Source organism: Peromyscus californicus, unplaced genomic scaffold (assembly GCF_007827085.1).
Source record: "Peromyscus californicus insignis strain IS unplaced genomic scaffold, ASM782708v3 Scaffold_20__1_contigs__length_68692818, whole genome shotgun sequence".
In the NCBI taxonomy this organism is placed as follows: Eukaryota; Metazoa; Chordata; class Mammalia; order Rodentia; family Cricetidae; genus Peromyscus; species Peromyscus californicus.
This window is the reverse complement of record NW_026294503.1, coordinates 47299725-47366749: the sequence shown is the minus strand read 5'-3', so window position 1 is coordinate 47366749 and position 67025 is coordinate 47299725. Positions and strand designations below refer to the sequence as shown.

The window sequence follows — 67025 nt, the reverse complement described above, 5'->3', positions numbered from 1 at the left end:
TCAGACCTCCCCTATGATCAACTTTAATGTTGTGAGAAAAGAGTTTACTGAGCCAAGAGCAGTGGCACAGGCCTGCAGTATAGCAAGAAGGAGGCCAAGGCAAGAAGATTGCAAGTTCAAGGTCAGCCGGGGCTATATGGCCTGGACTTCTTAATGAGATCCTGTATGTAAAGGAGGTTTGTAGTCATGAGGTTTTGATGCAGGGAAGGAGGAGGGAATGAAAGGTGGGAGACAGGGAACCTCTGTCACACAATAGGAAGAGAGGTCGCTGTGCTGGTGTTCAGTGATTGACCCTAGATCTCACGGAAAGACCCATCAGTGGCCACTGGGTGGGTGACCAGTAGACGTCAAGATTGAATGGTTTTCAGAGGAAATGCAAATGGCTTGTGCTGGAAATCAGGACGATTCTTGTTTTGGTGACAGATGTCGGTAAAGGTCCCCAAGACCCTGAAGCGCCACAAATGGTTAAGGGGTCTCTCAAGCTAGAAAAGCTGCTGTCCTCACAGCTCAGGCTTGCTGCAGGGAAAAGATGCAGGAGAAAATCTGGGGTAGCAAAAGGTGACTTGTCAGAATCCTGGAGGATGGGCAAGATCCTACTGTCCTGTCTGAAGCCATCTCTCCAGACCTAGGAGAGTGCTTCCGGCAAGCACATGGCACAAATATAATGGGTTTTACTCACTAGGAAAGTTCAAGAATCTTGGGGCTGGAAAATTTGAGGGCTTTGTTAGACCAGGGAGAACATGGAGGCATGGAGCACCCCTCAAGGCTTATCTTAGTTTTCATATAATCTGAGGCCAGACTGCAGCATCCCAAGACACTGACCTCTCTAGCATGTCTTGAGACACAGCTGTGTGGGGACTCTGTTTTTGGTTTTGCTTTGGGAAAAAGAAAATGTCCTCTCCCTGACTGTCTTTCTAGGAAGGTCAGGGAAGCCCCCCACACCCCATCAGTAGTCAGACATTGGCTTTTGGAATGTACAGAACCAAACACTAACCAAGCTCAGGTAACTTTACTTCACAGTCCTACCTCATTGCTGCCCACAGGAATATGCACATTGTTTTCCCAGCATCTCCTCTTCTTCCCCTCCACCCCCTTTATTTTTATTGTATATGCATGAGTATTTGGCTCCATGTGCCCATGGGATCTCCAGGGACTTGAGTTGAAGTTAGTTGTCCACGTTCTGTGGGTTCTGGGAATCAAGTCTGGATCCTCAGGAAGAGAAGCCAGTGCTCTTCACTGTATAGCCATCTCTACAGCCCTCCTCTTTCCCCTGTTTGATGGTGCTGGAAGTTCTTACTCTAGCCTGATGCAATGCCCTCAGCCTCTATGCTCTGCATGTGTGACATGTCAGATGAGTGACTTTCCTGTGTCCTTGGGAACGGGTTCATTGACATTGGTGCCCCATATTCACAGTCCTTAGCCTAACATAACCAGTATGCACAGCTCCTGTGGAGTCAGCTCCCACATCCTGATGCCCTCCAGTGAGTAAGCACCTGGGGAGGGAAGAAGAGTTGGGAAACTGAGGTAAACCTCCCTAGACTGCTCCACCCCCTCCTGACATGCAGACTGTAGAGGAAATAAAGGAGGTCAACTCAAGACATTAGATAAAGGACAGCCTTCTTCCTTTATTGGGGACCAGATGCCAGGATGCAGTAAGAGGTCTCCTTCCTGATCTTATGGGGCTGCAGTGGTTGATGTAAGATGTAGCCAGAAAGACCTAGAAACAGTGATGTACTCATGAGGTAGCAGACTGGAGATGAACTGTGGCTTGTGGTCATATCTATGGCCATCTTCCTTTACTGGTGGAGCTGATGCATTGTTGCAAGTTCTGGACTTGCAGCTACCCGCCAGGCTCTGTGCCAGTACTGGGCCTGAACTTGCTGAACATGTGGTATAACTTGTTCACAGAGAGAGAGAGGTGGTAATTAAGGGGAACAGAGATCACAGCACCTCTAGCAGCACACAATGGTGCTGAAGCCACAGGACAGACAGGGAGCTGAGCCCCTAAGTAGCAGGCTTAGCTGCTTCCTGGTGACAGGCTCTGTGTGGTCTGAGGATACTTTGTACATCTTAGTGCAAAGTGTGATGGAAAGACCAGGAAGTAGGGAAGGACATGGCAGCTGATTTGGCATCTGGTAGCACAGGGCAGAGCTAAGGAGACTTAGATCTCCTCTGATCCCCCTAATGAATGAGATCGTGAGTGTGTGGAAGAGGGATCAGGGTCTAATGGAGCATTTTAGTCAAGAAAGCAAGTGGAGAGAGGTGCTGTGTGGTCTTGACCTCACTGCCTGTCTCAAGAACCTGACTTCATTTGTCCATGGTAGGATGCTAAGTAGCCCAGTGACAATTCCCAGGCTCTTCAATGTCACATCCTGGTACTCATGTCAGATAGGAGTCCTTTGTTGTGCTCACAACATGTGACATCCCCAGATACAAGGTACCAGATCTCAGACTGTGTATGTAGATCAGGGATACATGAAAGGGCCTGAGTCCAATAAACACCAAACTCCCAAGACTCAAAGGCTTGTGTCCCAGGCCTGGTTCTGGCAGTTGATGGACCTCTACCTTGGAGGTGCTCTGACCTTCACCTTCAGTTTCCAAACTACTACAGACATGTGTCCTACTTAGAGATGGCCTGAAGATGGAGGTCATGATCCATGATGGAAAGTCATGCAGGAGATACTGTTGTAAACCATCTGCCAGTGTCCATCTTGAACTACCCAGGCTTCATGACCAATTCTAAAGTCCAAAGACTGTGTGGGCACAGTTGGTCAGAGATGGGCATGGGGTTTATTAAGCAATGATTGTGGTATGTGATCAGGCAATGAAAGAGAAAGTCACTGAATTTCATGGTGGAACACAAGGGACATGTGATGGTGTGTGTGGTGCCAACATTTTGGAGGACCCATGGGTGGATCTGGACCCAGATGAGAAGATGAATGTGGGTAACAGAGGACAGCAGAGCCAAGTATCCCTGTCTACACTCAGACAGTGTGTGTTAAGGTGTGGTCTTCTCACCTTATGGGTCTGCATGGTGACAGCATGGTGGTTTTGTCAACTCCTGCCTGGCTATGAACTCAATGGAGTAGGGGGTGACTGAGGAGATCACTGTCTCCCTGTACCTGTTCTGCCTTCACCAGCCCGGATGGCAGGTGGTATGTAAGGAGTCAGATATATTTGTAATTTTCTTTGGGTCCCCACCTAGCTCCCCAATAAAGACAAGGTGACTTATTATTAATTAGAAATGTGCAGCTTTAGCTTAAGCTTGTCCCATTAGCTCTTTTAACTTATTTTAACCTGTTTGTATTCATCTACATTTTGCCTTGGGGCTTTTTACCTTTCTTTCATTCTGTATGTCCTATTTCCCTGCTTTCTCTGTGTCTCCTACTGGCCCCTGGAGTGTCCCTGTTGTCTCCCTTTCTTTCTTCCTGGAGCCTAAATTCCTCCTCCTACATACTCTCCCTGCCCGGAAGTTCCACCTATACCTCTTCCCTTGCTCCTCACCTTTCAGCTCTTTATTAGACCATTCAGGTTCCTTAGGCAGGCAAGGCATAACAGATGCAAGACATCTTTACATCACTAAACACACATCTTTCCACGGTTAAGCAATTGCAGCATAAACAAAAGTAACAACACCTCTTTGCCTGGTTAAAATAGTATTCCACAACAAGGCCCCGAGTCCGTGTGGAAGAGGCTGGAAACTGAGACTGATCCATGTGAACTCCAAATAGAAGCAGCAGCACGGCAAGCCAGATAGTGGATAAAGAAATTTGCCAAGCCAGCCTGGAGACTTGAGTCTGTGGTGCTATTTTGTTTGTCCTCTAACACATACAGCTTGTCTGGAGATCAGAGTGTGGAGCTAGCCACTAGTTAACCATAGAGGCCAGGCAGTGGTGGCACACACCTTTAATCCCAGCACTTGAGAGGAAGAAGCAGGAAGATCAGGAGTTCAGGGCCACCCTGGGCTACCTGAGGTTGATCCAGTCTAAAGGAGAAACAGAGCCAAAAGGTGGAGGCACACACCTTTGATCCCAGCACTAGGGAGGTGGAGATAGGAAGTGATATGGCTGGGCAGAGAGAGGAATAGAAGGTGGGAGGAGCCAGGAGCTCACTCTTTTTCAGGCTGAGGAGTTGGGAGGTAAGAGGTGGCTGTGGCTTGCTCCTTTGTCTCTCTGATCTTTCAGCATTTACCCTGATATCTGGCTCAGAGTTTTTATTATTAAGACTAATTAGGATTTGCGGGACATGAATCAATCTCTGGAACTCATTTCAGATGGAAAGAACTGACTCCATAAGTGTTCTCTGTCTTCTATGTTCTCACAATGGCAAGTATGCCTACACATACACACATATATGCACACACACACACACACATACACACACACTATGCAACACCTACACCTTACACACTTACTCACACAGTAATAATAAGGACATTAATTTAAAATTTTCTAATGGAAAGAAGCATTTGGGTGCACTCTGTGGCTGTCATAGGTGTTGAATGCGGTCCTAATGCTCCAGCACATCCCAGAGCACCTTACCAAAGACTTCCCAGAGCACAAGGCACTTATGGGTTCACAGGATAGACCTGGGATCCTACTCTGAGACCTGACTGATGCCTTCCTGGCTGAGGTGGACAAGGTGACAGTTGTGATTGTAGTGCTGGGTAAGGACAGAGCCTGTGTGTCACACAGTAACCCAGTATCTGGACTTCCTGGAGACAGTGGAAGGTTATTGTGGGCTTCTACCCATGATCCTCTCAGCTCACCCTCTCTACCTGGCCCAGGCCAAGGGGAATCCTGAAGCAGCTTCGATGATCAAAACCTGCTCGTGGTCGTTGCTGCCCTGTTCACTGAAGGGAAGGTGACCCCCTCTACCATACTGGCCTGGGCCCTGCTGCTCATGGTCCTGCATCTGGATGTGCAATATGAGCCTGGCTGGGGCTGGGAGTGAGGAAAGATAAAGGCACATTCTCTGGGATGACTTGAGACACTTGTGGCTCAAAAAAAAAACAAAAACAAAAACAAAAAGCTAACCAAACCAACCTGAAACAAACAAACACACAAACAAACAACAACAAAACCATCACATGATCCCCCCCGCCCCCATTTCAAAACACTAACTTCTCTCCCTAGACAGAGAAACCTGTCTCTGCCTGAGAGGACAGTGGAGCCAACCAACGTAAAGCCAAGTGTCCGGATACTGCACCCTCTTTGAACCTCAGCCACTTCTCCACATCCACAACTCTGCCTCAGGGTCCTGCTCTTGTACCGTGGTGGACCTCATTCACCATGGCTGCCTCACTGGGTTTGTCTCAGTTTCCAGGGGCAAAGGCATGGCCATGAATAGATGGAAGCAAAACACATCCAAAACAGTGGGGAAAGTCACGAGTCATTTTCTGACAAACAACTACTTCAAAGATTGTTTTAACTGGCAGAATACTAACAGCCTTTAGCAAACCAGTCCTTTGAGTCAATGATTTATAACCTTGGAATGAAGTAGTGGCAGAGAGCATTACATTTGAAGATGCCAGAATTACACTCCAGGGTCAGTGTCTTTCTGTATGCTGTGAATATGTGTTGCTCTCATTGGTTGATAAATAAAACTGTTTTGGTCAATAGCCAGGCAGAATAAGGTTAGGTAGTACAATCAAACTGGAGATGAAGAGGGGCGGAGTCGGAGCAGATGCCAGCCTGCCGCATAGGGAGCAAAACATATAGAAAATAGGCAACAAGCCACAAACCACGTGGCAAAGCATCGATAAGAAATAGGGGTTAATTTAAAATGTAAGAGCTAGCTAGTAACAAGCCTGAGCCATTGGTCAAACATTTATAATCAATATAAGCCTGTGAGTGGTTATTCAGGAACTGGCAGGTGAGAGAGAACCATCCAGTTACAAGTATCCTGGAATATGAACTTTGTTTCCCAGCCATGACCTTGGAGTCAACAGACCTGTGTAACCTAGATGATTCTGATTCTACCAGATGATGTCAAAGGACGTTCAGGTGAAGTTATACTTTACATCTTTGGTTCTGCTGTTCAGTACCCTACTTTTGGAGAGGATAAAACAGCAGGGAGGGTTTGGGGCATTCTAAATCAGGTATTTCTGGTAGGAATATTTAACTCCTACTATAACCCTCACGACTTACATATCTCAAGAAAGTGATGACTAGTGGTTAGTTCTGAGCTTAGGCAGCAAAACTAAAATTGGAATGCACAGAACTAATCTAATGTCAGAAGTACACCGTCCACCAGCAGGCCACCAGGAAGCAATCTTTATTTCAAAAGCATGGGAAAACTTTCAGGACGCCAAGAGGATATCCTCTCTCACCTTTTTCCAACGTTCTAAAACAGGCACTTCGAGGGACAAGTAAAGAGGAAAGGAACATTTCCTGAAGCTCTGTTGAGTTCCAGTCACATGTTTCTATCTTAGTTCGTATGATTCTCCTTACTGGGTAAGCACTTGTAACCAGATTACCTGAATTAGTACTGCCTACCGCCACAAGCCCTGACGAGCAGGCAAGAAATGCATCTCTGTTGTGCTTTACACACAATCCTAACTGCAGGGAAAGGGGGCCAGGGGAAAAACACCATACCCTGACTTGACCCCCAGAGGACCAAGGACTTGAAATCCCACCAATCCCAGAGCTTGTCCCAGAATCAGGCCACAAAACCCCACCAATCCCAAGCCACCCTGGAAAGCACCCTCCCCACCAAATAACTCCTATATAAACCCTGTATTCTGTTCAGTTTGCTGCTGCTTCTCACTCTAGCCACCCTTCTGGATTTTTCCCTCCCAGTAAATGTCTTCTGTGATGTTTGCTGTGTGGTGCGACACTGTTGGGGAACTTTCCCCTGGCAGAGCAGAGATGTCACATTTTCCCTGGGGAAACCCTCCCCCACCCTAACAGAGTTGTTACAATTGCATTGGGGGAACTTTCCCCTGGCAGAGCAGAGATGTCACACTTTCCCTGGGGAAACCCTCCCCCACCCTAACAGAGTTGTTACAATTGCATTGGGGGAACTTTCCCCTGGCAGAGATGTCACACTTTCCCTGGGGAAACCCTGCCCCACCCTAACAGAGTTGTTAAAATTGCAGTGAGGGAACTTTCCCCTGGCAGAGCTGTAACACTTCCACAGGGCGGAGCTGCAAGGCTTCCCACAGGGACTCTGTGGTGTTGCTTGGCTCCCGACTTCCAAGATAACTTTCCATCCGAGGTGCAAGGCTTACACTAACCCGTCCTTCGGTCCCATCATACTGCTAGTATTTCCCGTTCTTGCGCACTCGGTCTGAGATACCTAGGGTTTGTTCAAGGTGACAGGCTGCAGCAAGTAAGAGTCAGAATCCGAATCCAAATCGCAGGTCCGCCCCAGGGAAACTAATGACCCATGGCTCTCCTTCAGGGCAGTGCCCCAACTGGGAAGGCAAATTCTCGGGACTCCTGAATCTTTCCGTTTTCACCCAAGTGGGGGACTGCAGGAGCGAGGCGACTGCCTGAGGGACCTCCACCCACTCCAGGCGAGGAACAGCTCGAGTCTGGCCAAGAGCAAATCCCAGAACATGCGCTCTTTCCCAGTGTACCCCGCTGCCCAGCTCTAGCAGCCTGCAAGGCACTACGTCGGGGGCGTGGCTTCTGGCGTGCGTGGGCCTGCGCAGATTACGTGGGGCGCAGCAGCTTGCTGGCTGGAGTGCTGTCTGCTGGCTAGCACTGTGCATTTTCTTCTCAAGGTTGCTGAGGCTCCCGGGGTCTTTCCACAGTGCGTGGGGAGCCCCTTCGTGCCCTTCCGGTGCGGCCGTCCCGGCCTGCGAGTCCGTGGTTCCAGCCTGCCTCCATTCTCCTGGTCTCCCCTTGGCCCTGAGTTTCCTTTGGTGAGTGGCAGCACCACGCTCTTGCAAAGGTTCTTTCTTGGATGAGCAGGCCTGGGCGAGGAAGGTTAGAAGGTGGGTGTGGACCTCGAGCTGGGGGATCCCGCTGCCCTGCTGCTTGCCTCCTACTTCAGCACACCCCCCACACACACACACACACCCTCCGCGGGCCTTTTGGATCACCCTCGCCTTACATTTCTTTAAATACCAAGTGCCCATCATCTTGAGCATTGGTTCTGTAGTTTGTGCTTCCATAGGTAACATCCTGTCATAATTGCCCACACTCCCGCTGTGGCCTCAAACTATGAGGAGTGAAGTAACCAGCCGGGTATGAAAGCTTTACCAACCCCAACCAACCCGGGGCCTTCCTTTGCCCAAACCAAGCTTTCCCAAAGCAACACTCTCAGAGTCACAGTCACCCCAGGGAGTCACATCACTCTTCCCAGGCCGACTTGGGTTTCCACTTAGCACCAAGCCTAGGGAAAGAAAGCAGGGACCCAAAATGGCCTTAGACTCACTGTTAGTCTTCACTTCAGTGAACCCAGACAGTTGAAGCCAGCGAAGGGAAATGGCAGGGAGGACAGAAACCAGGAGAGACATGCCCAGGACCCATGTGTCCTCTTCCGGTGGAGTCCAGAGGACAGTGATTAAGTATCTGTTGACATGTGTACAGAGAATTGGGAATCTGAGGGCACCGCTGGCCCCCGATGGCCAGGGACTCAAGTTCCAGCTTGCTCTTGTAGACATGACATATCACTACCACTGACCCCAACCTGGAAGTCACGCAGATCCAGACAGGACACATTTGTTCACATGGCTGAGGAGGCACGGATGGAGGATGAAACAGGGGGCACACAGGGCTAACAGGCAGGTGTTCAGCAGAGCATCCAGGTCATCTCAAGCAAGCTGGTGACAGACCAGGGAACCCTCTACAACATACAGGGTGTGACATCTCTCAGCTGCTCAGTCCCCGTGTCTCTCTGGACTCACTTAACCTGAAGCAGGAAAATCAGGCCTGAGTCGGTCCATGCCACCCTGGGGCTGGCGCCAGTCAGCAACATTGCTTCTCTTTCATGTCATACATGACACAGAGAAGAGGCAGGGACTGCTCAAGGGAGGGAATGTCCTGGTGCTAACCCCAGGGTTAACTGTCAGGTGTTCAGGTCTTACCCTGGGAGTATGCTGGGTCAGCCCAGGGGAAACTGTCTGTTTAAGGCCCTCAGGGACCAAGTCTCAGTTGTCTCCTACCCTCCACCCTGATGGGCTTGTGTTGGCTCCTGTACTGTGCAGCATTTCCTTTCAGGCCAGGGTGGAGCTAGAGGACGCTGTTGACTGTTGACCAATCCAGGGTGCCACCTGTTGGGCAGGACCAAGAGGAATAGACAGGAGCAAGAAGTGAGCCATGAGGACAGGGGCTTCAGGCCAGCAGCAAGCATGGAGTCCCCCACAGGCCCCGGTGACATAGACATGGCCAGAGAAAGGGGCGGCAGGGGCAGAAGAGGAGGAGGAGACCCAGGGGTCTGGTCCTTGCTGAGGTGCTGCATGGTGTGGACTCCATCTCCTCTCACTCAGCTCCTGCCCCCCTTCTGCCACACTGGAGGGGGCAGCAGAGAGCGCCCGCCTGGATTCCACTGGGACTTCTGAGCCTTTGATCTTCAGAGGTCTGGATCCCCACCAAGGACAGTGACTGCAATTTCACTGACCCTAGTGAGTGATGAGTTGACATGTGCAGTGTGCACAGCTGTGCCCAGAACACGGTGCCATGTGTTGAAAGGCTCAGGAGTCATGTTTCCATTTTCCTCATGGCTGCCCCTCCTAAACACAGGCCTCTGGGCATGAGGAGGACACTGCCTCCATATCTCCATGTGGAAGACGTTCGGGGAGAGATTGACCCGACAAGAAACAAAGGGTGAATAAAGGAAAGAGACCACCATGGGACAAGAACCTAACCCATCTATGGGCTCCAGGGACTGTCTGCCAGTTGTTGACAATGTCACAGGTTTCTTACACCCCACGTAAGAAGTGCCTGGTTCTGAATCTGGCCTTCCTGATCAATTCAGCAACCACCAACTTGTCACAAGACTCCACAAGCTGCAGCCACCTTCCTCCCAATACCCCTCATTCACCACAAAACCACTCAGTGGTACTTCCTGTCACAGACAGCTGAGGTGTCCTGCCGGGCCTGTAACTTCCTTGTGTCCTGACAACTAGGTGATCCTTGAGCCTCCAGGGCGGACTTACCCCAGGCTGTGGCATTGTCAACAAATCCCTCAAAACTCTGCCTGTGTGGCATGAGGAACGACACCCTTTCCGTCCCTATTATGATAACTGTAGACACAGGGCTCCACCCACCGAGAAACAAAAGGTGTGTAAAATTAGACACACTGGCCTCCATGAGAAAAGTACCTGGATGGACATCCTGCTGGCCTCCCCAGGATTCTCTGACAGTTTAGACCATTATTCGGCTTTCTCAGATCGCAGCTAAGAGGTCCCCAGGCTGTGAGTTTGGCCTTTCTCATAGTTGAATGACCTCACCCCTGTACTCATGGCTCCCGGGATGGAGCTGCCTTCCCACACTGCCTGTCACTCATCCTCATTGACTAGCTACACAAGCCACTTCAGTGGCCCTTGCCACACAGTGATAGTGCCTGCAGTGTCCGTCACACCTCATGTCCTAAAGCCAGGGGTTCCATGAACTCAATCCATTCTGAGACAATGTCCTCGGGCCCCCAGAGCTCTGCCTGTGTGGCATATCACTGACTGACTTCCCTATACGTTGTGATCCTGCACCTTGAGGCAGAGTCGACTGGTCATCTTCCCAGTGTGCTCACAGTGCCCAGGCATACACAACCACAGTGCATAGCTCCTTGTGGAGCAAGCGATGTTTCTCCCCTGGAGAAGCACCAGAGAAGAGGTGAAAGGGCAGGAACCTCTGAGGCAGACCTTCCCTCACCTGTTCTCACCCCTCCCTAAACACCCTGGCTGAACAGTCAATACAGCTACGTGCCTCAAGGCAGAGAACAAACTACAGCCTTATCCCCTTCATAAGGGATTAGGTGCCCAGTGTGTCCTTACAGTGTCTGTCCTGATCTCAGGTGTCTGGAGCAGGTGTTCCCCAAACAGTCTGGGAAGCAGTGGGGCAGCCATGGCACTGTTAATTGGAGATGGTCTGTGGTCTGTGGTCATATTCACGGTCGTCTTCCTACTTCTGGTGGACCTGATGTACCGACGAAAGTTCTGGACTGCCCGCTACCCTCCAGGCCCTGTGCCACTACCTGGGCTGGGCAACCTGCTGCAGGTGGACTTCCAGAACATGCCTTACAGTTTGTACAAGGTGAGACAGATGGTGGGGGAGGGGGGTAGAGGTCATGGTGCCCCTGAAGCCACAGGATTGACAGGAAGATGGTCTCCAAGAGGAGGAGGGCTGAGTAGTTTCCTTGTGGCACTTACTTCTGTGTCTGAGAACACTGTGGACATTCTAAGAGTACAGGCTCAATATGAAAAGGCCATGGAGGCAGGCTGGGAGTCTGGTTGAACAGGACAGAAGTCAGAAAGGCTCTAGGTCTCTTGTAATCCCCTCACTGGATGAGGTCTCAGGAACAGAGGGGAGGAGTCGGGTTCCAGTGTAGCCTGTCAGTCAGGAAAGAGAAGTGGGGAAATTGCTGTGTATGCTATAATCTCTTGCTGCTGTGTGGACTCAGGCCTCGCTGCCCATTTCAGGAACACGAATTTCTCTTGTATGATGGGATATGAAGTGGGGAAAGACTTTGCTCCTGCAAGGTCACCTCTGAATGACCATATCTACTATGAGAACTTTGCTGGATTTAGAAGAATGGATACCCCATTCACAAGGTCCCATACCTCAGACTAGAGATGTAGATCAGTGATAGAGCATTTGCTCAGCATAGGGCAGGACCAAGGTTCAATAATGTGTACCATCCAAATATGCTCATGTATGTGTGCTTGTGCTTGTGCACACACACACACACACACACACACACACACACACACACACACACACACACACAGACCTGTGTTGAACTTTGATCTTACAGTGTTTGGGAACCTCCACTTCCTAAGTGCTCTGTCCCTCTCCTTCAGCTTCGACAACGCTATGGTGACGTGTTCAGCCTGCAGATGGCCTGGAAGCCCGTGGTTGTGGTCAATGGACTGAAGGCGGTTCGGGAAGTGCTGGTGAACTGTGGAGAGGACACCTCTGACCGCCCTCCAATGCCCATCTATAATCACCTGGGCTATGGGCACAAATCTAAAGGCAAAGAGCTATCCTGGGGAGAAGGCAGAGAGGATAGGGCTTGAGGAGCCGTGGACAGAAGATGGACAGGACCTAATGGAGGGGATGTGTTGAGGCAATACAAGGGGAAGTCACTGGAATATAGGGTGGAGACACTACAGTGGCATGTGCTGCTATGTGACAGCAAATTGCTAGGACACTGGTGGCTGAGACTGACCTCAGGGAAATGTTGGGAGCAGAGGAGATGGCACAGACACATGTATCCTTGTTTACACATGGCACATGTATCCATGTTTATCCACGGATGTCCCTGCAGGTGTGGTGTTTGCCCCTTACGGACCCGAGTGGCGAGAGCAGCGGCGATTCTCTGTGTCCACCATGCGAGACTTCGGCCTGGGCAAGAAATCCCTGGAACAGTGGGTGACAGAGGAGGCTGGCCACCTCTGTGACGCCTTGGCCAAGGAGGCTGGTGGGTGAAAGGTGATATATAGAGGTGTGGGCAGACACTTATGAGCAATACCATGACTTCCTTGCATCTCTGTTTCTAGGACATCCCGTTAATCCCATCACCCTCCTGAATAAAGGTGTATGCAATGTGATTTCATCCCTCATCTATGCCCATCGCTTCGAGTATGAAGACCCTTTCTTAAACTGGCTGCTCAAAACATTACAGGAAAGTTTTGGAGAGGACTCTGGCTTCATTGCTGAGGTATGAGTCTCGGCAATGTGCATGGCCACCTCTGTGCTGTAAAATCAGAATAATTATGCATTCAGGGTGAACGAGGTATGGTCTTGTGTGATAGTCAAATGCAGGAGGAAAAGCCTAGACCTTGTTAAATCTCGGATAACAGGAGGGAAGGAGTGGACAGAGGTCAGGGGCTCTAGAATGGGACTAACTTCTGCCTCCTGTATACATGGAACCTGTACATCCTGTTAGATTTGCAGGGTAGAATAGTCATTTGGTTCACCTTGGGCTACAAGACAGCCTAGAGGCTGGATTTGAGGAAGAAGCAGGTTACGGGTGGGAACAAACAGACACTGAGTCCTTTGTGAAAGAGGCCAGGACCTGAGACTGGTCCAAATTTATCACTGAGCAGAAACAGCTTCCAGGGGCAGGAGATAGATGGTCACTGGGTAAAGGAACTTACCAAGTAAGCCTGGAGATCTGAGCTGGATCCCTGGGACCCATGTGGGAGATGGATTTTACTCTATAATAGTTCTATGACCACCAAACAGGAGCCATTGTGCACATGTCTGGGTGCAGATGCGCGCGTGCACGCGCACGCGCATACACACACAATTCTTCATTAGCAGTAAAAGCATCTAGACTGTTGTGTTTCTTTCCCAGGTGCTGAATGCTCTCCCGGTGCTTCTTCGCATCCCTGGACTGCCCGGCAAAGCCTTCCCCAAGCTGACGGCTTTCATAGACTCACTGGATAAGATGGTAATTGAGCACAAGACATCCTGGGACCCTGCCCAGCCTCCCCGAGACCTGACAGATGCCTTCCTGGCTGAGATGGAGAAGGTGAGGACAGCCATGGACATGGGGCCAGGGCCTTTGAGCAGAAGTGTTCTGTGAGTTGTGATACCAGATGGGTGGGGTTTATATGTCACCCATGGACCGAACAATTGGGGTGCATGAACACAATGGTAGATGGCTTTGGGGATTACTGCCTGTGTTTTTGAGCCTACCTTCTCTATCTGTCCCAGGCCAAGGGGAATCCTGAGAGCAGCTTCAATGATGGGAACCTGCGTGTGGTGGTGGCTGACATGTTCATGGCGGGGACAATTACCACCTCTACCACACTGTCCTGGGCCCTGCTGCTCATGATTCTGCACCCGGCTGTGCAGAGTGAGCCTGGCTGGGACTGGGAGGGAGCGTGAGGGAAGAAAGGTAAAAGTACTGGAGAAGCTGGGGGCTCCAGCATCATCTTGACCCAGACTCCCAGAAGTCTGATGGGAGTCTTAACTCGCCTATTCATCGAGTGGGAGAAGGTCAGGGAAGAGCCACCAAGGGACTGCTTCACTGAGGGGATGCTGTCCATCCAGGCCGCGTCCACCAGGAGATCGATGAAGTCATAGGGCAGGGGCGGCGTCCAGAGATGGCAGACCAGGCCCGCATGCCCTACACCAATGCTGTCATTCATGAGGTCCAGCGATTTGCAGACATTGTCCCAGTGAATATACCACACATGACATCCCGTGACATTGAAGTACAGGGCTTCCTCATCCCCAAGGTATGAATGGGGTTCCTTGTCCCAGGGTCACCACTAGGTAAACAAGGGCTACTAACACCAAGACACCACATCCTGGATTTGCACATGGTGATGGGACAAACCTGAGTGTGAGTATACAGCAGCCATTGCCCAGGATTCCCCAGGGAAGAGGGATGTCCAAGAAAATAAGCCACAAGGATTTGAGGGAGCATTACACAGACAGGCAGGTTTGATTTGGTTACCCATGAGAACTTTGTCATAGGGCCTTGACTGGTACCAGAAAAGGTACTGAGAGGCTCTGAAGTTGAGATGAATGAAAGAATCCAGTGTGTGGACTAAGAGGTTGTGCATGTGAATTGGAGACCAGGGTCATGTTAGCCATGTCCCAGTCCATGTTCACACCATGTGCTTCCCCCCAGGGAACGACCCTCATCCCCAACCTGTCCTCAGTGCTGAAGGATGAGACTGTCTGGGAGAAGCCCCTCCAGTTCCACCCTGAACACTTCCTGGATGCCCAGGGCCGCTTTGTGAAGCATGAGGCCTTCATGCCATTCTCAGCAGGTCCTGTGGGGTGCCTGGCTCCATGTCTCTTCCCAGGGGGCCTTGGAGGGTGGAGCATCCATCAGGCCCCAGACTGACTGAGCCGCTCTCCCACCCACAGGCCGCAGAGCATGCCTGGGGGAGCCTCTGGCCCGCATGGAGCTCTTCCTCTTCTTCACCTGCCTTCTGCAGCGCTTTAGCTTCTCGGTGCCTGATGGAGAGCCCCGGCCCAGCGACCGTGGCATCTATGCATTACCAGTTACCCCAATCCCCTATGACCTCTGTGCAGTCGTGCGCTAGAAAGAACAGCAGCTCCAACCTTCCCCCAAGCTTGTGATAATTGATGTCCAATAAACCCGTTCTGTGGCTGCCACTCTTTCCCAGTCCAACCCCCATCCTGTGTCAACTGTGTCCCAAGACAACAGTCTACAATCAGTCTTCCCCCTCTGCCTCAGACCTCCCCTATGATCAACTTTAATATTGTGAGAAAAGAGTTTACTGAGCCAAGAGCAGTGGCACAGGCCTGAAGAATATCATGAAGGAGGCCAAGGCAAGAAGATTGCAAGTTCAAGGTCAGCCGGGGCTATATGGCCTGGACTTCTTAATGAGACCCTTTATGTAAAGGGGTTGTGTAGTTACGAAGCTGTGATGCAGGAAGGAGGAGGGAATGAAAGGAGGGAGGTAGGAAATTTGACACACTATAGGAAGAGAGGTCGCTGTGCTGGTGTTCAGTGATTGACCCTAGATCACACGGAAAGACCCATCAACAGCCACTGAGTGGGTGACCAACCACAGACAGACATCAAGACTCAATGGTTCTCAGAGGAAATGCGAATGGCTTGTGATGGAATTCAGCACGATTCTTTTTTTTGGTGACAGATGTTGGCATAGGTCCCCAAGACCCTGAAGTGCCACAAATGGTTAAGAGGTCTCTCAGGCTAGACAAGCTGCTGTCCTCACAGCTCAGGCTTGCTGCAGGGAAAGGATGCAGGAGAAAATCTGGGTTGGCAAAAGGTGACTGGTCAGAATCCTGCAGGATGGGAAGGATCCAGCTGTTCTGTCTGGGCTATCTCTCCAGACTGAGGAGAGTGTTCCCGGCAAGCACATGGGACAGATATATTGGGTGTTACTCACTAGGAAAGTTCAAGAATCTTGGGGCTTGAATATTTTGGGGTGTAGTGGCACCAGGTAGAACATGGAGGCCTGAATACCATTTAAGGCTTCTCTTATTCTCCATATAATCTTAGGAAAGACTGCAGCGTCCAAAGTCCCTGACCTCTGTGGCATGCTTTGAGACACAGCTGTGTGGGCACTCTGTTTTTGTTTTCCTTTTGGAAAAAAGAAAATGTCCTCCCTCTGACTCTCTTTCTAGGAATGTCAGGGAAGATCCCCATATAACATCAGTAGTCAGACATTGGCTTTTGGAACATACAGAACCAAACACTCACCAAGCTCGGGTAACTTTACTTCACAGTCCTACCTCATCGCTGGCATCTCCTCTTCTTCCCTCCACCCCCCTGATTTTGATTGTGTATGCATGGGTATTTGCTTGCATGTGTGCAGTTCCCCAAGAGGACAGAAGAGTACTTGGGATCTCCTGGGACCTGAGTTGCAGTTAGTTGTACACATCCTGTGGTTGCTAGGAATGAAGCCTGGATCCTCAGGAAGAGAAGCCAGTGCTTTTCACTGTAGAACAATCTCTACAGCCTTCCTCTTGCCCCTGTTTGATGATGTAGGAAGGTCTTACTCTAGCCTGAGGCAATGTTCTACAGCCCCTATTCTCTGACATGTGTGACATGTCAGATGAGTGACTTTCCAGTGTCCCTGGGAGCAGGGGTTCATTGACATTGGTGCCCCATATTCACAGTCCTTAGCCTAACATAACCAGTTAGCTCCCACATCTTGATGCCCTCCAGTGAGTAAGCTCCTGGGTAGGGAAGAAGAGACAGGAAACTGAGGTAAACCTTCCTAGACTGCTCCACCCCCTCCTGACATGCAGACTACAGAGAAAACACAGGAGGTCAACTCAAGACATAAGACAAAGGACAGCCTTCTTTCTTTTTGGGGACCAGATACCAGGTTGCAGTAAGAGGTCTCCTTCCTGATCCTAGGTGGCTGCTTTGGTTGATGTGAGATGTGACCAGAAAGACCTAGAAGCAGTGACGTACCCGTGAGGTAGCAGACTGGAGATGAACTGTGGCTTGTGGTCATATCCATGGCCATCTTCCTTTACTGGTGGAGCTGATGCATTGTTGCAAGTTCTGGACTTGCAGCTACAAGCCAGACCCTGTGCCAGTACTGGGCCTGAACTTGTAGAACATGTGGTATAGCTTGTTCACACACAGAGAGAGGTGGTAATTAAGGGGAACAGAGATCACAGCACCTCTAGCAGCACACAATGGTGCTGAAGCCACAGGATGGACAGGGAGCTGAGCCCCTAAGTAGCAGACTTAGCTGCTTCCTGGTGACAGGCTCTGTGGGGTCTGAGGATACTTTGTACATCTTAGTGCAAAGTGTGATGGAAAGATCAGGAAATGGGGCAGGACATGGCAGCTGATTTGGCATCTGGTAACACAGGGCAGAGTTATTGAGACTCAGGTCTCCTCTGATCCCACTAATGGATGAGGTTGTGAGGATGTGGAAGATGGATCAGGGTCTATTGGAGCATTTTAGTCAAGAAAGCAAGTGGAGAGAGGTGCTGTGTGGTCTTGACCTCACTGCCTGTCTCAAGAACCTGACTTCATTTGTCCATGGTAGGATGCTAAGTAGCCCAATGACAATTCTGGTTGTTTTTTTTTTTTTCAGCTTTCTCAGGACTCTGACGAAATTAAGGCATCACACTGGATGTCATTAAGGTTGGAATATTCTTTGGGCTTCTAACCAGCTCCCAAATAAAGACAGAGAGTGTAACGAGTATTATGAATCTGGAGGGAAAGGTATCCTGACTGTCTGGGGAGTCGGGCTATACCCTGAGCTGCTAGGACAGCTCTGGTGCCTGGAGCTGTAACGGGACAGCTCTGCTCTGCAGGGAAACGTATTCTGACTGTTTGGGGAGTCAGGCTATACCTGTAGCTGGGGTGCAATGGCAGATGGTCTCCCCAGACCATATAGCAATCCTGCTCCTATCCTGGAGTGCTGCTACAGATGAGCTTTACTCAACCCCTTAAATGGGGCTTTGCAGCAGAGCTTTGCTTCGTCTCCAGCCCAAGGTGTTGTTTCTTTTGCTTCACTCTGCAGAAGGGGAAACCCCTGCATGAATGTAGCAATCTCCTCTGGCTCTGTGGAAAAGGTGTCACTTCTTCTACTCCACCTTGCTCAGTCCCCTAAGGACCGTCTCAGAAAGGGTCTTCTGTTCTGCTCTGCCTTACTAGCTCCCCTAAGCGAATGTCTCTGCAAGGTCTTTTTCTGCTCAGTCCACTAAGGGACATCTTAGCAAAATTCTTCACTGCACAGATGAATAAAGTTCTTTACTCAAGACTCTTTTGAGAAAGAGATTTATTTGGGAAGGAGGAGTCCAGCAGATTGGCTGCCTCTACCAGGATGGGAAAGGACAGCTGACAACTGAACAGGCAGTGTGGTTTATATAGGGTTTTCTAGTGGCGGAGTTTCTCTGTTCAGAGTTTCTCTGTTCAGAGTTTTTCTGTTCAGGGATTGGTTAGTTTTCCTGCTTAAGAATTGATTAATTTCATATGTCAGGGGCAACGATTGTTCCAATTTCCGAGCCAAACTGTGTTTCTTTGTCCAGGAATAAATATTCAGCTTTTAGGAATTGACAGTTTATCACAAGTAAAACAAAGTGCAGATGGGTGGAATATAGAGCCAAAAGGACAGAGAGAAAAAATAAAGCCATGTGTGGCTAATATAGCAAGGAGTTTATGGGGACATGATTAACTACAGCAATGGAATACTCAGATTAACATCATCCAATCTCAGAAACAAACCATAAAATAAGAAATGCTTCTGAGAGAAATGTCAAAAATACTATCAGCCGGGCGGTGGTGGCTCACGCCTTTAATCCCAGCCCTCGGGAGGCAGAGACAGGCGGATCTCTCTGAGTTCGAGGCCAGCCTGGGCTACCAAGTGAGTTCCAGGAAAGGCGCAAAGCTACACAGAGAAACCCTGTCTCGAAAAACCAAAAAAAAAAAAAAAAAAAAAAAAAAGATACTATCAAAGATAGTCACAGACCATTGAAGCTGTACATCAGCAGGGCACCACAGCTGTTGGTAAAGGTACTATCAGCTCTGCCTTTAAAATGACTGACTGATAAAGCTGTTTGGGTGGTACAATGGCCTTTGACAACAGAAAAGTTACAGGCCTTAGAATAGCTGGTACAGGAGAAGTTAAATGCTCAAAATATTGAAGAATCAACCAGTCCTTGGAATTCTATATTTGTTACTTAAAAGAAATCTGTCAAATGGAGAATAGTAACAGATCTAAGAGCTATTAATAAGGTGATTCAGCCAATGAGCTCTTTACAGTTTGGAATTCCCCTGACTTCTCCATTACTCAGTATGGCCTATTGTAGTTATTGATTGAAACGGCTATTTTTTCAATATACCTTTACAAGAAAAGGATAGAGAAAAAAATTGGCTTCACAATGCCTACTTATAATAATCCTCAGCCTGTTAAGAGATATCAATGGAAGGTTCTATCACAATGGGTGTTAAACAGCCCCACCCTGTGGCCATATTTTGTTAGGCAGCCATTGAAAATAATTCATGTACAATTTCCACAGTCTACAATTTACCATTATATGGATGATATTTTACTAGCTGATTCAAATGTTAGAGAAAATTTTCGAAGAGTAAAGAAAAATTTGCCTTGTTTGGGGATACAAATTGCTTCTGAAAAAATACAAAGAGGAGATTCTATTAATTACTTAGGACATAAAATAGGTTTACAAGCCAGACAGTGGTGGTGCATGCCTTTAATTCTAGCACTCAGGAGGCAGAGGCAGGTAGATCTCTGTGAGTTTGAGGCCAGCCTGATCTACAGAGTGAGATCCAGGACAGGCACCAAAACTACACAGAGAAACCCTGTCTTGAAAAAAAATAGGTTTACAAAAAATTCAACCCCAAAAGGGACAAATCTGGAAAGATCAATTGCAGACTGCTAATGACTTTCAAAAATTGTTGAGAGACATTGCCTATCTATGGCCCACTATTGGAGTAACATATCAAGAACTGAGTAATGTGTTTCAAATTTTAAAATGTGACAAGGACTTAAATTGTCTAAGAGAATTATCAGCTGAAGCTGAGAGAGAATCGGCTTTGGTGGGAAAGAAATTACAGGATGCTCATGTACATCATTTGGATCCAGAGTTTGAGTGCATTCTGGTTATTTTACCCTCTATTCATTCCCCCACAGGAATTTTAAAGCAGAGGGAAAATACTATCTTAGAGTGGACATTTTTACCACACAAACAGAGCAAAAAATTAAAGACATATGTGGAAAGGATTCTCAGTTAATTATAAAAGGAAAATTAAGACTTTGTCAATTGACAGGAATGAACCCAGCAGAAATTATAGTACCTTTTACTAATGATGAAATTGCTTCATTATGGACAGAAAATGAAAACTGACAAAGAGCTTGCAGTAATCTTTTGGGAGAGATAAGTAACAATTATCCAAAAAGCAAGAGATTTCAGTTTATTTTAGAAAAAAAACTAATTGGATTTTACCTCATATATTAAAAGGTACCCCAATTTCTGGAGCCTCTACATCTTATACTGATGCAAGTAATTCAGGAAAGGCAGGTTATAAGTCAGATTCAAAGCCCTTATGGTTCAGTGCAGAAATAAGAATTATATGTTATTCTTTGATTTTTCAGAAACTCTTAATATAATTAGTGCCTCTCAATATACAGAAAGAGTTGTCTTACATATTGAAATGACTAAACTTATTCCTGATAAGTCTGTATTAGCTTTTTACAATTACAGGAATTAGTCAGGAAAAGGAATCATCCCATATATATAACACATATCGGATTCCATATGGGTCTGCCAGGACCTCTAGCACAAGGTAATGATGAAATTGATCAATTATTCATACGAAAAAACATCATGTCAATAGCAAGGTCTTAAAAAGGAATTTTCCTTCACTTGGCAACAAGTGAAAGAAATTATAAGAAAATGTCCTACTTGTTTCTTGTATAACCAAACTCCACTACCTGCAGGAAGTAACCCAAAGGGTACTCAAAGACATGAAATTTGGCAGATGGACATGTTTCATTTTGCAGAATTTGAAAATTTAAATGTGTATACCATACCATAGATATATATTCCAAGATTTCAATGGGCAACTGCTTTGAGTTCTGAAAAAGCTGATTCTATAATTACACATCTGTTAGAAGTAATGGCCATTATGGGGATACCTGTACAAATTAAGTCTGACAATACTCCAGCATATGTGTCTAGTAAAATGAAACCATTTTTTGCATATTATAGCACAAGGCATATTACAGTTATACCTCACAACCCAACAGGACAAGCAGTTACAGAAAGGTCTAACTGAACTTTAAAAGAAATGATTAATAAACAGAAGGGAGTAACAAAAACACCCAGAGATAGAGTACAATGTTTATTAACTTTAAATATCTTAAATGCTAATGAAAAAGGGACAACCGCTGCAGAGAGACATTGGACAATAAAAAAAAACACTTAATGCATTAAATCAACCTATCTATTTTTAAAATATATTAAAACTCAGAATGGAAACCAGGCTATGTGTTATGCTGGGGGAGAGGTTTTGCTTTTGTTTCCACAGGAGAAGAAAACTGAATACCATCAAGATTGATAAAGAATAGATTTGAGCAGGAGAGCCTTCCTGATGAGGAGAGGGGATAGCTAAGAGCTAAATTGGCCTGATGGTAGAGTATATTTCCAACAGGATGAAGTTTCATAAATCTTCCTAAATATTTGTTTTTGTTGTTCTTTACAACTGTGAAAGGCAAATGGTCTTTTTTGTAGTCCCAATTTAATTAAAATTTAAAGCTGACTTTAGGGTAGAAGCATGGCTCTCTCCTCTAAACCCAAGCATATTTGTTAAAGTAAAATCCAAAATCTCTGTCTCATGTCAGAAAAGCCACCTGATATGGGACAGAAGAAAATCAAAATGTAGGGATTATTCTATTGCCAAGTCTCATAATCCTTTGGTTTTATTTTAATTATTTAAAACTTTACATATACATAAATATTAACTCTGTTTTTAAGACTATTCTGTATATGACATTTTAAATGTTTAAGTTTTCAGCAGTGAACCTTAACCAGTCACAACAGTGACCTTTGACATCTCTAATAGAATATGGGGCCCCACAACGATCATTGTATAGGAACTGTGGTAATGTCACTAAGGGGACAAGCACCAACTTATTTGTTGAGACAATGTCTCAGTCAACTTGGAGCCCACTCATGAGCTAGACTGGCTGGCCAGCAACTGAGCACCTCCCTTTTCTGCCTCCCTAGCACTGGGATTGAAGAAGTGGTTGGCGAGTCCAGATCTCCGGAATGAATGCATGTCCTCATGCTTAACTGCAAGCGCCACACTGTGAGAGTCACGGCCCTGCCCTCAAATACGGGCTCTTTTTGATGCTGTTCTATATATAATAATGCTTGTCATTCAGTTCTCACATGGTTCCAGATACTTCATTGTTAGATGAAGAAAAAAACATGTGGTTTTCTTGTGTTGACTTTGTATCTTTGCTGAATTTGTTTGATGTTCTCATACGGTATTGTGAAACCTCCCTGTTTCCTCCATGCACAATTATACAATCTATGATCAATGATCAATGGGACACATCATCTCAATTGAACTGTGGCCTTGTGTCTCACAGACAAGCTCATACTTCTGCTACACTCAGAACCAAGAGCCTCCGCTGTGTCCACCATATTCCATTTGAGCTCAGGTTCTCAGGAGACTGATGACCTTTCCCCAGCTGCATAGGAAACAGTGACACCTGGAACCTGATTCAGTGGCTGCTTGGCTGTGCCCCAACCCCCACCCCCTTGAACTCTGTTCTTTGTTACCGGAAGTCATGAGCCTATCTTGGTTCCAGAACAGTTTCAGCCCACTGACAACTACTTCTACAACTTGGTAAGTTGGAATTAAGATTAATTCAGTGTGATGATCTAGCTCAGCATCTCCTTAGTTTTCACTGTGGGAAAAGCAGCACTGACCTAGGAATTATATATGAGATGGATTCTCAATATTTTACATATGTCATCTGAAGCATAGGTTATGTGGTTTGTAATTCAATACGTAACATCCCATAACATCATGAGGAGTGAAGGAACTATCTGGGTATGAAAACTTAATCAACCCCAACCAACCTGAGGCCTTCCTTTGCCCAAACCAAGCATTCCCAAAGCAACACTTCAAAGTCACAGTCATCCCAGGGAGTCACATCACTCTTCCCAAGCTGACTGGCTTTGCACTTCCCACCAAGACTAGGGAAAGAAAGCAGGGACCCAGAATGGCTCTTGGACTCACTGGTGGTCTTCACTTCAGTGAACCCAGACAGTTGACGCCAGCAAAAGAAAATGGCAGGCAGGACAGAAACCAGGAGAGACATGCCCAGGTCCTTTCTATTTGTCCTCCTCCAGTGGAGTCCAAAGGACAGTGATCAAGTATCTGTTGACATGTGTGCAGAGAATTGTGAACTGGGAGCACCCCTGAACCCTGATGACCAGGGACAGAGTTCCAGCTTGCTCTTATAGACATGGCAGACCTGTGCAGCTGACATGAATACCAAGACCCCAGTGCCCCTGGAAGTCACATTGATCCAGACAGGACACATTTGTTCACATGGCTGAGGAGGCACGGATGGAGGATGAAACAGGGGGCAAATATTGGTGGCAAGCAGATGTTTACCAGAACATCCGGGTCATACTCCAGAACTGGTGACAGACCAGGGCCATTACAACATACACTGTCGGTGCACTTAGATCACAGGGGCTCACTTACTCTGAAGCAGTAATCAGGACTGAGTTGGCCCATGCCACACTGCACATCTGTAACCAGTCAGCACCATTGCTACTCTTCCATGATTTCATACATGACACACAGATCAGAGGAGGAGACTTGAAGAGAGGCAGAATGTGGGACAACTAACATCCAGGTTTAATCATCAGACTTCAGAAGTTATGCACAAAGGATCCTGGAGCAAACCAGGAGGAAGCCACCAGCCTGAGCCAATCAGTGACCAGAGCACAGCTGTCTCTATCCCCCACTCCTGACCGTGACCCATGCTGCTGTCCTGACTCCCATTGAGGGCCCCCATCAAGAGAAGTTGGAACTAGAGAAAGACCCTTGTCTGTGCCCCAACCTAGGGTGCCATATTACCCTAACTGGGTTGGGCAGGGCCAAGAGCTATGGACAAGAACAGCAAAAACAGACTTGGGGGCTTCAGGCCAGCAACAAGCATGGAGTCCCCCAAAGGCCCCGGTGACATACATGTGGGAAGAGAAGGGCATGGCAGGGGCAGCAGAGAGGAGGAGACCCAGGGTCTGGTCCTTGCTGAGGTGCTGCATGGTGTGGACTCCATCTCCTCTCACTCAGCTCCTGCCTCCCTTCTGCCACACTGGAGGGGGCAGCAGAGAGCGCCCGCCTGGATTCTAATGGGACTTCTGAGCCTTTGGTCTTCAGAGGTCTGGATCCCCAGCAAGGACAGGGACTGCACCCACACTGACCCTAGGGAGTGATGAACTGACATGTGCAGTGTGCCCAGCTGTGCCCAGAACACAGGTGCCATGTGTTGGAAGGCTCAGGAGTCACCTTCACATTCTCCTCATGGCTGCCATCCTAAACACAGGCCTCTGGCATGAGGAGGACACTGCCTCCATATCCCATGTGGAAGACGTTGGGGGAGAGATTGACCCACCAAGAAACAAAGGGTGAATAAAGGAAAGAGACCAAGACTCCAACAAGGATGATGGCCATCTTTCTCCCATGGACCCAGCCCTTAACACAGAAGTAGTAGAGGGTTAAGGGGCATCTTCCTGGGAGTCCTTAACTGGGGGAATGCTGTTTCTGTAGGCCGAGTCCACCAGGAGATCGATGAAGTCATAGGGCAGGGGCGGAGTCCAGAGATGGCAGACCAGGCCCGCATGCCCTACACCAATGCTGTCATTCATGAGGCCCAGCGATTTGCAGACATTGTCCCAATGAACTTGCCACACATGACCTCTCGAGACATTGAAGTACAGGGCTTCCTCATCCCCAAGGTATGCATGGCACTCTTACCATAGCATGGCCACTAGCAAACAAGGGCAAGAAAGACCAAGACCACCACATCCTGGATTTCCACATGGTGATGGGACCAACCTGGGTGTGAACACACGACAACCATTAAGCAGGATTCTTCAGGGAAGTGGGATGTCCAATTGAATAAGCCACAGGGGATTTTAGGAAGCACTGCACACAGGGACAGGTCTTGGTTGGGGACACCTTCTAACAGTAGTGAAGGGGCTAAGATGCTCTGGGAAACGAGTCCAGAGTGTGCAGGAAGAGGATATGCGTGTGAACTTGGAGACCAGGGTCATGTTAGCCATGTCTCAGTCCATGTTCACACCATGTGCTTCCCCCCAGGGAACGACCCTCATCCCCAACCTGTCCTCCGTGCTGAAGGATGAGACTGTCTGGGAGAAGCCCCTCCAGTTCCACCCTGAACACTTCCTGGATGCCCAGGGCCGCTTTGTGAAGCATGAGGCCTTCATGCCATTCTCAGCAGGTCCTGTGGGGTGCCTGGCTCCAGGTCTCTTCCCAGGGGGCCTTGGAGGGTGGAGCATCCACCAGGCGTCAGACTGACTGAGCCCCTCTCCCACCCATAGGCCGCAGAGCATGCCTGGGGGAGCCTCTGGCCCCCATGGAGCTCTTCCTCTTCTTCACCTGCCTCCTGCAGTGCTTTAGCTTCTAGGTGCCTGATGGACAGCCCCGGCCCAGCGACCAGAGAGTTGTTGGTGTTGTGACAACTCCCTCCCCCTACGAGCTCTGTGCAGTCTCTCGATAGCAGGACACAGATTCTAGTCCAGCCCCTAGCTCACTCTGATCTTCCCACAATAAATCAGTTTTATGGCTGCCACTTGCTTTCTCATTTAAACTCTCATTCTGTCTGCATCTGCTCCTCAGAGAACTGTCCACCATCACCCCTCACCCTGCACCTGAGCCTTCCTAATGGACACCTTGAATGCTAGGAGAAAGGGTTGAGCTCACCCTAGTGCAAAGGCACAGCCTGCAGATTCAGCACCTGGGAACCAGACACAGAGAATGGCAAGTTTGGGGCTAGCCTGGGCTATAAAGCAAGGTTCAGGACTGCCAGAGTCCATGCTGAGGATCACGGTCTCACGAACAGAGAGCCGGGGGGAGGGGAGGAGAGAAAAGAGGAAACTGAATGGGAAGAAGGGAAAGCAGGAGAGGAGGATGGGAGGGAAGAGAGGAAGGAAGGAGAGTCCTGGTGCTCAGAGTGTCACCTGACCCTTCCTCACCAGAAAGACACAGCAGCGCTGACTGAGGAGGTGACAAACTGCAGGCAGGGGCAGGACTCCAGGGGTCCAGGGACAGGTGTCATGAGCCTGACAGGACCCACACTGCTCCTGTCTGGTGACAGAGATGCAGGAGTTCCCTGAGACCCTGAGGTGCATGAGTGCCTGGAAAGGCCCCCAGAGCTGGGAAGGCTGCTGTCCCCACAGAGGTGATGGCAGAGAGAGGACAGGGAAGAAGAGCAGCAGGAGGGAAAGGGACAGCAGAGCTAGGGATTGGACACACCCCCAGCCGTCTGTCACATGTGTCAGGGGACAGGACACGCCCAGGATCCATTTGTCCTCCTCCAGTGGAGTCCAAAGGACAGTGATCAAGTATCTTTTGACATGTGTGCAGAGAACTGTGAACTGGTAGCACCCCTGAATCCTGATGACCAGGGAGTTCCAGCTTGGTCTTGTGGACATGGCACACTTGTGCAGCTGACATGAATACCAAGACCCCAGTGCCCCTGGAAGTCACACTGATCCAGACAGGACACATTTGTTCACATGGCTGAGGAGACACAGATGGAGGATGAAAGGAGGCAAACAGTGCTAACAGGCAGATATTTACCAGAGCATCCAGGTCATCCGCCAAGAGCTGGTGACAGACTAGGAACTTTATAATACACAGTGTTTGTGACATCCATCACCTGCTTGGTGCACTTAGATCATGGGGACTCATTTATCCCTGAAGCAGGAAAATCAGGACTGAGTAGTGTAGCTCGAAGTATTCTTGTGTCCACCCAGCTCCTACAGCCCCTCAGACTCAATCAAGTAAACACACAGAGATTTATATTATTTATAAACTGTACAGCCACAGCAGGCTTCTTGCTATCTGTTTTTATATCTTAAATTAACCCATTTCTATAAATCTATACATCAACATGTGGCTTGTAGCTTACCAGTATCTTACATCATGCTTCTCCTCATGGCGGCTGGCAAGGTCTCTCTACCTCAGCCCTCCTGTTCCCAGAATTCTCCCCCTGTTTGTCCCGCCTATACTTCCTGCCTGGCCACTGGCCAATCAGCATTTTATTTATCAATCAATCATACCAACATATACTCACAGCATACAGGACATCCCACAGCAGAGTTGGTCCATGCCATTCTGCACACCTGTACCCAGTCAGCACCAATGCTACTCTTTCATGATGTCATACATGACACACAGAAGAGAGGAGGAGACTTGAAGAGAGGCAGAACGTGGGACAACTAACGTCCAGGTTTAACCATCGGTCCTCAGAAGCTGCCCTGGGAGGGTCCTGGAGTAAACCAGGAGGAAGCCACCAGCCTGAGCCAATCAGTGACCAGAGCACAGTTGTCTCTGTCCCCACTTCTGACCATGACATATGCTGGATCTGGATCCCCAACAAGGACAGGGACTGCACCTTCCCTGACAATATGGAGTGATGAGCTGTCATGTGCAGTGTGCCCGGCAGTGCCCAGGACAGAGGTACCATTTGTTGGAAGGCTCAGGAGTCACCTTCACATTCTCCTCATGGCTGCCATCCTAAACAGAGGCCTCTTGACATGAGGAGGACACTGCCTCCATACCTCCATGTGGAAGATGTTGGGGGAAGATCGACCCACCAAGAACGAAAGTGTGAATAAAGGAAAGAGACCACCATGGGACAAGTTCCTGGCCCAACTTAGTGGTCTCCCCAGGATTTTCACACCATTTATCAGCTATCTCCGATAGTTGTGTGTCTTGCTTTCCTGATCCAGTGTGTGACCTCAGCCCTACACTGGGGTCTAACTACCTTCCCAACTGTCCCCACTCAGTCCAGGAGATCCAGATAACTCCCCCAGTGCCCTCATGTCCTTACATGGGCTACAGTTATCTCCCCCACTGCCCCTGCTCACTTAGAGGGGCTTTTCCTGCCTCCCTGCACTGACCCCCACTAGTCCACTGGGGCTCTCACTGCCTTTCCTTTCTGGCCCCCCCCCACCCCACGCCACACAGGGACTCCTGCTGCATTCCCACACTGAGCCTCACTTACCCACAGGGTCTCCAGTGGCCTTCCCCCACTGCCCCTCACTCACCCAGTGGGGCTGCAGCCTCCTTCCCCTAACTACAGGAGACACCCTCCCACTGCTCACACAGCAACAGAAGCCATTGACTGGTACTCACGGTCAGACCATCCTCTCTGGCCAACACAACGTTCCACAAAGCTTTTGTGAGGATGTTTTTTGTTTTTTGTTTTTTTTTTTTACTGCCCCCTGAGGCAATGTCCTCAAGCCCCCAAAGCTGCACATGGGTGGCATTCCTGGTCATTTTTCTACAGGTAATGATTATGCACCTGAAGCAGATGTTCCATTGGACATCTGCCCATCGTGCTCAGCCCAGCAGAACCACAATGTTCGGCTCTTGGGATGGACTGAAGGTCGCTGGCCCCTCACTGCACTTGACCAAACAAAATACAGAAACTTGTGGCTAAGGACAAAAAGCAACATGGCAGTCTGATACAAGATGGCAGGTTCCAATCTGTGGGACTTCTGGATCCCAGGTGTCTGTTGTGAGTGTTGGACATTGTTTTCTTGGTAGCCTGGGCAGCAGTGGGGCAGACATGGAGCTGCCGACTGGGCACGGCCTGGTGTCTATGCCCATATTACACTCATCTTTATATTACTGGTGGATTTCTTCCACCGGCGCCAGGGTTGGACTTCTCGCTACCCACCAGGCCCTGTGCCCTTGCCTGTGCTGGGCAACCTGCTGCAGGTGAACTTCAACGACATGCCACACACGTTCTACAAGAGGAGAGAGTCCATGGTGGATGGTTACCGAGGTTACCGTGTCTGATTCACCACATCCTTCGGTATAGCCACAGGTTAGACAGGAGCTGGGCCCCCAGCACGGGACAAGCATAACTGCTCCCTGGTTGCAGGCACTACCTGGTCTGAGGACACTCTACTTTCTAGGGCAAAAGGTTTTTTGGGAAGTGACGCAAAATCCAGGAGGTGATGAGGGTGTGACAGCAGGGTGCAGATCCAGTTAGACAGGGTAGAATCATGAAGGCCCCAAGTCCTTATGATTCTGTCACAGATGAGGGCTTAGTGAAGTGCATGATCTTAGGTCTAGAGCAGCATGTCTGTCAGCAGACCAAGTGGAGAGAAAGGGGCTGTGGCTGTGCGAATCTCTTGCTACTGTGTGGTCTCTGGCCTCACTGCCCATATCAAGGAACCGGTTTCTTCATGTGTCATGAGATGCTGAGGGGTCCCAGGACAGTGTCCAGGCTCTGGCAAGAACACAGCAGTCCTTTACTGAACTTAAAGGATGGAATGCCACAGCCACAGGGTGCCAGGTCTGAGACCGGCACTCAGTGAATAAGTTTTGACCAGGGAATTTAAGGATTAAGGATCAAAACAAACAACACATACACAAATACACAAACACACACACAAGCATATGCACACATGCATTAAGCTGGTTCAAGGATCTGTGGGCAGGGCACCTCACTTCCTAAGTGCTCTGTCCCTCTCCTTCAGCTTCGACAACACTATGGTGACTTTTTCAGCCTGCAGATGGCCTGGAAGCCCGTGGTTGTGATCAATGGACTGAAGGTGGTTTGGAAAGTGTTGGTGAAATGTGGAGAGGACACTGCAGACCACCCCCCAATACCCTTCTTTCAACACTTGAGCACTGGTTCCAAAGCTAAAGGCAAGAGGCTGTGTGGGGCACAGAGGGGTTCAGAGCCAGTCCTGGGGGACAGTGAGCAGAGGAAAGACAGGGTAGGATACAGGTGGTAGGGCAGTTAAGCTGTTCAATAAGGCCACTGAGATCTAGGCTGAGGAGCCAGTAAGCAGCACTCCTTTATGGTCCCTGCCTTAGTTTCTGCCTCCCGGTTCCTGCCCTGACTTTCTACCTTCCACTCAGTCTTCTACAACCTCTATGGTCTCAGTCTGGCCAAACTCTATTTCTCTTGTATCTTTTCCAACACTACACACAAACATTTTCTTTTCTCTGAAATGGGCAGCAGATTCTACAGAATCCTCTGCAGAAGCATCTCTCTCAGGCTCAAATACATATCCTTCAGCCTGGTGGGGTCCAGCACACATCCTGACATTTCTGTCAACCTGGTGTGGTCCAGCACACATCCCTACATATCCAACAACCTTGTGTGGTCCCCTACATCCCTATATGTCCACTATTGTGGTCCAGCGCACATCTCCACATTTCTGTCAGACTTTTGTGGTCCAGCACATCACTGAATCCTTCTCTTCAATACAACAGGAAGTCACAATATCAAAAGTCCTGGAATGCTTTGTTTGGGGGTCTCTCAGTGCTTCACCCTAGGTGTACACAATGTCTCAAAAAGTTTTCCTCAACTATCATGAGCAGTTATAAAGCTCAGATCACCGATGCACAGCTGCCTCAGTGGCTGTGGATGTTGGAATATGGCGCTCCATTCTTAGACCTGACTTTGTGTCTTTCAAGTCAGGTTTCCGCTGAAACCTGACTGATATTCTCCTCTTGTACTTTGATTTCCTTTCCATTCAGTTTTGTCTTTAGACTGTTTTTACGTTTTACCTTGTCATTTTTAAAAATTTACAAATTGTGCATTTCTTTCTGTTTTCTTCCCTTTTACTTTTCTTCTTTTTATTTGTTTGTTTTTGGTTTTTGTTTTGTTTTTCGAAACAGGGTTTCTTTTGTAACAGTCCTAGCTTCCTGGAACTTGCTTTGTAACCAGGCTGACCTTCAACTCACAGATCCACCTGCCTAAACCTCTCAAATACTGGGATTAAAGGCCTGTGACACCACACTGGGCTGTATTTCTTCACATACCAAGTGTGACCCATCTCAAGCATTAGTTCTGCGGTTTTCGATTCCATCGGTAACACAATGGGCAACACTCCTGCTGTGGCCTCATGTAGCAGGAATCTTAAAGAATCTTATTAATAAAAACAAACCTGGTTAGGTATTGGGGCAAATGCTGGAAAATCAGAGAAGCAGAACAAGCCACAGCTACCTCACCTCGTTAGTTCCTCAGCTGATCCTGTTTCCTCAGACTGGAAGCCTCTCAGTCCTCATCCCGAATGAATCTCAGCTGAACTGTGCTGCTCCAAAGCCTGAAAGCTTAACCAGCCAAATGCTTCTAGTTCCTGGTCTTCATGCCTTATATACCTTTCTGCTATCTGCCATCACTCCCTGGGATTAAAGCCTTGCTTTCTGGGATTAAAGTTGTGACTCACCATGCTTGGCTGTATCCTTGAACAGATAGATTTCTGCCTCTGGAATGTTAGGATTAAAGGCGTGTGCTACCACTACCTATCCTCTATGTTTAATACTGTGGCTGTTCTCTTCTCTGACCCCAGATAAGTTTATTAGCATGCACAATATTTTGGGGACCACAATGCCACCACAGCCTCAGACCATGAGCCTCACCAACCATAAAGAATCTCTTGGCCTTCCTTTGCCCAAACTAAGTGTTCCCGAGGCAGCCCCCTCAGCGACACAGTCACCCCAGGGAGTCACATCACTCTTCCCAAGCTGACTGGGTTTACAATTCTCACCAAGCCTAGGGAAAGAAAGCAGGGACCCAGGAATGACCTTAGACTAACTGTGGTCTCACTTCAGTGAACCCAGACAGTTGAAGCCAGCAAAGGGAAATGACACACAGAACAGAGTCCAGGAGAGACATGCCCAGGTCCTTTCTATTTGTCCTCCTCCAGTGGAGTCCAAAGGACAGTGATCAAGTATCTGTTGACATGTGTGCAGAGAATTGTGAACTGGGAGCACCCCTGAACCCTGATGACCAGGGACTCAGTTCCAGCTTGCTCTTGTAGACATGGCACACCTGTGCAGCTGACATGAATGTCAAGACCCCAGTGTCCCTGGAAGTCACACTGATCCTGACAGGACACATTTGTTCACATGGCTGAGGAGGCACGGATGGAGGATGAAAGGGGGCAAGCAGGGCTAACAGGCAGGTGTTCACCAGAGCATCCAGGTCATCCCCAAGAGCTGGTGACAGACCAGAGAATTTACAACACACAGTGTGTGACATCCCTCACCTGCTTGGTGCACTTACCTCACTGGGATTCACTTAGGCTGAAGCAGGAAAATCAGGCCTGAGTCAGTCCATGCCACCCTGCACACCTGTACCCAGTCAGCACCAATGCTACTCTTTCATGATGTCATACATGACACACAGAAGAGAGGAGATTTGAAGAGAGGCAGAATGTGGGACAACTCACATCCAGGTTTGACCATCAGGCCTCTGAAGTTACCCTGGGAGGGTCCTGGGACAAACCAGGAGGAAGCCACCAGCCTGAACCAATCAGTGACCAGAGCACAGTTGTCTCTGTCCCTCCACTCTGGACTGTGACCCATGCTGCTGTCCTGACTTCCATTCAGGGCTCCATTCAGGCCACGTTGGGGGTTGAGAAAGTTTGTCAGTGCCCCAAACTAGGGTCCCATATTATCCTAACTTTGTTGGACAGGGAAAGAGCTCTGGACAAGAACAGGAAGCTGATGTGGGAGTTTCAGGCCAGCAACAAGCATGGAGTCCCCCACAGGCCCTGGTGACATAGACGTGGGCTGAAAAATGAGTAGCAGGGGCAGCAGAGAGGAGGAGACCCAGGATCTAGTCCTTGCTGAGGTGCTTCAAGGTGCCTTTGGTCTTCAGAGGTCTGGATCCCCAGCAAGGAGAGGGACTGCACCTTCACTGACCCTAGTGATTGATGAGCTGACATGTGCAGTGTGCCCAGCAGTGCCCAGGACACAGATGACATTTGTTGGAAGGCTCAGGAGTCATCTTCACATTTTCCTCATGACTGCACATCCTAAAAACAGCTTCTGGCATGAGGAGGACACTGCCTCCATATCTTTATTTGGAAGATGTTGGGGGAGAGATTGACCCACCAAGAAACAAAGTGTGAATAAAGGAAAGAGACCACCATGGGACAAGTTCCTGGTCCAACCTAGTGACCTCCTCAGGCTTTCAGACCATTTCTCAGCTCTCTCCAAATGGTCTGAGAAATCTCCTAATTGTGTGTCTTGCTTTCCTGATCAAGTGTGGGACCTCAGGCCTACACTGAGGATTACATGGGCTCCAACTACCTTCCCACTGCCCCCATTCAGCCAAAGTAGATCCAGATACTCCTCCACTGCCCCCTCAATCAGCCAAAGGGGATCCATCTATCTCCCTCACTGCCCCCCACTTACTTAGAGGGTCTTTTCCTGCCTCACTGCACTGGCTCCCACTAATCCACTGGGGCTCTCACTACCTTTCCTTTCTGCCCACCCCCCCACCCCACGCCACACAGGGACTCCTGCTGCATTCCCACACTGTGCCTCACTTACCCACAGGGTCTCCAGTGGCCTTCCCCCACTGCCCCTCACCTACCCAGTGGGGCTGCAGCCTCCTTCCCCTAACTGCAGGGGACACCCTCCCACTGCTCACACACCCACATAAGCCACTGACCTGTACTGACAGTGAGGCTATCCTCTCTGGCCAACGCAACCTTCCATGAAGCTTTGGTGAAGTCTTACTGCTTTCAGAGGGAGTGTCCTCAAGCCCCCGAAGCTGCACACGGGTGGCACACCTGATGATTTTTCTACAGGTAGTGATTATGTACCTTAAAGCGGGTGTTCCACTGGACATCTGCCCATCATGCTCAGCCCAGCAGAACTGTTATGCTCAGCTCTTGGGATGGACCGAAGGTCTCTGACCCCTCACTGCACTTGACCAAACAAAACACAGAAATTTGTGGCAAAGGACAAAAGGGCACCACTGGCAGTCCCTTATAAGGTGACAGGTTCCAAGCTGTTGGGACTTCCTGATCCCGGGTGTCTGTTGTGAGTGTTGGACATAGTTTTTTTGGAAGCCTGGGCAGCAGTGGACAGACATGGATCTGCTGCCTGAGTATGGCCTGGGGTCTGTGGCCATATTCACAGTCCTCTTCATATTACTGGTGGATCTGATGCACCGCCGCCAGCGCTGGACTTCACGCTACCCACCAGGCCCTGTGCCCTTGCCTGTGCTGGGAAACATGCTGCAGGTGGACCTCAACGACATTCCAAACAGCATCTACAAGGTGAGACAGTCCATGGTGGATGGTTACCGAGGTTACAGTGTCTGTGGCACCACATCCTGGGGATGTAGCCACAGGTTAGACAGGAGCTGGGCCCCCAGCACGGGACAATACAATCAGCTCTCTGGTTGCAGGCACTGCCAGGTCTGAGGACACTCTACTTTCTAGGGCAAATGTTTTTTGGGAGGTGAAGCAAAATCCAGGAGGTGATGAGGGTGTGACAGCAGGGTGCAGATCCAGTTAGTCAGGACAGCAATCAGGAAGGCCCCAAGTCCTTATGATTCTGTCACAGATGAGGGCTTAGTGAAGTGCATGATCTTAGGTCTAGTTCAGCATGTCTGGCAGAGACCAAGTGGAGAGAGAGGGACTGTGGCTGTTCAAATCTCTTGCTGCTGTGTGGTCTCTGGCCTCACTGCCCATCTCAAGGAACCAGTTTCTTCATGTGTCATGAGATGCTGAGGGGCCCCAGGACAGAGTCCAGGCTCTAGCAAGATCACAACAGGTGTCATATCTACCATGAGTCCTTTACTGAACTTAAAATGGCATGCCACAGCCACAGGGCGCCTGAGACAGGGCACGGAGCTCAGTGGAAGAGCTTTTGCCCAGTGAATGTAAGAACTAAGTATGAAAAAAACAACACACACACAAATACACACACACACACACACACACACACACACACACAAGCATATGCACACACACTCATTGTGCACTCACACACTGATACACATGCACACACACACACACACACACACACACACACACACACACACATACACGGACACACGGACACGGACACTGTGCCAGTACTTATGCATTAAGCTGGTTCAAGGATCTGTGGGCATCTCACTTCCTAAGCACTCTGTCCCTCTCCTTCAGCTTCGACAACGCTATGGTGACGTGTTCAGCCTGCAGATGGCCTGGAAGCCTGTGGTTGTGGTCAATGGACTGAAGGCGGTTCGGGAAGTGCTAGTGAACTGTGGAGAGTTCACTGCAGACCGCCCCCCAATACCCATCTTTGAACACTTGAGTCCTGGTCCAAAAGCTAAAGGCAAGAGGCTGTGTGGGGGATGACAGGGGTTCAGAGCCAGACCTGGGGGACAGTGAGCAGAGGAAAGACAGGGTAGAATACACATGATCAGGCAGTTAAGTAGTTCAAGAAAGGTCACTGAAATCCATAATGGAAGCTTCTTAGTATGCTGGAGAGAGATAGAGAAGTTTGTGTGGATGGGAGGTGAGGAGGGAGGTTATGAGTGACCTTGATGCCACAGGAGGAGAGGAATGACAGGAGCAGAGGACAGCAGAGCCAGGTGTCCTTGGTTACACACAGATGTGTCTACAGGAGTGATCTTTGCACCTTACGGGCCCGAGTGGCGAGAACAGCGAAAATTCTCTGTGTCCACCATGCGCAACTTCGGCCTGGGCAAGAAATCCCTGGAGCAGTGGGTGACAGAGGAGGCTGGCCACCTCTGTGACGTCCTCGCCGAAAAGGCTGGTGGGTGATGGGTGAGGGATGAGATGGGCACAGTGAGACATGAAAAGTACATGACTTGTTTGCAACTCCACTCCCAGGGCGGCCCTTCAATCCCAACACCATGCTGGACAAAGCTACGTGCAATGTGATCTCGTCTCTCATTTTTGCTCGTCGCTTTGAATATGAAGACCCTTACCTCATCAGGATGCTGAAACTCCTGGAAGAAGGTTTGACAGACGTCTCTGGCTTCATTCCTGAGGTAGGAGGCTCGGGGCAGCCTGCTGCACCACTTTTATGCTATCGGGGGGTCACAGAGGAAACTGTGAGAAAAGACCAAGGGAGAGGTCTTTGGGGAGTCAACTGCAGGAGGAAAGGCCTGGAGCTTGACAAACGTCAGATAACAGGAGGGGGAAGTGGATCAAAGTCAGGGCTTCTAGAAAGAGAGGGAACCTGTACCTTCTGTCTACATAAAAGCCAGACAATTCTGTGATTTCCAGAGTAGAATGTTCCTTCTGTTCACCCTGGGCTACAAGAGCCTGAGGGCTGGAACTGAGGAGGAGGCAATGATGGGTGGGGACAAGCAGGCTCTGGGCCCATTGTGAAGGAGGCTGGGATCTGAGACGGGTCCAGGTGGACACGGAGCATAAGCAACACCAAGCTGCCAGCCAAGTGGTTAGTGGGTAAGGGGCTTGCCAAGCAAGTATGGAGTCCTGAGTTTGACGCCTGGGACCCATGTAGGGTAGAGATGATTGCAGTAGAGTATTATTTGAAGGTGTGATACTTTCGTTTATGTTGCATTTGTTAAACTCTGTGAAGCTGTGTTACTGGGCCTGTCTAAAACACCTGACTGATCTCATAAAGAACTGTACAGCCAGCAGCAAGGCAGGAGAGAGAGAGAGACAGGCGGGGCTGGCAGGCAAAGAGAATATATAGAAGGAGAACTCTGGGAGGAGGAAGAAGAGAAGAGAGATGGAGGAGTGAAGAGAGGAAAAAGTAATGAGAGAGAAGTAGCCACCGGAGGAGGAGGACTCCAGGGGCCAGCCACCCAGCCACCCAGCCACCCAGCCACCCAGCAAGCCATGGAGTAAGAGTAAGATTTACAGAAGTAAGAAACAGGAGACGTCCAGAGGAAAAAGGGAGATGGCATCATTTAAGTTAAGGAAAGCTGGCAAGAAACAAGTCAAGCTATGGCCAGGCATTTATAAATAAGAATAAGCTTCCATGTATGTTTAATTTGGAACTGGGTGGTGGGCCTCCCAAAAGAGTGAAAACCACTAAGAACGGATGATGGACCCTACACATTGTCCTATCACTTGCTCACATGCACCATGGCACATGAGCCCCATACACAATAATGAATCATGAGTAATTAAATTTTAAAGGAAGCACTGACACTTCCTCTGTGGCTGTCACAGGTACTTAACATGTTCCCAATCCTCCTGCGCATCCCAGGACTGGCTGACAAGGTCCTCCAGGGACAGAAGAACTTGGCAGCAATGCTGGGTGACCTGTTGACTGAGCACAGGAAGACCCAGGACCCTGAACAGCCACCCCGAGACCTGACTGATGCCTTCCTGGCAGAGGTGGAGAAGGTGAGGGGCAGCTGTTAACATGGGGCTGGGGGCTGGGGGCTGCCATCCTGTGTATCACCAAGTGCCTCAGCCCCTGGGCTGGTGGACACATTGGGAGGCCATTCCAGACTTCTCTCCCCACTGACCCACTTTTCCTGTCTGGCCCAGGCCAAGGGGAATCCTGAGAGCAGCTTCAATGATGAGAACCTACACACAGTGGTGGCTGACCTGTTCGCTGCAGGGATAGTGTCCACCTCAACCACACTGTCCTGGGCCCTGCTGCTCATGATCCTGTACCCAGATGTGCAGAGTGAGCCTGGCTGGGGCTGGGAGGGAGGAGAGACAGGCACACTCCCTGAGCAAAATCAACACACGTGTAGCACAGACTTAAGCCAGACACCAGCAACACTCATGGACATCTTGCTCACATGGACTCAGCCCTTCACGTGGTGGTAAGAGAGGAGAAAGGGAAGTCCCTTGGGAATGCTTCACTGAGAAGATGCTCTCCCTCCAGGCCGCGTGCAACAGGAGATTGATGAAGTCATAGGACAGGCCAGAAGGCCAGAGATGGCAGACCAGGCCCGCATGCCCTTCACCAATGCTGTCATTCATGAGGTGCAGCGCTTTGGGGACATCTCTCCGTTGAATTTGCCATGCATCACATCTCGTGACATTAAAGTCCAGGGCTTCCTCATCCCCAAGGTAGGCATGGGCCCTCAAACTATTACATCATGACAGTAGCATACATGGGCAGGAAAGAACAAGACCAGCATAGCCCAGATGTCCAACATGCCGATGGAACCAGCCTGGTTTAGACCCACATTAGCCACCAAAAGTCCTTGGGAAAGAGAAATGGCCAATGAAAATGACCACAGGGGATTTTAGAGAACACTGCACACAGAAACAGATCTGTTTAAGTGCCAACGGGAGACTCCATACAGGGCCCTGCATGGCATTAGAGAAGGAGCTGTGGGGCTCTGGGACTGAGGTTCAATAAATAATCCAGAGTGTGCAGGAAGAGGATGTTCATGTGAACTTGATGACCAGGGTCATGTTAGCCATGTCTCAGTCCATGTTCACACCATGTGCCTCCTGCCAGGGAACGACCCTCATCCCCAACCTGTCCTCCGTGCTGAAGGATGAGACTGTCTGGGAGAAGCCCCTCCAGTTCCACCCTGAACACTTCCTGGATGCCCAGGGCCGCTTTGTGAAGCATGAGGCCTTCATGCCATTCTCAGCAGGTCCTGGGGGGTGCCTGGCTCCATGTCTCTTCCTAGGGGGCCTTGGAGGGTGGAGCATCCATCAGGCCCCAGACTGACTGAGCCCCTCTCCCACCCACAGGCCGCAGAGCATGCCTGGGGGAGCCTCTGGCCCGCATGGAGCTCTTCCTCTTCTTCACCTATCTCATGCAGTGCTTTAGCTTCTTGGTGCCTGATGGACAGCCCCGGCCCAGTGACCAGAGAGTTGTTGGTGTTTTGGCAACTCCCTCCCCCTACGAGCTCTGTGCAGTCTCTCGATAGCAGGACACAGATTCTAGTCCAGCCCCTAGCTCACTCTGATCTTCCCACAATAAACCAGTTTTATGGCTGCCATTTCCTTTCTCATTTAAACTCATCCTGTCTGCATCTGGTACTCAGAGAACTGTCCACCATCACCACTCACCCTGCACCTGAGCCTTCCTAATGGTCACCTTGAATGCTAGGAGAAAGGGTTGAGCTCACCCTAGTGCAAAGGCACAGCCTGCAGATTCAGCACCTGGGACCCTGACACAGAGAATGGCAAGTTTGGGGCTAGCCTGGGCTATAAAGCAAGGTTCAGGACTGCCAGAGTCCATGCTGAGGATCACGGTCTCACGAACAGAGAGCCGCGGGGGAGGGGGGGAGAGAAAAGAGGAAACTGAATGGGATGAAGGGAAAGCAGGAGAGGAGGATGGGAGGAAAGAGAGGAAGGAAGTAGAGTCCTGGTGCTCAGAGTGTCGCCTGACCCTTCCTCACCAGAAAGACACAGCAGCGCTGACTGAGGAGGTGACAAACTGCAGGCAGGGGCAGGACTCCAGGGGTCCAGGGACAGGTGTCATGAGCCTGACAGGACCCACACTGCTCCTGTCTGGTGACAGAGATGCAGGAGTCCCCTGAGACCCTGAGGTGCATGAGCGCCTGGAAAGGCCCCCAGAGCTGGGAAAGCTGCTGTCCCCACAGAGGTGACTGCAGAGAGAGGACAGTGTTTGTGACTTCCCTCACTTGCTCATGGCACTTAGATCATGGAGACTCATTCATCCCTGAAGCAGGAAAATGAGGACTGAGTTGTATTGCCTGGGTATTCGGGTGTCCACTTGGCTCCTGCAGCCACTCAGACCCAACCAAGTAAACACACAGAGACTTATGTTACTTATGAACTGCATGGCGATGGCAGGCTTCTGGCTATCTGTTCTTATATCTTAAATTAACCCGTTTCTATAAATCTATACCTTGCCACGTGGCTTGTGGCTTACCAGTATCTTACATCATGGCGGCTGGCAGTATCTCTCTGCCTCAGCCACCCTGTTCTCAGAATTCCCCTTTCTCTTTGTCCTGCCTGTACTTCCTGCCTGGCTACTGGCCAATCAGCCTTTTATTATCAATCAGTCATAGCAACACATATTCACAGCACACAAGATATCCCACAGCACTTCCCCTTTTCTGTTTTTTCAAAAAGGAAGATTTTAACCTTAACGTAGTAAAATTACATATAACAAACCAATTATCAAGCAAGAATTACAGTTACAATATTAGTCTATTTATATATAATATCTAGTCCATTTTGTCTTTGGCAGAATTAAAGAAGATATCCTACCTATCCTATATTTGTGAGTCTAAGGTTTCATATCTAACTTATCTCTTATCATAACTAAGGAAATTATAACTATCTAGTCTTCAACTACATCAAAGACCTCAGAAGGATATAATAATATTACCTGAGAAATGGGAGAAGGATGCAAGCAACTTTTGGGAGTCTTGTGAGAGTAGACAGAGATAGCTGGCAGCCTGGACACTCACCCAAAGTTCTTTGGTAAAGTAGGGGCATCTGTCTTCAGCCCACAGGCCTAGAGTCTCTCAGTCACTTCTCTCTGTGTCCTGTAGAATGTCTGGCAGTTTCCTCTGCGAAGCAGGAACCTGAAGGACCATTTTGTCAAGCAAAGTTCAGTGGTCACCTTCTTATGGGTTCTGCATGTCCAGTCGATCAAGCAGTCCAGGCAAGAACAGTTTCTTGCCCAAATGACTGTTTTTGCCAATAAGAAGATAAACTTTTTATAGAGTGTCTTCAATACCCACCCTCCTCTCTGAAGCAAATTGGTGCTGCCAGGAGCAGATATGTCTCACTGTCTATAAAGTCCAAATTTTTACAACATTTTAAATGCCATATTCTGTAGATATTTGAAGTATTTGAAGATTACCTACCTAATTGAATTATATCTATGTATACCTAGAAAACTTAACATGACTATAAGTTTGACTATCATAGAAGACTAATTATTAATCTGTATTTTTTAATTATCCATTACAATCTAAATGAGTTACATAAACATAATACCTCAAACGAGAGTAGAAATATATATATACAGTATAACAAAATTAAGTTTAAACTTGTATCAATATACTAAAATCCATAGCAATGTAAAACATTTTAAAATGTTGTTTTTCTCTAAAAGTAGGTTCATTAATCTACCCTTTCATTCTACCACGCCTACATTATCCCCTTTTCTTCTTAAGAAAGAGATTGCATTGATAATCAACCTGCTTTAAATAAAAATATTGGTTTTTCTCTGTCCCACACCAGAGGGCTCTTGTGATATGGGACACAAGAATCTCTCAACCTTTTCTTTTAGGAATATGCTTAGGTTTAGAGAAGGAGTGAACCAATTCCATCTCCAAAGCCAGCTTGGCATATTTGGGAATTTGGGCGTAGCTTCTCTTACTACTTCCTGCTGGATGAGGGCGCTGTATCTTATGGGGACATAAAGAAATTTTTAGGATTATGGAGTAGTCCATGAGGCTGTATTGTCTGAGCCAGTTGTCTTGAAACCATTCTGGATGTTGGGTCATCTGGGCCATGATGTCATTGGAGACCTTTCAGGGAGTCTTGGCTGGTCAAAGCTGATGCATCTTAATCTGGAACAAATCTATACCCTTTTGCTTTCTGTGGAAACATAAGCAGAGCCTCCTTTCCAAAGCAACATATCTTTAGATCCAAATTTTGAAGTCAAGGTATCGTTAAAATATACATATTGGCATACATATCCATATACATAACTCAACAGCTTTTACAATCAAATGTCTTTCTGCAGTTAAAAATCCCAAAGACAACACAATCCAGATTCTCTATGTAATATCCATCTTTACGTGGCTTATTTTTGTACTACCTTTACTGTCTCTCTAAAGACTTTATTTTTAAAAACTATTTCTTTATATAGCTGCATATATTTTTTCTCTCTTTCAAGCCTATGTACATTTTTACACACATTGTAAACTGTTTAGAGGTTTATCCCATCTGAATCTGTCTTACTGTGAACTTTTGCTTTAAACTGCAGCATTCTAGGACTCAAAGGGCAGCTATGGCTGCTGGCTCCACCCACCTCAGCTTTGCAACATGTTGGTGATACTTTTACCAGCAGCTCTGGGAACCATGCTACCACAGACTCTGGAAAGCAGTGGGTCTATGATTCCATCCAGCAGCGTGTAGCACAGAAACCTCTTTTTTTTTTTTTTTTTTTTTTTAAGTAGCAAAAACTATATCCAACACACAGCATAGAGCGCAGCTCAGGGACAGTTCTACGTAACATAGCATCGGTCAAGCCCGCAATGCCACAAACCCGCCATAGAGTAGCTCAAACCCACAGGCTGCCACTAGCTTGAGAGAGACAACTAGGAAGCTGTTTTTAGCTCCGTTTTAGAATCTTTTTTCTCAGGTTTTAGGTGAAAACTCTTGCCAACCCATTGGGCGCCAATTGTAGCTGGAGTATTCCTGTGTCCACCCGGCTCCTGCAGCCACTCAGACCCAACCAAGCAAACACACAGAGACATGTTACTTATAAACTGTTTGGCCATGGCAGGCTTCTTGCTATCTGTTCTTGTATCTTAAATTAACCCGTTTCTATAAATCTATACCTTGCCATGTGATTTGTGGCTTACCAGTATATAAATATATATAAATATATATAAACATATAAATCTATAAATCTATAAATCATGCTTCTCCTTGTGGCAGCTGGCAGCACCTCTCTACCTCAGCCCTCCTGTTCCCAGAATTCTCCTCTCTCTTTGTCCTGCCTATACCTCCTGCCTGGCTACTGGCCAATCAGCCTTTTACTATCAATCAGTCATAGCAACATATATTCACATCATAGAGGATATCCCACAGCTAAGTTGGTCCATGCCATTCTGCACATTTGTACCCAGTCAGCACCAATGCTACTCTTTCATGTCATACATGACACACAGAAGAGAGGAGGAGACTTGAAGAGAGGCAGAATGTGGGACATCTAACGTGCAAGTTTAACCATCAGACTTCACAAGTTACCCTGGGAGGGTCCTGGAGTAAACCAGAAGGAAGCTCCCAGCCTGAGCCAGTGACCAGACACAGTTGTCTCTGTTCCCACTCCTGGCCATGACCAATGCTGGTGTCCTAACTCTCATTCAGGACTCCATTCAGGGCAAGTTTGAGCTAGAGAAAGACACTTGTCTGTGCCCCAACCTAGGGTGCCATAAAATCCTTACTAGGTTGGGCAGGGCCAAGAGCTATGGACAGGAACAGTTAGCAGATTGGGGGCTTCTGGCCAACAAGAAGTGTAGAGTCCCCCACAGGACCCGGTGACATAGACATGGGAAAGTGACTGGCAACAGGGGCAGCAGAGAGGAGGAGACCCAGGGTCTGGTCCTTGCTGAGGTGCTGCATGCTGTGGACTCCATCTCCTCTCACTCAGCTCCTGCCTTCCTTCTGCCACACTGGAGGGGGCAGCAGGGAGCTCCCGCCTGGATTCCACTGGGATTCTGAGCCTTTGGTCTTCAGAGGTCTGGATCCCCAGCAAGGACAGGGACTGCACCCACACTGACCCTAGGGAGTGATGAACTGACATGTGCAGTGTGCCCAGCAGTGCCCAGAACACAGGTGACATTTGCTGGAAGGCTCAGGAGTCACCTTCACATTCTTCTCATGGCTGCCCATCCTAACCACAGCCTCTGGTATGAGGAGGACACTGCCTCCATACCTCCATGTGGAAGATGTTGGGGGAAGATTGACACACCAAGAAACAAAGTGTGAATAAAGGAAAGAGACCACCATGTGAAAAGTTGCTGGACCAATTTAGTGGCCTCCCCAGGATTTTCAGACCATTTCTCAGCGCTCTCAGATTGGTCTGAGAAATCTCCTAATTGTGTGTCTTGCTTTCCTGAACAAGTGTGGGACCTCAGGCCTACACTGGGGTCCAATTATCTTCCCCAATGCCCCCACTCAGTGAAGTGATCCAGATAACTCCCCAAACGCCCCACATGACCCCACATGTGCTCCAACTATCTCCCCACTGCTCCCACACACTTAGAGAGGCTTTTCCTGCCTCCCTGCACTGACCCCCACTAATCCACTGGGGCTCTCACTGCCTTTCCTTTCTGCCCCCCACTGCCACACAGGGATCCTGCTGCATTCCCACACTGTGTCTCAGTTACCCACAGGGTCTCCAGTGGCCTTCCCCCACTGCCCCTTACTCACCCAGTGGGGCTGCAGCCTCCATCCCCTAACTGCAGGAGACACCCTCCCACTGCTCACACACCCACAGAAGCCACTGACTGGTACTGACGGTCAGGCTATCCTCTCTGGCCAAGATAACATTCCATGAAGCTTTGGTGAGGTCTTACTGCTTCCCTAGGCAATGTTCTCAAGCCCCAGAAGCAGCACATGGGTGGCATACCTGATCATTTTTCTACAGGTAATGATTATGCACCTTGAAGCAGATGTTCCACTGGACATCTGTCCATCGTGCTCAGCCCAGCAGAACCACGATGTTCAGCTCTTGGGATGGACTGAAGGTTGCTGGCCCCTCACTGCACCTGACCAAACAAAACACAGAAATTTATGACAAAGAACAAAGGGCAATATTGACAGTCCGTTTAAGGTGGCAGATTCCAATCTATGGGACTTCTGAATTCCAGGTATCTGTTGTGAGTAGTTGACATTATTTTCTTGGAAGCCTGGGCAACAGTGGGGCAGACGTGGAGCTGCTGACGGGGCACAGCCTGGGGTCTGTGGCCATATTCACAGTCATCTATATATTACTGGTGGATTTCTTCCACCAGCGCCAGCGCTGGACTTCTCCCTACCCACCAGGCCCTGTGCCCCCTTCCTGTACTGGGCATCCTGCTGCAGGTGGAATTCAACAACATGCCACACAGGTTCTAAAAGGGGAGAGAGTCCATGGTGGATGGTTACCAAGGTTACAGTGTCTGTGGCACCACATCCTGGGGATGTAGCCACAGGTTAGACAGGAGCTGGGCCCCCAGAATGGGACAATATAAACAGCTCCCTGGTTGTAGGCACTGCCAGGTCTCAAGACACTCTACTTTCTAGGGCAAAAGGTTTTTTGGAAAGTGACGCAAAATCCAGGAGGTGATAAGGGTTTGACAGCAGGGTGCAGATCCAGTTAGACAGGGTAGAATCAGGAAGGCCCCAAGTCCTTATGATTCTGTCACAGATGAGGGCTTAGTGAAGTGCATGATCTTCGGTCTAGTTCAGAATGTCTGTCACAGACCAAGTGGAGAGAGAGGGGCTGTGGCTTCTTGAATCTTCTTGCTGCTATGTGGTCTATGGCCTCACTGCCCATCTCAAGGAACCCGATTCTTCATGTGTCATGAGATGCTAAGGAGCCCCAGGACAGTGGCCAGGCTCTGGCAAGATCACAGCAGGTGTCATACCTACCATGAGTCCTTTGCTTAACTTAGAGGATGGGATGCAACAGCCACAAGGCACCAGATCTGAGACAGGGCACAGAGCTCAGTGGATGAGTTTTGACCAACCAATTTAAGGATTAAGGATCGAATCAAACAACACACACACAAAAACACAAACACACACACAGGCATTTGCACACACACTCATTGTGCACTCACACATTGATGCACACACACACACACACACACACACACACACACACACACACACACACACTGTGCCAATACTTACGCTTTAAACTGGTTCAAGGATCTGTGGGCATCTCACTTCCTAAGTGCTCTGTCCCTCTCCTTCAGCTTCGACAACGCTATGGTGACGTGTTCAGCCTGCAGATGGCCTGGAAGCCCGTGGTTGTGGTCAATGGACTGAAGGCGGTTCGGGAAGAGCTGGTGAAATGTGGAGAGTTCACTGGAGACCCCCTCTCCCAATACCCTTCTTTCAACACTTGAGCGCTGGTCCCAAAGCTAAAGGCAAGAGGCTGTGTGGGGCAGAGAGGGGTTCAGAGCCAGACCTGGGGAACAGTGAGGAGAGGAAAGACAGGAAATGATAGAGGTGATAAGTTCAATAAGGCCACTGAAATTCAGACTCAGAAGCCAATAAGCAGCACTCCTCCATAGGCCCTGCCTTAGTTTCTGCCTCCCGGTTCCTGCCCTGACTTTCTACCTTCCACTCGGTCGTCTACAACCTCTAAGGTCTCAGTCTGGCCAAACTCTATTTATCTTGTATGTTTTACAACACTGCCCACAAACATTTTCTTTTCTGTGAGATGGGCAGCAGATTCTACAGAATCCTCCGCAGAAGCAGCTCTCACTGGCTGTACTACACGTCCTTCAGCCCGGTGTGGTCCAGCACAGTTCCCTACATTTCTGTCAGCCTGGTGTGGTCCAGCACACATCCCTACATGTCCACCATCCAGAGTTCACACATCCCTACATTTCTGTCAGACTTTTGTGGTCCAGCACATCACTGAATCCTTCTCTTCAACACAACAGGAAGTCACAATATCAAAACCCCTCGAATGCTTTGTTTGGGGCTCTCTCAGTGCTTCACCCTAGGTGTACACAATGTCTCAAAATGTTCTCCTCAACTATCACGAGCAGTTTTAAAGCTCACATCACCGATGCACAGCTGCCTCAGTGGCTGTGGATGTTGGGATCATGGCGCTCCGTTCTTAGACCTGATCTTGTCTCTTTAGAGTCAGGTTCCCGCTGGGACCTGACTGATAAACTTCTGCTGTACTTTGATTCCCTTTCCATTCAGTTTTGTCTTTTGACTGTTTCCTCGTTTTGCCTTGTCATTTTAGAAAATTTATAATTCTGCATTTCTTTCTGCTTTCTTCCTTCCTTTTTACTTTTCTTCTTTTCATTGGATCCTTTGTTTGTTTGGGGTTTCTGTTTTGTTTTTTGAAACAGGGTTTCTATTGTAATAGTCCTAGGTTCCTGGAATATGCTTTGTAAACCAGGCTGGCCTTGAACTCACAGATACACCTGCCTCGGCCTCTCAAATACTCAAATACTAAAGTCCTGTGACACCACCCTGGGCTGCATATCTTCACATACCAAGCGTGAAGCATCTCAAGTATTAGTTCTGTGTTATGGGATCCCACAGGGAACACAATTGGCAACACTCCCACTGTGTCCTCTACCATGAGCTTCACCAACCATAAAGAATCTCTTGGCCTTCCTTTGCCCAAACTAAGTGTTCCCGAGGCAGCCCCCTCAGAGACACAGTCACCCCAGGGAGTCACATCACTCTACCCAAGCTGACTGGGTTTGCACTTCCCACCAAGCCTAGGGAAAGAAAGCAGGGACCCAGGAATGGCCTTAGACTAACTGTGGTCTCACTTCAGTGAACCCAGAGAGTTGAAGCCAGCAAAGGGAAATGACACACAGAACAGAGTCCAGGAGAGACATGCCCAGGTCTTTTCTATCTGTCCTCCTCCAGTGGAGTCCAAAGGACAGTGATCAAGTATCTGTTGACATGTGTGCAGAGAATTGTGAACTGGGAGCACCCCTGAACCCTGGTGACCAGGGACTGAGTTCAAGCTTGCTCTTGTGGACATGGCAGACCTGTGCAGCTGACATGAATGTCAAGACCCCTGTCCCCCTGGAAGTCACACTGATCCTGACAGGACACATTTGTTCACATGGCTGAGTAGGATGAATGGGGAAAAATAGTGCTAACAGGCAGGTGTTCACCAGAGCATCCAGGTCATCTCCCAAAAGCAGGTGACAGACCAGGGACTTTACAACACACAGTGTGTGACATCCCTCACATCCTTGGTACACTTACCTCACTGGGATTCACTTAGCCTGAAGCAGGAAACTCAGGCCTGAATCGGTCCATGCCACACTGCACACCTGTACCCAGTCAGATCATTGCTACTCTTTCATGATGTCGTACATGACACACATAACAAGGGAGGAGAGTTGAAGAGACGCGGATGTAAGACAATTAACATCCAGGTTTAACCATCAGTCCTCAAAAGTTACCCTGGGAGGGTCCTGGGGCAAACCAGGAGGAAGCCACCAGCCTGAGCCTATCAGTGACCAGAGCAGAGTTGTCTCTGTCCCCACTCCTATGACCCATGCTGCTGTCCTGACTCCCATTCAGGGCTCCATTCAGGTCAAGTTTGAGCTAGAGAAGGATCCTTGTCTGTGCACCAGCCTGGGTTGACGCATTATCCTAACTGGGTTGGACAGGACCAAGAGCTATGGACAGGAACAGTTAGCAGACTTGGGGCTTCAGGACAAACAAGAAGTGTAGAGTCCCCCAAAGGCTCCGGTGACATAGATGTGAGCAGAGAAGTGGGTGGCAGCGGCAGCAGAGAGGAGGGATCCCTGGATCTAGTCCTTGCTGAGGTGCTGCATGGTGTGGACTCCATCTCCTCTCACTCAGCTCCTGCCTCCCTTCTTCCACACTGGAGGGGGCAGCAGAGAGCGCCTGCCTGGATTCTAATGGACTTCTGAGTCTTCAGAGGTTTGGATCCCCAGCAAGGACAGGGACTGCACCTTCAGTGACCCTAGTGAGTGATGAGCTGACATGTGCAGTGTGCCCAGCTGTGCCCAGAACACAGGTGCCATGTGTTGGAAGGCTCAGGAGTCACCTTCACATTCTCCTCATGGCTGCCATCCTAAACACAGGCCTCTGGCATTATGAGGACACTGCCTCCATATCCCATGTGGAAGACAGTTGGGGGAGAGATTGACCCACCAAGAAACAAAGTGTGAATAAAGGAAAGAGACCACCATGGGACAAGTTCCTGGCCCAACCTCATGGCCTCCTCAGGCTTTTCAGACTATTTCTCAGCTATCTCAGATAGGATCTGGGAAATCTCCTAATTGTGTGTCTTGAACTCCTGATCAAGTGTGGGACCTCAGGCCTACACTGAGGATTACATGGGCTCCAAATATCTTCCCACTGGCCCCTACTCAGCCAAGGAGATCCAGCTACTCCTCCACGGCCCCCCATTCAGCCAAAGGGGATCCATCTATCTCCCCCACCGCCCCCACTCACTTAGATGGGTTTTTCCGGCCTCCCTGCACTGACCCCCACTAATCCACTGGGGCTCTCACTGCCTTTCCTTTCTGCCCCCCACTGCCACACAGGGATCCTGCTGCATTCCCACACTGTGCCTCACTTACCCACAGGGTTTCCAGTGGCCTTCCCCCACTGCCCCTCACTCACCCAGTGGGGCTGCAGCCTCCTTCCCCTAACTGCAGGAGACACCCTCCCACTGCTCATACACCCACAGAAGCCATTGACTGGTACTCACGGTCAGGCCATCCTCTCTGGCCAACAAAATGTTCCCCGAAGCTTTGGTGAGGTCTTACTGCTTCCCCAGGCAGTGTCCTCAAGGCCCCAAAGACGCACATGGGTGGCATACCTGATCATTTTTCTACGGGTAATGATTATGCACCTTAAAGCAGGTGTTCCACTGGACATTTGCCCATCGTGCTCAGCCCCGCTGAACAGCAATGTTCAGCTCTCAGGATAGACTGAAGGTCGCTGGCCCCTCCCTGCACGTGGCCAAACAAAATACAGAAACTTGTGGCAAAAGACAAAAGGGCACCATTGGCAGTCCCTTAGAAGGTGGCAGGTTCCAATCTGTGGGACTTCCTGATCCCAGGTGTCTGTTGTGAGTGTTGGACATTGTTTTACCAGAAGCCTGGGCAGCAGTGGAGCAGCTTTGGAGTTGCTGACTGGGCATGCCCTGGTTCTGTATCCATAGTCAAACTCATTTTCATAATACTGGTGGATTTCTTGCCCCAGTGCCAGCACTGGACTCTAGATACCCACCTGGCCCTGTGCCCCTGCCCTTGCGAGCTATCTGCTGCAGGTGGACTTCAGGTACATGCCATATAGGTTCTACAAGGTGAGGGAGTTGGTGGTGGATGGATACCGAGCTTACAGTGTCTGTTTCACTACATCCTGGGCATGTAGCCACAGGTTAGACAGGAGCTGGGCCCCCAGGATCAGACAGGCTTAACAGCTCCCTGGTTGCACACACTGCCAGGTCTGAGGACACTCTACTTTCTAGGGCAAAAGGTTTTTTGGGGGATTGGGGGAAATCCAGGAGGTGAGACAGGTTGTGACAGCAAGGTTCATATCTTTTTGGACAGGGCAGCAATCATGAAGGCCCCAAGTCCAAATGATTCTGTCACAGATGAGGGCTTAGTGAAGTGCATGATCTTAGGTCTAGTTCAGCATGTCTGTCAGTAGACCAAGTGGAGAGAGAGGGGCTGTGGCTGTTCAAATCTCTTGCTGCTGTGTGGTCTCTGGCCTCACTGCCCATCTCAAGGAACCAGTTTCTTCATGTGTCCTGTGATGCTGAGTGGCCCCAGGACAGTGTCCAGGCTCTGGCAAGATCACAACAGGTGTCATATCTACCATGAGTCCTTTACTGAATTTAAAGGATGAGATGCCACAGCCACAGGACGCCAGGTCTGAGACGGGCATGGAACTCAGTGGAAGAGCTTTTGCCCAGCAAATGTAAGAACTAAGTATCAAAACAAACAACACACACACAAATACACAAACACACACACACAAGCATTTGCACACACACTCATTGTGCACTCACACAATGACACAGACACACACGTACACATGGACACTGTGCCAATACTTACACATTAAGCTGGTTCAAGGATCTGTGGGCTATCTCACTTCCTAAGTGCTCTGTCCCTCTCCTTCAGCTTCGACAACACTATGGTGAGGTGTTCAGCCTGCAGATGGCCTGGAAGCGCGTGATTGTGATCAATGGACTGAAGGTGGTTTGGAAAGTGCTGGTGAAATGTGGAGAGGACACCACAGACTGCACCCCAATACCTGTCTTTAAACATCTGGGTGTTGGGCTCAAAGTGGAAGGCAAAAGGCTGTATTGGGCAGAAAGGGGTACAGAGCCAGACCTGGCGGACAGTGAGCAGGGTAGGATACATGTGGTAGGGCAGTTAAGCTGTTCAATAAGGCCATTAAAATCCAGGCTGAGGAAACAGTAAGCAGCACTCCCCATAGTTTCTGCCTCCCAGTTCCTGCCCTGACTTCTCTACCTTTCAATCAATCATCTACAACCTCTAAGGTCTCAGTCTGGCCAAACTCTATTTCTCTTGTATCTTTTACAACACTGTCCACAAACATTTTCTTTTCTGTGAGTGGGCAGCAGGTTCTTCAGAATCCTCAGCAGAAGCAGCTCTCACTGGTTCTACTACATGTCCTTCAGCCTGGTGTGGTCCAGCACACATCCAGACACTTCTGTCAGCCTGGTGTGGTCCAGCACACATCCAGACATTTCTGTCAGCCTGGTGTGGTCCAGCACACATCCAGACATTTCTGTCAGCCTGGTTCGGTCCAGCACACATCCAGACACTTCTGTCAGCCTGGTGGGGTCCAGCACACATCCAGACACCTCTGGCAGACTTATGTGGTGCAGCAATCCATGAATCCTTCTCTTCAACACAACAGGAAGTCACAATATCAAAACCCCTCGAATGCTTTGTTTGGGGCTCTCTCAGTGCGTCACCCTAGATGTACACAATGTCTCAAAATGTTCTCCTCAACTATCACGAGCAGTTTTAAAGCTCACATCACCGATGCACAGCTGCCTCAGTGGCTGTGCATGGTGGGATCATGGTGCTCCGTTCTTAGACCTGATCTTGTCTCTTTAGAGTCAAGTTCCTGCTGGGATTTGACTGACACACCTCTGTTGTACTTTGATTCCCTTTCCATTAAGTTTTGTCTTTTGACTGTCTTCTCATTTTACCTTGTCATTTAAATAAAAATAATTAAATTCTGGATTTATTTCTGTTATCTTTCTTCCTTTTCTCTTTTCTTTTTCATTTTCTTTTTTTTTTTTATGGTGGTGGTGTTGTTTGTCTAGGTTTTTTGTTTTGCTTTATTTTGTTTTGTAACAGTCCTAGTTTCCTGGAACTTGCTTTGTAAACAAGGCTAGCCTTGAACTCACAGATCCACCTGCCTCGGCCTCCAAAGTGCTGGGACTAAAAGCCTGTGACACGACACTGGGCTGCATATCTTCACATACCAAGCGTGAAGCATCTCAAGTATTAGTTCTGTGTTATGGGATCCCACAGGGAACACAATTGGCAACACTCCCACTGTGTCCTCTACCATGAGCTTCACCAACCATAAAGAATCTCTTGGCCTTCCTTTGCCCAAACTAAGTGTTCCCGAGGCAGCCCCCTCAGAGACACAGTCACTCCAGGGAGTCACATCATTCTTCCCAATCCGACTGGGTTTGCACTTCCCACCAAGCCTAGGGAAGAAAGCAGGGACCCAGGAATGGCCTTAGACTAACTGTGGTCTCACTTCAGTGAACCCAGACAGTTGAAGCCAGCGAAGGGAAATGACGCACAGAACAGGGTCCAGGAGAGACACGCCCAGGTCCTTTCTATCTGTCCTCCTCCAGTGGAGTCCAAAGGACAGTGATCAAGTATCTGTTGACATGTGTGCAGAGAATTGTGAACTGGGAGCACCCCTGAACCCTGGTGACCAGGGACTGAGTTCCAGCTTGCTCTTGTAGACATGGCACAGCTGTGCAGCTGACGTGAATACCAAGACCCCAGTCACCAAGAAGTCACACTGATCATGACAGGCCACAATTGCACACATGGCTAGGTGGCATGGACGGAGGAGAAAGGATCAAACAGTGTAAGCAGGCAGACAGTGAGTGACCAGAGCATCCAGGTCATCTCCCAGAAGCAGCTGACATTCCAGGATATTTACATCACACAGTGTGTGACATCCTTCACCTCCTTGGTGCACTTGGATCACGGGAACTCATTTAGCCTGCAGCAGGAAAATCAGACCCAGTCAGCACCATTGCTGTCTTTCATGATGTCATACATGACACACAGAAGAGAGGAGGAGACTTGAAGAGAGGCAGAATGTGGGACAACTAATGTCCAGGTTTAACCATCAGGCCCCAAAAGTTACCCTGGAAGGGTCCTTAAGCAAACCAGGAGGAAGCCACCAACCTGAGCCAATCAGTGACCAGAGCACAATTGTCTCTGTCCCCAACTTCGGACTGTGACCCATGCTGCTGTCCTGACTCCCATTCGGTGATTCATTCGGGCCGAGATCGAGTTAGAGTAAAGACCCTTCTCTGTGCCCCAATGTAGGGTGACATATTTTCCTAAGTGGGTTGGGCAAGGAAAGAGCTATGGACAAGAACAGAAAGCTGACTTGGGGGCTTCAGGCCAGCAACAAGCATGGAGTCCCCCAGACGCCCCAGTGGCATACACATGGGCAGAGAACAGGGTGGCAGGGACAGCAGAGAGGAGGAGACCCAGGGTCTGGTCCTTGCTGAGGTGCTGCATGCTGTGGACTCCATCTCCTCTCACTCAGCTCCTGCCTCCCTTCTTTCACTGTGGATGGGCAGCAGAGAGCACCCACCAGGATTTCACTGGGACTTCTGAGCCTTTGGTCTTCAGAGGTCTGGATCCCCAGATAGGACAGGAACTGCACCTTTGCTAACCCTAGTGATTGATGAGCTGACATGTGCAGTGTGCCCAGCAGTGCCCGGGACACAGGTGCCATGTGTTGGAAGGCTCAGGAGTCATCTTTCCATTTTCCTCATGGCTGCACATCCTAACCACAGGCCTCTGGCATGAGGAGGACACTGCCTCCATATCTCCATGTGGAAGACTGTTGGGGAAGATGTTGACTCACCAAGAAAGAAGGACTGAAAAGAGACAGAGGCCACCATGTGACAATTTCATGGCCCAACTTAGTGGCCTCCCCAGGATTCTCAGACCATTTCTCAGCGCTCTCAGATTGGATCTGAGAAATCTCCAAGTGTGTCTCGCTTTCCTGATCAACTGGGTGACCTCAGACATGAAGTGAACACTACACAGGCTCCATCTACCTTCCCCCACTGCCCTTTCCTCACCCACAGGGCTCCAACTGCCCCTTATTCACCCAGAGGGGCTCCAGCTGCCTCCCCACAACTGCAGGAGACACCCGCGCACTGCTCACACACCCATGGGAGCCATTGACTGGTAGTGACAGGCAGCCTCTCATGTCTTGAAAACAAAATATTCTGAGAATCTTTGGTAAAGCCTTATTCCTCTCTGAGGCAATGTCCTCAAGCTCTCAAAGCTTTGCATGTGGGGCATACCAAACGTTCTACTACATGTCATCATGGTGTACCCTGAAGCAGGGGTCCACTGGACATCTGCCCACCATGCACAGCCCAGCAGAACTGCTATGTTCAGCTCTTGGTAGGGACTAAACATCTCTGGCCCCTCCTTACACTTGGCTTGACAAATCACAGAAACTTGTGACAAAGTACAAAGGGCACCATTGGAAGTCCTTTATACGGTAGCCGGTTCCAAGCTGTTGGAACTTCCAGATCCCAGGTGACTGTTGTGAGTGTTGGACATTGTTTTCCCAGAAGCCTGGGCAGTAGTGTGGCTGCCATGGAGCTGCTGACTGGGTACGGCCTGGGGTCTGTGGCCATATTCACAGTCCTCTTTATATTACTGGTGGATCTGATGCACCGGCGCCATCGCTGGACTTCTCGCTACCCACCAGGCCCTGTGCCCTTGCCTGTGCTGGGCAACCTGCTGCAGGTGGATTTCAACCACATGCCCTACAGCTTGTACAAGGTGAGGGAGTCCGTGGGAGATAGTAACCGAGGTTGCAGTGTCTGTGGCACCACATACTGGGGGTGGAACCAAGGGTTAGACAGGGAGCTGGGTCCCCAGGATGGGACAGGCTTAACAGTTTCCAGGTGGCGATCACTGCCAGATTTGAGGACACTCGGAACCATCTGGGGCAAAAGATTTTGGGGACAAATTCCAGGATGTAAGGTAGGGTGTCACAGCAGAGTTCAGTTCTGGTTAGACACGGCAGCAGTCATGAAGACACCACGTCACTTATTATCCTGTCACAGGTGAGTTTTAGTGTGGAGCCAGATTACGGGTCTAGTTCAGCATGTCTGTCAGGAGACCGAGTGGAGAGAGGGGCAGTGGCTGCTCGAATCTCTTGCTGTGTGGGCTCTGGCCTCACTGGCCCATCTCAAGGAACCAGTTTCTTCACTTGTCATGAGATTCTGATGGGCAACAGGACAGTTTTCTGGCTCTGGCAAGGTCACAGCTGGGTGACCAAATCTACTGAGCCCTTTGCTGAACCTAAAAGGTGAGATGCCCCAGCCACAGGGCAACAGATCTCAGACTGGGGAGGGAGCTCAGTAGAACGTTTGCCCAACACATGTGAAGACCGAGATTCAATAACAACAGCGACAACAGACAGAGACAGAGACAGAGACAGAGACAGAGAGAGAGACTACACCAGTGTTTATGCAGTGAGCCTGGTTCTGGATCTTCTGGGGACTGCCACTTCCTAAGTGCTCTGTCCCTCTCCTTCAGCTTCGACAACGCTATGGAGACATATTCAGCCTGCAGATGGCCTGGAAGCCAATGGTCGTGATTAATGGACTGAAGGCGGTTCGGGAAGTGCTGGTGAACCGTGGAGAGGACACCGCTGACAGACCCCCAATGCCCATCTTTCAACACATGGGCTATGGGCCCAAAGCTACAGGCAAAGTGCTGTGTGGGGGCAGAGATGGGATCAGAGCCAGACCTGGGGGACAGTGAGCAGAGGAAGGACATGATACAGGGGGTAATGCAGTGAAGCATTCAAAGGCTTCTGAAATCCACCATAGAGTCAACTTAGCATGCTGGAGTGGGCTAGGGATGGTCTAGGGGTGAAGGTGCGAGGTTATGGGTGATAAAGATCCCAGAGGAGCAGAGGACAGCGCAGCCAGGCGTCCTTGGTTACACAAACATGTGTCTACAGGTGTGGTGTTTGCCCCTTACGGACCCGAGTGGCGAGAGCAGCGGCGATTCTCTGTGTCCACCATGCGCAACTTTGGCCTGGGCAAGAAATCCCTGGAGCAGTGGGTGACAGACGAGGCTGGCCACCTCTGTGACGCCCTCGCCGAAAAGGCTGGTGGGTGATGGGCGAGGGATGCAGATGGGCACAGAAGAAATGAGCTGTACAGTGACTCACTTGCTGTTTCATTCCCAGGACAGCCCCTCAATCCCAGCAAACTCCTCAACAAAGCTGTGTGCAATGTGATCACGTCCCTCATTTATGCCCAGCGCTTTGAGTATGGAGACCCTCAGTTCACCAAGCTGCTAAAAATATTGGAAGAAAACATGGGAGAGAACACTGGCTTGTTTCCTGAGGTAGGAGGTTCAGGAGCCCACAGAGACCCATCTATGCTGTCCATCCTCCCTGAGGAAGCTGTGTGCCAAGGCCATGGGAGAGGCCTTGTGGGAATCCACTGCAGGAGGAAAGGCCTGGACCTTAACAAACCTCTGACGATGGGGAGTGGGGGGAGTGGACAAGGTCAGAGTTTCTAGAAAGGAAGAGAACCTGTGTCCTCTGTCTACATGGAAGCCACACAAGCCTGTGGTTTCCAAGGTAGAATATTCGTTCTGTTCACCCTGGGCTGTAAGAGCCTAAAGGCTGGAACAGAGGAGGAGCAGGTGATGAGTGGGGATAAACAGGCCCTGTGTCCATTGTGGAAGAGGCTAGAATCTGAGACTGGATGAGAGCAACATTGAGCCGAAGTACCCAGGAGCCAAGAGATGGCCAGTGGGTGAAGGAGCTCATCAAACAAGCATAGTACTTGAGTTCGAATCCTGGAAGCCACGTAGTATGGAGAGAACTGACTGGAGGTGTTCCCCTGACCTCAACATCATTGTCATGGCAACAGTACTCCCCACATCATGCATATACAACCAAACATTGAAATAATGATAACTATATTAGACATCCTAGTTATTAACACATTACATTAAAAAACAGCTTTCCTTGGCGGTCACAGGTTCTGAACACGTTCCCAATTCTCTTGCGCATCCCGGGGCTGTTTGACAAAGTCTTCCCTGGGCAAAAGATCTTCATGGCCATGGTGGATAACTTGGTGAATGAGCACAGGAGGACCCGGGACCCTGCCCAGCCACCCCGAGACCTGACTGATGCCTTCCTGGCAGAGGTGGAGAAGGTCAGCGCCTACGGGATGTGGTGTCCGGGGCACTGTGAGGTCCAAGAGGGTGAACCTGGGAATAACCCAGTGACCCCAAGTGTGGCCTCTGGAGACAAGGGGAGGGTATTGTAGTGCTTTTCCCTCTCTACTCTGGGTCCACCATCTCTGTCTGGCCCAGGCCAAGGGGAACCCTGAGAGCAGCTTCAATGATGCAAATCTACGTTTGGTTGTCTCTGACTTGTTTGGTGCTGGGATGGTGACCTCTTCGATCACACTGGCCTGGGCCCTGCTGCTCATGATCCTGCACCCGGATGTGCAGCGTGAGTCTTGCTGGGGCTGGGAAGAAAGAAGAGGGAGGGGAGAGGCACACTCCTTAGGACTTCTTGGGACACTTGGGGTTCCCAGCACTGACTGGACCCAGACTCAGACAAGGGTGATGGTCATCTTTCTCCCATGGACCCAGCCCTGAACACAGAAGTAGTAGAGGGTTAAGGGGCATCTTCCTGGGAGTCCTTAACTGGGGGAATGCTGTTTCTGTAGGCCGAGTCCACCAGGAGATGGATGAAGTCATAGGGCAGGGGCGGAGTCCAGAGATGGCAGACCAGGCCCGCATGCCTTACACCAATGCTGTCATTCATGAGGTCCAGCGATTTGCAGACATTGTCCCAATGAATTTGCCACACATGACCTCTCGAGACATTGAAGTACAGGGCTTCCTCATCCCCAAGGTATGCATGGCACTCTTACTATAGCATGGCCACTAGCAAACAAGGGCAAGAAAGACCAAGACCACCACATCCTGAATTTCCACATGGTGATGGGACCAACCTGGGTGTGAGCACAAGACAGCCATTGAGCAGGATCCTTCAGGGAAGTGGGATGTCCAATTGAATAAGCCACAGGGGATTTTAGGAAGCACTGCACATGGGGACAGGTCTTGGTTTGGGACACCTTCTATAAGTAGTGAAGGGGCTAAGATGCTCTGGGAAACGAGTCCAGAGTGTGCAGGAAGAGGATATGGGTGTGAACTTGGTGACCAGGGTTATGTTAACCATGTCTCTGTCCATGTTCACACCATGTGCCTCCCCCTAGGGAACGACCCTCATCCCCAACCTGTCCTCTGTGCTGAAGGATGAGACTGTCTGGGAGAAGCCCCTCCAGTTCTACCCTGAACACTTCCTGGATGCCCAGGGCCGCTTTGTGAAGCATGAGGCCTTCATGCCATTCTCAGCAGGTCCTGGGGGGTGCCTGGCTCCAGGTCTCTTCCCAGGGGGCCTTGGTGGGTGGAGCATCCTTCAGGCCCCAGACTGACTGAGCCCCTCTCCCACCCACAGGCCGCAGAGCATGCCTGGGGGAGCCTCTGGCCCGCATGGAGCTCTTCCTCTTCTTCACCTGTCTCATGCAGCGCTTTAGCTTCTCGGTGCCTGATGGACAGCCCCGGCCCACTGACCATGGGGTCTTTATGTTTCTTGTATCCCCTTCCCCCTATGAGCTCTGTGCAGTCTCTCGATAGCAGGACACAGATTCTAGTCCAGCCCCTAGCTCACTCTGATCTTCCCACAATAAACCAGTTTTATGGCTGCCACTTGCTTTCTCATTTAAACTCTCACCCTGTCTGCATCTGGTCCTCAGAGAACTGTCCACCATCACCCCTCACCCTGCACCTGAGCCTTCCTAATGGTCACCTTGAATGCTAGGTAGGAGAAAGGGTTGAGCTCACCCTAGTGCAAAGGCACAGCCTGCAGATTCAGCACCTGGGAACCAGACACAGAGAATGGCAAGTTTGGGGCTAGCCTGGGCTATAAAGCAAGGTTCAGGACTGCCAGAGTCCATGCTGAGGATCACGGTCTCACGAACAGAGAGCCGGGGGCGGGGGGGGGGAGGAAACTGAATGGGAAGAAGGGAAAGCAGGAGAGGAGGATGGGAGGAAAGAGAGGAAGGAAGGAGAGTCCTGGTGCTCAGAGTGTCACCTGACCCTTCCTCACCAGAAAGACACAGCAGCGCTGACTGAGGAGGTGACAAACTGCAGGCAGGGGCAGGACTCCAGGGGTCCAGGGACAGGTGTCATGAGCCTGACAGGACCCACACTGCTCCTGTCTGGTGACAGAGATGCAGGAGTTCCCCGAGACCCTGAGGTGCATGAGTGCCTGGAAAGGCCCCCAGAGCTGGGAAGGCTGCTGTCCCCACAGAGGTGACTGCAGAGAGAGGACAGGGAAGAAGAGCAGCAGGAGGGAAAGGGACAGCAGAGCTTAGGGGGTTGGGCACACCCCAGCCGTCTGTCACATGTGTCAGGGGACAGGACACGCCCAGGATCCGTTTGTCCTCCTCTAGTGGAGTCCAAAGGACAGTGATCAAGTATCTGTTGACATGTGTACAGAGAATTGTGAACTGGGAGCACCCCTGAACCCTGATGACCAGGGACTCAGTTCCAGCTTGGTCTTATGGACATGGCAGACCTGTGCAGCTGACATGAATGTCAAGACCCCAGTCCCCCTGGAAGTCACACTGATCCAGACAGGACACATTTGTTCACATGGCTGAGGAGACACAGATGGAGGATGAAAGGGAGCAAACAGTGCTAACAGACAGATATTTACCAGAGCATCCAGGTCATCCCCAAGATCTGGTGACAGACCAGGAACTTTACAACACACAGTGTGTGACATCCCTCACCTGCTTGGTGCACTTAGATCACGGGGGCTCACTTAGCCTGAAGCAGGAAAATCAGGCCTGAGTCAGCACCGCCACCCTGCACACCTGTACCCAGTCAGCACCAATGCTACTTTTTCATGATTTCATACATGACACACAGAAGAGAAGAGGAGACTTGAAGAGAGGCAGAATGTGGGACAACTAACATCCAGGTTTAACCATCAGTCCTCTGAAGTTACCCTGGGAGGGTCCTGGGACAAACCAGGAGGAAGCCACCAGCCTAAACCTATCAGTGACCAGAGCACAGTTGTCTCTGTCCCCCAACTCCTGACTGTGACCCATGCTGCTGTCCTGACTCCCATTCAGGGCTCCATTCAGGTCAAGTTCGAGCTAGAGAAAGACTCTTGTCTGGGCCCCAAGCTAGGGTGACATATTATCCTACCTGGTTTGGGAAAGGCCAAGAAATATGGACAGGAACATTTAGCAGACTTGGCGGCTTCAGGCCAGCAACTAGCATGGAGTTCCCCACAGGCCTTGGTGACATAGATGTGAGCAGAGAAGGGGGTGGCAGCGGCAGCAGAGAGGAGGGAACCCAGGATCTAGTCCTTGCTGAGGTGCTGCATGGTGTGGACTCCATCTCCTCTCACTCAGCTCCTGCCTCTCTTCTGCCACACTGGAGCGGGGAGCAGAAGCGCTCCTGCCTGGATTCCACTGCGACTTCTGAGCCTTTGGTCTTCAGAAATCTGGATCCCCAAGGGCAGGACCGCACCTTTGCTGACCTTAGTGAGTGATGAGATGTCACGTTCAGTGTGCCCAGCTGTGCTCGGGACACAAGCGCATGTGTTGGAAGGCTCAGGAATCACCTTCACATTTTCCTCATCACTGCCCGTCCTAATCACAGGCCTCTGGCATGAGGAGGACACTGCCTCCATATCCCATGTGGAAGGCGTGGGATATATTGAGCCAACAAGAAACAAAGGATGAATAACGGAAAGAGTCCACCATGTGACAAGAACCTGACCCATCTTTGGGCTCCAGTGTCTATCTGACCAATGTTGACAGTATCTCAGATTTCTCAGATCCAATGTAACAACCGCCCTTTTCTGATTCTGGCCTTCTTGATCAATTTTGTAACCTCCAACCTATACACAAGACTCCACGGCTGCAGGCACCTTTCTCCCACTGCCCCTCACTCACCACAAAACCAACCAGTGGCACTTCCTGTCATAGCCAGCTGGTGTCCTGCCAACTAAGTCATTCTGAGCCTCCAGGGTGGTCTTACCCCAGTGTACTGGGTGGTTTTGGGTGTCAGCGTGGCACTAGCTAGAGTCATTTGAGAAAGGAGCCTCAGCTGAGGAAACGCATCAACGAGATCCAGCATTTTCTCTATTAGTGATCAATGGGCGAGGGTCCATCCCATGGTGAGTGGTGCCATCCTCAGCTGCTGGTCCCAGGTTCTATAAGAAGGTGGGCTGAGCAAGCCACAGGAAGCAAGCCAGTAAGCAGCTCCCCTCCATGGCCTCTGAATCAGCTCTTGCCCCCGGGATCCCGTCCTGCTTGAGTTTCTGTCCTTGGGTGATGAACAGCAATGTTGAAGTGTAAAGCCAAATAAACCCTTTCCTCCCCAACTTGCTTTTTAGTCATGGTGTTTTGTCACAGCAATAGAAACCCTAACTAAGACACCCAGTCTGTGGCAATGTTCACAAATCCCTCAGAACTTGGCCTGCATGGCCTGTCAGCTGTCTGACTACTTGAGAACAGGCTTCCACGGAGCTGCCCACCATGCTCACCGTGCCCAGCCTGGCGTGACCACTACACCCAGTTCACATGGAGCTCTTTCCACTTGAAGATGCAGCTCCCCTGGACAGCATCTGGGAAGGAAAGAACCTTGGGGCTGCCCTGCCTGGCCCGCTCACTTCCTGTTCTACACGCTCGGGCTGAATGGTAAACACAGCAAGTTGGCTCACAGCAGAGGGCAAAGGGCAGCCTGGGCTCCTATATAAGAGACGGGGTGCCCAGACTACAGTCGGAGAGTTCTTACTGATTCCAGGTGGCTTCAGTAAGGACCCCAAGGTTTTCCCAAAGAAGCCAGAAACTCAGTGAGGCCACCATGGGGCTGCTGGCTGGGGATGGACTGTGGTCTGTGGCCTTATTCACAGCTGTCTTCCTGTTTCTGGTGGACTTGATGTACCGGCGCCAGCGCTGGACTGCCCGCTACCCTCCAGGCCCTGTGCCAATGCCAGTGCTTGGCAACCTGCTGCATGTGGACTTCCAGAACATGCCATACAGCTTTCACAAGGTGAGGGAGATGGTAATAGTGGGCAGCAGAGAGCATGGTCATCTTAACAGCATTTGGTACTGGTGCAGCCACAGAATGGACAGAAAGCTGATCCTTTAGGAGGAAAGGATAAGAGACTTCCTGGGGGAGAGGGAGGAGGCTTCAGGGCCCAAGGACACTGTGGACTTTTGGAGGGCAAGGTTGTAGGAAGACAAAGGACAGAAAGTAGGGCAGGATGTAGCAGTAGGTTTGGGATTCCAATGGACAGGCCAGAACTAAGTCACAAAAGCCCTAGGTCCCTCTGATCTCATTAGCGGGTGGGATCTTAGGGGTGGATGACACCAGGATCTAGGGTACTGTGTTAGTGGGGAGAGGAGTTGTGTCTGCTTGAATCTCTTGCTGCCGTGTGGTTTGGGTCTCAAGGAATCTGCATTTCCTCACATACTGGTGGGATGCTAAGGGGCCTGTGGACACTTTCCTGGCTCTAGCAAGTTCGCAGCTGGGTGACCAAATCTATTATGGGTCCTTTGATGAACTTAAAGGATGAGATGCCTCAGCCACAAGACACCAGAGCTCATGTTGGGGGTGTAGATCAGTGGTAGAGCATTTGCCCAGCATTTGTCAGGGCCAGTGTTCAGTAAAAAGCAACACACATACACATACACAGAGGCAGAGATAGGGGAGCAGAGAGGGAGATGGAGAGAGAGACTACACCCATGTTTATGCAGTGAGCCTGGTTCTAGGATCTTCGGGAAACCTCCACTTCCTGAGTGCTCTGTCCCTCTCCTTCAGCTTCAACAACGCTATGGTGACGTGTTCAGCCTGCAGATGGCCTGGAAGCCCATGATTGTGATCAATGGACTGAAGGCAGTTCGGGAAGTGCTGGTGAACTGTGGAGAGGACACCGCTGACCGACCCCCAATACCCATCTTTCAACACCTGGGTTTGAAGCCCAGGTCCCAAGGTAAAGGGCTGTGTGGGGGCAGAAGTGGCACTGGAGACATGGCAATGAGTAGAGGAAGCATGGGACATGAATGGGGGTGGTAACGTGGTCAAGTAATTCAACAAAAAGCCATTGAAATCCAGGGTGGAAACTACCCAGCAGGCTTGAGCTGGATTGAGGTAGCAAAGTTTTGAGAGACTCATGGGTAGAAACCCAGTGGAGAAGAGGAATGACAGGAACAGAGGACAGCAGAGCCAGGCATCCTTGGTTACACACAGATGTGTCTACAGGTATTGTCTTTGCCCCTTACGGGCCCGAGTGGCGAGAGCAGCGGCGATTCTCTGTGTCCACCCTGCGCAACTTCGGCCTGGGCAAGAAATCCCTGGAGCAGTGGGTGACAGAGGAGGCTGGCCACCTCTGTGACGCCTTTGCCGACCAGGCTGGTGGGTGATGGGCGAGGGATGCAGATGGGCACAGAAGACATGAGCAGTACATTGACTCGCTTGCAACTCCACTCCCAGGGCAGCCCTTCAATCCCAGAACCATGCTGAACAAAGCTACGTGCAATGTGATCTCGTCTCTCATTTTTGCTCATCGCTTTGAGTATGAAGACCCTTACCTCAGCAGGATGCTGAAACTCCTGGAAAAAGCTCTGGCAGACGCCTTTGGCTTCTTTCCTGAGGTAGGAGGCTCAGGGCAGCCTGCAGAGCTACTTCTAGGCTGTCCATGGTCACAGAGGAAACTGCAAAGGCCGTGGGGGAGGCCCTGTGGAAGTCAACTGAAGGAGGAAAGGCCTGGAGCTTGACAAACGTCAGATAATGGGAGGGGAGAAATGACTGAAAGTCAGGGTTTCTAGAAAGGGAATCTGTACCCTCTGTCCATGTGGAAGCCACACAAGCCTGTGGCTTCCAGAGTAGAATATTCCTTCTGTCCACCCTGGGCTGCAAGAGTCCTAAGGCAGGAACTGAGGAGGAGGCAGGGGATGGGTGGGGACAAACAGCCTCTGCGTCCATTGTGAAGGAGGCTGGGATCTGAGACGGGTCCAAGAGGCCAGCTAAGTGGTTAGTGGGTAAGGGGCTTGCCAAGCAAGCCTGGAGACCTGAGTTTGATACCTAAGAACCATGTAGGGTAGAGAAGATGGACCTGGCACATTGCACTATGACATGCTCACACACACCATGGCACAGGAGATTCATACATGATAATGAATAATAAATAATTGACTTTTAAAAGCAGAAGCACTGACACTTCCTCTGTGGCTGTCACAGGTTCTTAATGCGTTCCCGATCCTCCTGCGCATCCCAGGACTGGCTGACAAGGCCTTAGAAGGTAATAGGAACTTCATGGCCATGGTGGAGAACCTGTTGACTGAGCACAGGAGGACCCGGGACCCTGAACAGCCACCCCGAGACCTGACTGATACCTTCCTGGCAGAGGTGGAGAAGGTGAGGGGCAGCTGTTAACATGGGGCCAGGGGTTGTGGGCTGTCATCCTGTGTATCACCAAGTGCCTCAGCCCCTGGGCTGGTGGGCACAATGGGAGGCTATTGCAGACTCCTCTCCCCCACTGACCCACTTTACCTGTCTGGCCCAGGCCAAGGGGAATCCTGAGAGCAGCTTCAATGATGAGAACCTGCGCGCGGTAGTGGCTGACCTGTTTGCTGCAGGGATGGTGACCACCTCAACCACACTGTCCTGGGCCCTGCTGCTCATGATCCTGTACCCAGATGTGCAGAGTGAGCCTGGCTGGGGCTGGGAGGGAGGAGAGACAAGCACACTCCCCGAGCAGACTCCACACACTTGTGGGTCCCAGCACAGACTTAACCCAGATGCCAGCAACACTCGGGGACATCTTGCTCACATGGACTCAGCCCTTCACATGGTTGTAAGAGAGAAGCAAAGGGAAGTCCCTTGGGAATGCTTCACTGAGGGGATGCTCTCCCTCCAGGCCGCGTGCAACAGGAGATCGATGAAGTCATAGGACAGGCCAGAAGGCCAGAGATGGCAGACCAGGCCCGCATGCCCTACACCAATGCTGTCATTCACGAGGTGCAGCGCTTTGGGGACATCTCCCCATTGAATTTGCCACGCATCACATCTCGTGACATTGAAGTCCAGGGCTTCCTCATCCCCAAGGTAGGCATGGGCCCTCAAACTATTACATCATGACAGTAGCATACATGGGCAGGAAAGAAAAAGACCAGCATAGCCCAGATATCCAACATGCTTACAGGACCTACCATTGAGAGTCCTTTGGAAAGAGAAATGGCCAGTGAAAATGACCACAGGGGATTTTAGGAAGCATTGCACACAGGGACAGATCTGACTTGGGTACCCATAGAGACCTGTAAACAGGGCCCTCCAAGGGGATGAGAGGCTTTACGGTTGAGGTTACATAAAAGGATCAAGTGTGTGAGGGAGAGACTGTGCATGTGATCATGGTAATGAGGGTCTTGGTATACAGTCCATGTTCACACCATGTGCCTCCTGCCAGGGAACGACCCTCATCATCAACCTGTCCTCAGTGCTGAAGGATGAGACTGTCTGGGAGAAGCCCCTCCAGTTCTACCCTGAACACTTCCTGGATGCCCAGGGCCGCTTTGTGAAGCATGAGGCCTTCATGCCATTCTCAGCAGGTCCTGGGGGGTGCCTGGCTTCCCTTTCCCTCCCAGGATGCCTTGAATTGTGAGGCCAGATCCCTAGCTGACTGATCCCCTCTCCCACCCACAGGCCGCAGAGTATGCCTCGGGGAGCCTCTGGCCCGCATGGAGCTCTTCCTCTTCTTCACCTGCCTCCTGCAGCGCTTTAGCTTCTTGGTGCCTGATGGACAGCCCCGGCCCAGCGACCATGGGGTCTTTGCAGTGCCAGTTGCTCCCTCCCCCTACCAGCTCTGTGCTGTGATTAGTGCCACCAGGCACACGAATTCCAGTCCTGCTCTGTAAGTAAGGCTGAGCCATGTGCAATAAATCAGTCTTGTGGCTGCCACTGTCTCCTACTCCAACCTCTGTTGTAGAATATTATTTTAAGGTATGTTACTTTTGTTTATGTTGCATTTGTTTAACTCTGTGAAGCTGTGTTACTGTGCCTGTCTAAAACATCTGATGGTTTAATAAAGAACTGAACATCCAATAGCAAGGCAGGAGAAAGGATAGGTGGGGCTGGCAGGCAGAGAGAATATATAGAAGGAGAAATCTGGGAGAGAAAAAAAAAAGAAGTAACCAGAGAAGAAGGAGGACTCCAGGGGCCAGCCACCCAGCTACACAGCAAGCCATGGAGTAAGAGTAAGATTTACAGAAGAAAAGAAAAAAGCCCAGAGACAAAAGATAAATGGAATAATTTAAGGTTAAGGAAAGCTGGCGAGTAACAAGCCAAGCTAAGGCCGGGCATTTATAATTGAGAATAAGCCTCCAGAGGTGATTTATTTGGGAGTTGGGTGGCGCCCCCCCCAAAAGACCAAAGAGCAAAATCAAACAACAAGTCTCAATCCCTGTCTCTGCTGGATCCTCAGACAACAGTCTCCAGACAACCTTTATCACCTGCCTCATCCCTCCCCAAGGAACAGCTAATGCTGTGAGAAAAGGGTGTGCCGAGCCTAGACCTTGGCACAGGCCTGTGGTTTCGGCACTTGGAAGCCTCAAGCAGGAGGATTACATGTGTGTGGATATCCTGGGATATAAAGGAAAGTCTAAGTTAGCTTGGACTATGTAACCAGGAGACTCTGCCCCATAAAACGAAAGCAGAGCTAGAGGAAGAGGGGGAGGGAGAGAAGGAAGGGAGGAAGAAAGAAGAGGTATACTGAAGTTCGGGAGTGACAGCTGACCCTATGTCATCCATGTCACACATAAAGAGCCATCAGTGGTGACAAACTACAGGCAGAGGGCGGGACTCCATGGGTCTCAGGGATAGGAGTAATAGGCTTCTGCTAAGAATCAGCATGGTCCTCTGAGGTGCATGAGTGCCTGGAAAGGCCCCCAGAGCTGGGAAGGCTGCTGTCCCCACAGAGGTGACGGCAGAGAGAGGACAGGGAAGAAGAGCAGCAGCAGGGAAAGGGACAGCAGAGCTCAGGGGGTTGGGCACACCCCAGCCGTCTGTCACATGTGTCAGGGGGCTGGGCATAGGGACTCCCAGCCACCAAGTGTGACTGAGGTTGAGGACATCGCTCACAGTAGAGCCTCACTGTCCAGAAGTTTGGAGG

General features: G+C 49.9%; 4 protein-coding genes and 1 pseudogene across 6 annotated transcripts; all 5 read left to right on the top strand.

The window, feature by feature from the left end:
• Window positions 1-7658: 7658 nt before the first annotated feature.
• LOC128116848 (cytochrome P450 2D20) lies at window positions 7659-15243 on the top strand. The gene is made up of 10 exons (XM_052748462.1): window positions 7659-7870; window positions 10963-11201; window positions 11969-12140; window positions 12436-12588; window positions 12668-12828; window positions 13468-13644; window positions 13830-13971; window positions 14169-14356; window positions 14755-14896; window positions 14997-15243. The coding sequence occupies exons 2-10, from the start codon at window positions 11013-11015 to the stop codon at window positions 15173-15175; spliced, it is 1503 nt and encodes a 500-aa protein (XP_052604422.1). The 5' UTR covers window positions 7659-7870; window positions 10963-11012; the 3' UTR covers window positions 15176-15243.
• A 9338-nt stretch (window positions 15244-24581) lies between these two features.
• On the top strand, window positions 24582-25879 carry LOC128116164 (cytochrome P450 2D27-like; annotated as a pseudogene).
• Window positions 25880-34238: 8359 nt separating this feature from the next.
• On the top strand, window positions 34239-38989 carry LOC128116302 (cytochrome P450 2D28-like). 2 transcript variants are annotated; one of them, XM_052747481.1, is made up of 9 exons: window positions 34239-34427; window positions 35304-35475; window positions 35767-35919; window positions 35997-36157; window positions 37314-37490; window positions 37638-37779; window positions 37984-38171; window positions 38569-38710; window positions 38811-38989. In XM_052747481.1, the coding sequence occupies exons 1-9, from the start codon at window positions 34239-34241 to the stop codon at window positions 38987-38989; spliced, it is 1503 nt and encodes a 500-aa protein (XP_052603441.1). The 2 variants fall into 2 exon arrangements, with proteins under 2 accessions (XP_052603441.1, XP_052603442.1); XM_052747482.1 differs by lacking the exon at window positions 35767-35919.
• A 15393-nt stretch (window positions 38990-54382) lies between these two features.
• Window positions 54383-58471, top strand: LOC128116300 (cytochrome P450 2D3-like). Of its 2 annotated transcripts, XM_052747479.1 has the most exons (9): window positions 54383-54571; window positions 55334-55505; window positions 55764-55916; window positions 55995-56155; window positions 56800-56976; window positions 57137-57278; window positions 57499-57686; window positions 58051-58192; window positions 58293-58471. In XM_052747479.1, the coding sequence occupies exons 1-9, from the start codon at window positions 54383-54385 to the stop codon at window positions 58469-58471; spliced, it is 1503 nt and encodes a 500-aa protein (XP_052603439.1). The 2 variants fall into 2 exon arrangements, with proteins under 2 accessions (XP_052603439.1, XP_052603440.1); XM_052747480.1 differs by lacking the exon at window positions 55764-55916 and having other exon boundaries at window positions 55334-55510; window positions 56000-56155.
• A 3249-nt stretch (window positions 58472-61720) lies between these two features.
• On the top strand, window positions 61721-65777 carry LOC128116299 (cytochrome P450 2D20-like). Its single transcript, XM_052747478.1, has 9 exons — window positions 61721-61909; window positions 62681-62852; window positions 63122-63274; window positions 63353-63513; window positions 64100-64276; window positions 64425-64566; window positions 64779-64966; window positions 65325-65466; window positions 65561-65777. Exons 1-9 carry the CDS (start codon window positions 61721-61723, stop codon window positions 65770-65772), a joined length of 1536 nt encoding a protein of 511 aa, XP_052603438.1. The 3' UTR covers window positions 65773-65777.
• Window positions 65778-67025: the final 1248 nt, after the last annotated feature.

Excerpts from the sequence above, each read along its gene's own strand:
- LOC128116302 (XM_052747481.1), top strand. The coding sequence starts at position 34,239 with ATGGATCTGCTGCCTGAGTATGGCCTGGGGTCTGTGGCCATATTCACA. Across the intron at positions 35,920-35,996 it reads CGTCCTCGCCGAAAAGGCTG|GGCGGCCCTTCAATCCCAAC; the intron begins GTGGGTGATGGG and ends CTCCACTCCCAG. Across the intron at positions 36,158-37,313 it reads TCTCTGGCTTCATTCCTGAG|GTACTTAACATGTTCCCAAT; the intron begins GTAGGAGGCTCG and ends TGGCTGTCACAG.
- LOC128116848 (XM_052748462.1), top strand. The coding sequence starts at position 11,013 with ATGGCACTGTTAATTGGAGATGGTCTGTGGTCTGTGGTCATATTCACG. Across the intron at positions 14,357-14,754 it reads AGGGCTTCCTCATCCCCAAG|GGAACGACCCTCATCCCCAA; the intron begins GTATGAATGGGG and ends GCTTCCCCCCAG. Across the intron at positions 14,897-14,996 it reads CTTCATGCCATTCTCAGCAG|GCCGCAGAGCATGCCTGGGG; the intron begins GTCCTGTGGGGT and ends TCCCACCCACAG.
- LOC128116299 (XM_052747478.1), top strand. The coding sequence starts at position 61,721 with ATGGGGCTGCTGGCTGGGGATGGACTGTGGTCTGTGGCCTTATTCACA. Across the intron at positions 63,514-64,099 it reads CCTTTGGCTTCTTTCCTGAG|GTTCTTAATGCGTTCCCGAT; the intron begins GTAGGAGGCTCA and ends TGGCTGTCACAG. Across the intron at positions 65,467-65,560 it reads CTTCATGCCATTCTCAGCAG|GCCGCAGAGTATGCCTCGGG; the intron begins GTCCTGGGGGGT and ends TCCCACCCACAG.
- LOC128116300 (XM_052747479.1), top strand. The coding sequence starts at position 54,383 with ATGGAGCTGCTGACTGGGTACGGCCTGGGGTCTGTGGCCATATTCACA. Across the intron at positions 56,977-57,136 it reads TCCTGGCAGAGGTGGAGAAG|GCCAAGGGGAACCCTGAGAG; the intron begins GTCAGCGCCTAC and ends TGTCTGGCCCAG. Across the intron at positions 58,193-58,292 it reads CTTCATGCCATTCTCAGCAG|GCCGCAGAGCATGCCTGGGG; the intron begins GTCCTGGGGGGT and ends TCCCACCCACAG.